This window comes from Bos mutus, chromosome X, assembly GCF_027580195.1.
Source record: "Bos mutus isolate GX-2022 chromosome X, NWIPB_WYAK_1.1, whole genome shotgun sequence".
Taxonomy (NCBI): Eukaryota; Metazoa; Chordata; class Mammalia; order Artiodactyla; family Bovidae; genus Bos; species Bos mutus.
The window spans coordinates 78,420,162-78,481,109 of NC_091646.1; the positions used below are offsets into that span (position 1 = coordinate 78,420,162).

The following is a 60,948-nucleotide window of genomic DNA, read 5'->3' on the forward strand; positions in this document are numbered from 1 at the left end:
CTCTTTGCATCAGGTGGCTAAAGTGTTGGAGCTTCACCTTACTTCAGCATCAGTCCTTCCAATAAGTATTCAGGCTTTATTTCCTTTAGGATTGACTGGTTTGATTTCCTGGCTATTCAAGGAACTCTCAAGAGTCTTCTCCAGCACCACAGTTCGAAATCATCAATTTTTCGGCACTCAGCCTTCGTTATGGTCCAATTCTCACATACAAACATGACTACTGGAAATGCCATAGCTTTGACTATATGGACCTTTGTTGGCAAAGTAATGTCTCTGCTTTTTAATACACTGTCTAGGTTTGTCATAGCTATCCTTCCAAGGAGCAAGTGTCTTCTCATTTCATGGCTGCAGTCACCATCCACAGTGTTTTTGGAGTTCAAGAAGAGAAAATCTGTCACTGCTTCCACTTTTCCCCCTTCTATTTGCCATGAAGTGATGGGACTGGATGCCATGATCTTAGTTTTTTTTAATGTTGAGTTTTAAGCCAGCTTTTTCACTCTCCTTTTTTGCCCTCATCAAGAGGCTGTTTAGTTTCTCTTCACTTTCTGTCATTAGAGTGGTATCATCTGCCTGAGGTTGTTATTTCTCCTGGCAATCTTGATTCCAGTTTGTAACTCATCCAGCCTGGCATTTCACATGATGTACTCTTCCTATAAGTTAAATAAACAGAGTGACAATATACAGCCTTGTCCTACTCCTTTCCCAATTTTGAACCAGTCTGTTGTTCCATATCTGGTTCTAACTGTTGCTTCTTGACCCACATACAAGTTTCTCGGGAGACAGGTAAGATGATCTGGTATTCCCATCTCTTTAAGAATTTTCTACATTTGTTGTGATCCACCCAATCAAAGGCTTTAATGAAGCAGAAGTAGATGTTTTTCTGGAGTTCCCTTGCTTTCTCTATAATCCAACAAATGTTCGCAATTTGATCTCTGATTCCTCTACTTTTTATAAATCCAGCTTGTACACTTGGAAGTTCTCAGTTCTTGTACTGCTGAAGCCTAGCTTGAAGAATTTTGAGCATAACCTTACTAGCATGGGAAGTGAGCACAATTGTCCAGTAGTTTGAACATTCTTTAGCACTGCCCTTGTTTGGGATTGGAATGAAAACTGACCTTTTCCAGCCCTGTGGCCACTGCTGGGGTTTTCAAATTTGCTGACATATTGAGTGCAGCACTTTAACAGCATCATCTTTTACAATTTGAAATAGCTTAGCTGGGATTCTATCACCTCCAGTAGCTTTATTGGTACTTTCTAAAGGCACTTGACTTCACACTCTAGGATATCTGGTTGTAGGTGAGTGACCACATTATTGTGGTTATCCAGCTCATTAAGATCTTTTTTTGTGCAGTTCTTCTGTGCATTCTTGCCACCTCCTCTTAATCTCTTCTGCCTCTGTTAGGTCCTTACTGTTTTTTGTCCTTTATCTTGCCCATCCTCGTATGAAATGTTCCTTTGATATCTCCGTTTTTCTTGAAGAGATCCTTATAGCTTATTTCATATATGATAGTTTTGTGACTCAATTCCCTACCCCTATATTGGCCCTCTCCCTTCTCTATCCCCATTGGTAACCACTAGTTTGTTTTCTATATCTCTGAGCCTGCTTAATTTTTGTTATATTTACTGTTTTTTTGTTTTTTTTTTTTTTTAGATTTCACATATAAGTGAATCATATACAGTATTTGTCCTTCTCTGACTGACTTATTTTACTTAACATAATACCCGCCAGGTCCAATCATGTTGCTGCAAATAGCAAAATTTCATTCTTTTTATGGCTGAATAGTATTCCATTTTGTGTGTGTGTATGTGTGTGTGTATCTCACATCATCTTTATCCATTTACCTGTTGATAGACACTTAGGTTGCTTCCATACCTTGGCAATTTGTAAATAATGCTCCTATCAACATTAAGGTACATGTATCTTATCTTTTTGTGTTAGTTTTGTTTTTCAGATATATACCCAGAAGTGGAATTGCTGGGTCATATGGTAGTTCTCTTTTCAGGTTTTTTGAGAACCTTCCATACTGTTTTCCAGAGTGGCTGTACCAGTTTACATTCCCACCAACAGTGTACTAAGGTTTCCTTTTCTCAACATCCTCACAAACACTTTGTTATGTATTGTCTTTTTGATGATGGCCATTTTGACAGATGTGAGGTGCTATCTCATTGGGGTTTTGATTTACATTTACCTGATGATTAGCAGTGTTGAGCATCTTTTCATGTACCCATTGTCCATCTGCATTTCCCCTTTGGAAAAATGTCTATTCAGGACTTCTGTCCATTTTAAAATCTGAGTTTTTTGGATGTTGTGTTGTATATAGCTTTTTTTTTCAGTGCATGTTCTAATTATTCCATTATATATACACAACATATCACAGTCTACTGTAGTTGACATTTTATCAGTTGGAGGGAGTGTAAAACTTTTCCTTCCTTTATCCTCCTACATCAATATTATTGTTTTAAACATTTCCTCTACATATATTGAGAACTGCATCAGATAGTGTTATACATTTTGCTATAACTCTCAGACATAATTGAGAAAGCAGTATCAGAAGGAGGGTCAGTTGTATCTACCTGTATTTTTACTCTTTCCACAGTTCTTTCTCCCTTGTGTTGTTAATACAAAATTTCTTCCATGACTATTTTTTTTACCTTGTAAACTTTCTATTCTTTTAAGAGGAGCATCTGAGAATGACTTCATTTCCCCTTCACTTTTGACGGATATTTTCCTTGGATATAGAATTCTCAGTTGCCAACTGACAGCTCTTTCCTCTTAGTATTGGAAAAAACACTGCCACCTTCTTCTGGCCTGTATGGTTTCTATTGTCACTCGACAAAATTTTGCTCTATTAGAAAGGTATCATTTCTCTCTTGCTGCTTTCAAGGTTTGTTTTTTTTTTTTTGTCTTTAGTTTTCAGAAGTTTGTTTTTGTTTGCATTTCTTTGGGTTTATCCTCTTCGGGGTTTACTTACCTTTTTGAATGTAGGTTTATGTCTCTCTCAATTTTGGAAAACGTTCAGCCTTATTTCTTGGAATAAATATTTTTGTAGAAAAGATTACCAGAAGTAGAATCTCCCATCAAAATATACAATTAAAATTGATGCAGTTTTTTGTCTATATATCATACCATGATAAATTTGATTTTTAAAAGAACTCAGAAGTGGCAAGCAACAATTGGAAAAGGAAAGTATTTAATTTTAGACTCTGAAAAGATGTAAAGCAAATATAGAAAAGCCCACAAATATCTAAATTGTAAAGAATGACAAGAGTTTTAATAAAAATCTACATTTACTGAGGAAAAAAAAAAAAGAAGTAGAATCTCTGGGTAAAATGGTTCAAATTTTTAAAAGTCACTATATGTTTTCAAATAACACTCCTAAAGTTGGTAGCAGTTTTTATTTCTGCCGAAAATGTAAGTGCCTGTTTACTCACCCCTTTAGTAACAGAAGTTATTACTAATCTATCAAAATTTTGCCAATATTCTAAACAAAACAATGCATTGCTGTTTTAATCTACATGTAGTTTTAGTGAAACAGCATATTTTTATGTTTATTGACCATTTATATTCTCTAATTGTTCATTTCCTTGTCAGTTTTTTTTTTTTTGGTGGATAGTTCATCTTTTTCTTGTTGATCATGAAGTTCTCTTTGTACATTTTGGAAATTATTCCTTTGTCACTTGTGTTGACAATGTTTTTAGCCAGTTTGTTGTTAGATTTTTTAAACCTTGTTTTTGTTTACTTGTTTTGCCAAATACTACTTAATATTATTGAGACTTTTGCTCAAAAATCTCTAAATTTTTGTCCTGTTTAGAAAAGTTTTCTTTTTTTTTTAAATTTTATTTTATTTTTAAACTTTACATAATTGTATTAGTTTTGCCAAACATCAAAATGAATCCGCCACAGGTATGCCCGCGTTCCCCATCCTGAACCCTCCTCCCTCCTCCCTCCTCCCTCCCCATACCATCCCTCTGGGTCGTCCCAGTGCACTAGCCCCAAGCATCCAGTATCGTGCATTGAACCTGGACTGGGAACTCGTTTCTTACATGATATTTTACATGTTTCAATGCCATTCTCCCAAATCTTCCCACCCTTTCCCTCTCCCACAGAGTCCATAAGACTGTTCTATACATCAGTGTCTCTTTTGCTGTCTCGTACACCGGGTTATTGTTAGCATCTTTCTAAATTCCATATATATGCGTTAGTATACTGTATTGGTGTTTTTCCTTCTGGCTTACTTCACTCTGTATCATAGGCTCCAGTTTCATCCACCTCATTAGAACTGATTCAAATGTATTCTTTTTAATGGCTGAGTAATACTCTTTATTCAAGATTATAAAAATATTTTTTATATTTTATCTAATATTTCCATGGTTGCATTTTCACAATTAAATGTTGGATCCATGTGAAATATATTTTCATGTTAAAGTGAGGTAGATAAGAGCAGATGTTTCCTACCAGGTTTTCATACAGGAATGTAGTGGGTAGGGGAAAGGAGAGTTCATGACAATTTTGTATGCCTAGGTTGGAGGGAAATATTGGAAAATGGCAGTGTCAAAGAGCTGTCTCCTCTTTTCTTAGTAGTCTCTCTGAGTGCTGCCCAAAGGAAAGGTTAAGTCAACTGGAGTTTTGAAAGTTGAGAGAATTTTTTTTTTAATTTTTGGAAAAATTATAATTTTTACTCAATAACTGTTTAATTTTTGTGAAAAACTGGAAGGAAATAGGAAAAATAAATTTCTCGTTTTGTGATTTTTGTGTTGCTGTTGTTTTGGTGGATGTACTTTTTCCTCTTTTGACTAAAGAAGATCTGTAGTGATTTGTGTTAATACTATATTTCCTTTATAGTGCATCCCAGTAGGATGCTTATCCACAGCGATGACCCTTAAAGGAAGATAACCCATTTACTTGGTTAACAAATATTTTCCACTCATCTGTCCAGGAGACAGGTATGGGGTAGTGCTTTGTCTTTGGTCTCTGGAATCAGACTGCATGGGTTTAAATCCCAATCTAATAGCTTACTAGCTGTGTGATCTTGGGCAAGTTACCACAAGCTCCTCTTCTGCAAATGTGCTGTGTGCTTAGTCACTCAGTTGTGTTCGACTCATTGTGACCCCATGGGCTATAGCCTGCCAGGCTCCTCTGTCCATGGGGATTCTCCAGGCAAGAATACTAGAGTGGGGTTGCCGTGCCCTCCTCCAGGGGATCTTCCAAACCCAGGGATGGAACCCAGGTCTCCTGCATTGCAGGTGGATTCTTTACCAGCAGAGCTACCAGGGAAGCCCTTCTGCAAAACAGAAACTGTAACAATTCATTGTATTGTTGTGAGTGTCAAAACAGTGTTACACATACAGTAAGCAGTTGATAAATGTGGACTCTTCTTAATGCTAATCACTGAAGATAGAGCACAATGCCTGTGGTCCTTACAGTTGTGGAGCTTGCATTCTTGAGTGATGAGGTAGGTTCAAAAATTAAAAATTGCAATAATTACTCTAAAAGAAATGTAAGGGTTGAGATAAAGTATAAGCGAGTGGGAGAAGAATCCTACTCTAGATAACATGGTAAAGGAAGGCCTCTCTGAAGAGAGGATAGTTAAGCTGCGACTTTAAAGCATGAGAAAAAAAAGTGATTTAAAGAAGAGAGGGAAGAATATTTCTGACAGTGGGAATATCATGTGTGAAGATCCCGAGGAGTGTGATTTTCTGTATATTCAAAGTTTGGGAAGAAGATCATTATGGCTGGAATGGAGTAAATGAGAAAGAGAGTGGTATGAAATGAGGTTGGTGAGATAGATGGGACTTGTAGTCCAGGGTAAGGAGTTTGGATTTTAATTCTGTGGGTACTACAAAAGCAGGAGAGGGACATAATTTTTGTTTTTTGTTTTTTAAAAAGGTTGATCACATCACTGTATTGTATTTGCATTATAGACGAGCCAGATTGGAAAGGGGTAGAACATCTTGGAGGCTTTTGACAGTGGTCCCATTGAGAGATCATGGTGGTAGTGGAGATGGAGAGAAGTGGATGGATATAATATATATGTATATATATATATATATATATTTGCAACAAAGTTGGTTTATTTTCAAATATCTCCTATGTTTTACTTACTTCTATCAAAACAGGATTTTTTAGAATGGTGTATTGAATTCTTTTTCAATATTCCCTTCCTCATTTATTATTTTATTTATTTATTTTAATTGGGGGCTAATTACAATATTGTATTGGTTTTGCCATACATTTTGAGGTAGAATCAACAGGACTTGCTGAAGGATTGGATTTGGGAGGTTAACGTGGTGGGAAAGAGTAGAATCAAGGATGATACCCAGGTTTCTGACTTGATTAACAGACTTGATATGGTACCAGTTTCTGAAATGGGGGGCATTGGAGGAAGGATCAGATTTGGTGAGGTTGTGAATATGTTGAGTTTGAGATATCTATTAGACAGCCAAGTGGAGATGTGGAATAATCAGTTGGATTTATGAGTCTGGAGTTCAGGGCCAGCTTTTAGGTGATATTTAAAGTCATGGATTTATATGTGATAACCTAGGGAGATTAAAAAGAGACGAGGGCTTGGGATCATATGACTATTTTCCCTTTAATGTAAAAGCTATGAGATACTATCAGTAAAAGGAGAATGGACTAATAATAAAGGTAAAAATGTAGTTTAGTAGTAGAGCATCTGTATATGCAGGAATTCTTAGATTTTATTCCTGGTATCTCCACTTTTCTCTTTCCCTCCTCAGGACATAGAGCAGGGTGATAAACTCTTCAAGTCTTTTATCAGTTACTCATATATTTTTTTCTAGCTCCTGGACCAAAGCAGGTGCTCAATAAATGTTGAATGAATTAATTAATGTACTAATGAAATAAACGAAAATATCAATGGTAGTACCTGCTTTGCCACAATGCAGCATTTTGATATTGGGCAGTTAGCAAGCATGGGGCTTCACTGGTGCCTCAGAGGTAAAGAATCTGGCTGCAATGCAGGAGCTGCAGGAGACACAAGTTCGATCCCTGGGTCAGAAAGATCCCCTGGAGGAGGGCATGGCAACCCACTCCAGTATTCTTGCCTGGAGAATCCCACAGACAGAGGAGCCTGGCAGGCTACAGTCCATAGGGTCACAAAGAGTCGGACACAACTGAAGTGACTTAGCACGCATGCAATTAGCAAGCTACAGTTTTCTTGTGTCTGTAAAATGACAATAATAAAAGCACCTACTTTTGGGGACAATGTTTAAAACAATTTAAAAAGTTATAGCAATCACCAAGAGTTAGCCCTCAATTAATGTTTTAGCTACTATTAGTTATCTGCACTATGGGTGCTATCCATGAAATAGGGGCAATAATTTCTGCTCTGCTTCCATCACAAGGCCATTTGTGAAGCCAGCAAGAGTTCACGTTTGACTCTATAAAAGCTTATTATTGTTGTTGTTGTTATTATTTGACCGCCCTGTGGTTTTCGGGATCTCGGTACCCCCACCAGGGATTGAACCTGGGCCAGGGCAGAGAAAGCAGCGAGTCTTAACCCAATGGATCGCCAATTCTCCAAAGCTTAATAATGTTTTAATTGCTCAGGACTTCACCACGTAATGCAGCCGCTCTCTCAATCCTCTGGCAGGGTTATTTAAATAAAAACACGTCTTTAAAGGGACCCACCATGGGGTCGCTGGAGTCGGACACGACTGAACCGCTTCACTTTCACTTTTCACTTTCATGCAATGGAGAAGGCAATGGCAACCCACTCCAGTGTTCTTGCCTGGAGAATCCCAGGGACGGGGAAGCCTGGTGGGCAGCCATCTATGGGGTCGCACAGAGTCGGACACGACTGAAGTGACGCAGCAGCAGTACTCCCTTTGTCAGTCTAGTCCAGTCTAACCAATGGTACTCGAAACCACGCCCCATTGGGGAGTCTATTAGCCTCAGAGTTCACTTTGAAAATATCCAGCCCGCCCCTCCTTGCTAGGCGACGCGACTCAACGGCACGCTGATTGGCCCCTCCTGGCCAATCACCACTGCTCTTCTTCCTGGGCTGTACTTTTAAAAATTAGCTTGGCTAAATTGAGACGGACGCCGGTTGCTGCAACGCGGAGCTCCGGTCATTTCCCTGGCCTCATAAGGCCTAGGAGTGCGTCCGTGATCTTTCCTGTTCTGCCCTCAATCTCGATATGAGGTAGGCGCCTTTGAACTTGTCCTACTGACTCGAATGTCCGGCTCTGTCGCCCGCGGGTGGGTCCTTGAGGCTCACTCCAGTCCCTGTAACTTTTGCCGGAATGCGTCCTGCCACGAAATTTTTGCTTTCTCCTGTCAGTCAGCAGTCTGCGGAGAGAGTCCTGTCCAATGTTGGGCAGGGAGTGTGTATTAGAGGGTGAGATGGCAAAACAAACAAACAAACCCCAAACTGGTTCCCGGCTTTTAAATGGAGCTACCGCTGCAACATTCCTGAATCTGAGTATATTTCCGTAGTCTTTTCACAAGTGAAGGTATACAGGACCAATTTAACCTACAAAACGTACTTAAGTTAGAGAATGCAACGTGAGAGATATCTTGAACTACAGGTGGAAGGATATGAAGGGGGATGGAAACGTGCCTTTTCTCCCTTGTCTCCAGTCAGTCCGTCAGTTGTGTGCTCAGTCGTGTCCGACTCTTTGCGACTCCATGGACTATAGCCCCCCAGGCTCCTCTATCCGTGTAATTTTCCATGCAAGAATACTGGAGTGGGTTGCCGTTTCCTCCTCTCGGGGATCTTCCCGACCCAGGGATCGAACCCAAGTCTCTTGTGTCTCCTGCATTGGCAGGCGAGTGCCTCACCACTGCGCCACCTGGGAAGCACCGTTGTCTCCACTAGCTAGTGATAGAAGAGAGTTAGTGAGACTTAAGATTTTCACTTTCAGTCCCGTCCAGCTCTGGCTTTGTCATGGCTCTCTGCTGTGGACCTCCTGGGATCCTAGAATGTCAGAGGTTGAAGGGATCCAAGAACAATACTTCTTAAAGTGCATACAAATCACCAGGGGAAGTTAACTTCCATGTTCAGATTTGGTAAAGCCTAGTTTGGGGAGTGGGAGCAGGCAATGGCAACCCACTCCAGTACTCTTGCCTGGAAAATCCCATGGACGGAGGAGCCTGGTAGGCTGCAGTCCATGGAGTCACGAAGAGTCGGACACTACTGAGCGATTTCATTTTCACTTTTCACTTTCCTGCATTGGAGAAGGAAATGGCAACCCACTCCAATGTTCTTGCCTGGAGAATCCCAGGGACGGGGGAGCCTGGTGGGCTTCCGTCTATGGGGTTGCACAGAGTCGGACACGACTGAAGCGACTTAGCAGCAGCAGCAGCAGCTTGGGGAGTGAGATTTTAAATTGCTAACAAGCTCCCAGGTGATGCCAATATTGCTGGCCCATTGACGATGGTTAAATGTCCAGGAGACTCTGGTCTCACTATCTCATTTTCTTAGGTGAAGGAAGGAAGCCTGGAGATGGTAAAGGGACCTGTCCAGTGTCACTCAGCCAGCTAGGGACAGGATCAGAACTACACTTTAGGCATCCTCCCCAGCTCAGTGCTGCTTTCATTGACATCATCCTGCTTTCTCTCCCCAGTGTCTTGCTGTCTGTAATCTGCCTTTGTATATAAAAAGAAGTTGCTACTGTTTCCTGAGACTGTCCTGATCTACAGTTTTGGACTCTGAGCAGTTGGGCTTCTGAACAAGCCTACTTGTCCCTGTGTGGGTTTCAACACCAGCCCTGGGGTAGAGCCTTTAACACTCATCAGGGTGTATTTAGTGGAGAAGGAAAGTCTGGAAAGTGGAGAGGGTTCTAATTTTCTTGTCTAAGTAAGGCTAAGGGTTCTGTAGGTAGTAGAAGTTGAGAGTGTTCTGCAGAGTGTCCTTTTATGAAAACATGCTTTTGGTGGTGTAATCCCCTCCCCTCTCCTAGTGGCAGGGAAATTAGTTACTTGAGCCAGATTATTGTTCAGGATAATGAAAGTGATAAATGACCATCATCTGAAAACTGATTTTCTCTGAGGTTTAGTCATGCTGTGATGTCATCAGCCAAAAGTTTTCTGGCCTGTTGACTCCAGTTTGATGTTTTTCTTTCCAGTTGAAAGATAAAGATTTCAGGACCCAAGTCTTTGGTCATCCATAAAAAATTGTATGAGGTGTGAACAATAATAATGGAGTGAGTGGTTTTCATACAGTCCAGTTAAGGCTGGGTTCACTCAATTTAGCTTTATTTCTGCTTGGCTGAGTTTTGAGGGATGAGATGGAAAATGGGTTTGGATTTGGAGGAAGAGGAGGAGAGTAAGATGCACCATTTATTTTGAGGACGTACCAGGTTAAGCTTTGCACGTGCAAATTTACATTTGAGCCATACGATACCTCTGCAAGTAAGAGGTGGTACATAGCTCTTTTGCAAATAAGGAAGCAGGCTCAAAGATGCTAAATTGGCTGATTTAGAAGCCCAATTGCTTCTTTAAAAAGAAGTCTGTGGTCGTTCTAACTCCTCAGTACTCCTCATACTACCACTCTGTGGTCTTTAACTTTGTTCTGTGGGCTGTTCTGGAATCTTTTCACATACAATCAGAGAGGCTTCATGGTATTTTAGAGAAGAGCCCTGGAAAGAGCTGGGTGATCTATGCTGCTTAATAGTTTGTTCTGTGTAGTAAATAACTTTTAACTCATCTGAGACTATGAAGTGGAAAGAATTGTACTTGCCCTGCTTACTCTCACAGCTTGGGGAGGATTAACTGACATAATAAATGTGAAGGCACTTATTTGTACTGACTTTTCCTCGCCAACAAAATGTTTAATATTGTCCATCCAAAGAAAAACCCAAGTTAGCCTTTCACTTTTCTTCAACCTTTCTCTCAAACTGCAATCTTCTCTGCAGTCTTCACAGAATGGTCCCAGCCTAGCTCTCAGCCTCTTTCTGACTCCTCCCTACACATTATACTTCACACTCCGGGCAACCTGGATGTTTCCAAACCTGCTGTGTTCTACACGTTCAAGCCTCTGCCTGGGCTCTGGCTTTCTTTGCCTGGAAAGCTCACCTGTCTACTTGAGAACCTTTTTATCATATTAAGTCCAGATCAAATATAGGAGGAAGGTGAAGCCTTTCTCCACCCCTTGTCTCCCACAAGATTACTGACTTTACGTTATGTTTCTAAAGTACTTTGTGTCTACGGTTATTAAATCATTTGTCACATTTATGTGTTGCTGTTAGAGCTGTGCCTGTGAATACTTCTAGAATAAGATCCATGATTTATTTGTGTTTGTCTCCATTGCCTGATGTATCTTGTACATAAATTTGTTGCATTGCCTTTAGGGTCTCTCTATGGAAGCCTGTTCTTTGTCAAATGTCGTTGAACTTGGAGACTGAATATGGGTGGGTTCAGAAGAGCAGTTGTATCTGAGTGGGAAGGGTCTCTTTTATATTCAAGAACTGATTCCTCCTAATATGCATCACTGACTCGATGGATGTGAGTCTGAGTGAACTCCTGGAGTTGGTAATGGACAGGGAGGCCTGGCGTGCTGTGATTCATGGGGTCACAAAGAGTCGGACACGACTGAGCAACTGAACTGAACTGAATGTGCTTGTAAGCCACTTAAGTGTATCATAACATAAGACACTTAAGTATATCATAAGTTATGATAGTGAGTTCTTAGTTTAGTTTGAGAACTCACAAGCTAAAAGACCCTTAAGGAGTATAGAATGGGGTCCCACACTGAGGTGGGGTGAAGGTAGGACTCCTAAGTTCTGTAATGACTGTTAAATTTTATATGTCACATGATTTTCACCAAGTAAGTTCCTTCTGCTATTATCTTTTTTTTTCCCACCAGTATTATCTTTTGATTTTTTTTTTAACCAGATGTCTGAAACTGGACTGCAGTTTCTTGATTGAATGCAGCCTAGAATACCCTCTGGCCTATTCTGCATGTGTGTGTGTGCAGTGCATTCTTTTGCCTTCTCTGTAGCATCATTATTGCTGGGGCCAGGACCCCATGCCTTTTAAAGAACATTAACCCTACCAGTGAGCCTCCATACTATATGATTTGTCATGCTCTTGATTATTTTCAACTGTTAATTTTCCTCTAGTGTTCCTAGGCCTAAGCTAGGGGCTAGGCCATAGTCCCAGTACCCACAGGGGGTGGCAGGCACTGTGCTTGGCTTTTTACACAGAGTATCTCATTTAATTTGAACAGTGCCCTGCAAAGATGTATATACTTACCTCCATCTTGCAGATGAGATAATTGAAGCCCAGGGAGGTTAAGTCACTTGCCCATGGTTAAGTGTGGTACAACCAAGATTTGATCCCAGATCTGCTAACATTGAAGTCTGTTTTCTCCTAGGGATGTTATAGAGAGACAGGGTTTTCTCAAGGATCTCCAGAGAATCGGTGATGTTTCTGGTGAATGTTTTAAAGAGTCTTTTTCTGATTGCAGCCCTGCCTTGGATAGACGCTGCTGAATCTGTAAGAAATGCCGCTGCCACTACCATCCCACCACTCCAAACATGAGACTAGGAAATCTCAGTCCAGCATTGTGCCCAGTGATCGTGAACCATCTGAAAAGGTTAGAGCAAGCTGTCCCTCTCAGTAGTGTCTCATTTAGCCTCTTTTCTGTGTTGGCTTAGTCCTTATTCTCCCCTCTGTATCTTTTGGAATATGTGTGGTTAATCTGAAAAAATGAGAAGGCATGGGAAACCTTGTAGTTGGAGGAGACCAGCAAATTATAACTTGGGGAGAAAGCATAAACTCTTCTTTCCGATAAGTGCATGGCTAAGATGAAGGGTGTCCTCCACAACTTTCAAAAGCAAACAATACTCAGTTCTCATTAGTGATCCCATTTAAACTCTTATTGTCTCCGAGAGGCTCAAAGCACCTTGCCAGGTGGCTGCTTAGTACATCCAGGGGAGAGTATGATGATTAGGTCAACAAATGTATTATACTGCTTTTTACAGCTATTACATTTGAAGAATGGGTCCATTTTGAGCCTGCTATTTTGACCTTGTGAATAGTTTGACATTGACATTCCAAGCTTGTGATGTTCTGTGTTTGCCATCAGTCATATTTTAATCAGAATTTTACTAATACTGATGAATTGTTGCTAAGAAAGTGTTTCCTGGAGCAAACATCATTAGGCCAATTTAATTTCCTTGATTGGTTTTCTCTCAGCACAGATAAACACGTTCTAATCATTTTCATTTTTGTCTCACTAAAATGATTTTCTTGGCGGTTAGGGAAAACAAGTGTATTTTTCCTATGTAAATTTGGCAAGAAAGATTTGCTATATTGATCAAATTTTTGTTCACATCAAATTTTATGATTAGAGTTCTGCCACTGTACATTTTCTTTTGTGGCAGTTATTTTTCCAAATCCAACTTTCTCAGGGTGTATTTTTCAAATATAAATTTTATAGGATTCAGTTTCACCAATAATTTTATTTGGGGCTGGTTATTTCTGCCAGTAATATTAAGTAGGAGTGGGATAGCAGACCATAGTTAATTTCTTAGCTAATTTGTGAGAAAATAATAATTTATTCTTTGCTAATTATTTCCATTAGGATTATTTATCATGAACTAGATGAAAGACTAATAGTTTACTTATTTCTTAGCTTAACAGTTAAAAAACAGAAGTAATTCTTCTCAGCTCTTTCAGAATTGCTCCACTGTACTAGAATTGGTCTATTGTAATATGAATCTAACTCTCTAAGTTTCTAATCACTTACTGTGTCATGTACTAACTGTACATAATGTTAAGAGAGAAACGGAGAAAATAAATGGTCTGACCTCAGTGTTCTGTTTCACATTATAACAACTTGCTGACATAGGTAAGGCAGAGTTCTCAGTTCATAAAGGAAATCTGATACATAGGACACTTTCACCAAACAAAAACTGTTAGGGAATAGAGAAACCCTACAGTGTGATTTACCTTAACCTTTAACCCCATAGAGATAGTCTTGCTCATTTGGTAGTGGGATAAGGCATTTCAGATAAACACTAGCTAGAAAGAAAGCTCCCTTTGCTCCAAAATATTCTCCCTGCCTCCTTTTCCCCATTCTTCCCTTATATACACTAAAAGGGATAAATATGAATTACCAAACTCCTTTCTTAAAATACAGAATTTTCCTTATGAGTTTTAAAATCACACTGGACCATGTATTTTTAAAATACTATTTCTGCCCATTTACAGCTTATATAGATTTTTAAAAAACATGTATTCTCTTATTTGATCCTCAAATAAGGTAGGTCATCTTTCCAGTTTTACTGATGAGAAGATTGAGGTTCAAAAATTAAGTGACTTTTCCAAGGTCAATCGCTAGTAAAGGACTGATCCTGGATCAGTATCTAGGTATGTGTGTGATTATCCTTACTGAGAATGTCTTAACTAACATAAGAGAGGTTCGTGACATTGTACAGGAGACAGGGATCAAGACCATCCCCATGGAAAAGAAATGCAAAAAAGCAAAATGGCTATCTGGGGAGGCCTTACAAATAGCTGTGAAAAGAAGAGAAGCGAAAAGCAAAGGAGAAAAGGAAAGATATAAGCATCTGAATGCCGAGTTCCAAAGAATAGCAAGAAGAGATAAGAAAGCCTTCTTCAGCGATCGGTGCAAAGAAATAGAGGAAAACAACAGAATGGGAAAGACTAGAGATCTCTTCAAGAAAACTAGAGATACCAAGGGAGATCTCTTCAAGAAAACTAGAGATACCAAGGGAACATTTCATGCAGAGATGGGCTTGATAAAGGACAGAAATGGTATGGACCTAACAGAAGCAGAAGATATTAAGAAGAGATGGCAAGAATACACAGAAGAACTGTACAAAAAAGATCTTCACGACCCAGATAATCACGATGGTGTGATCACTGACCTAGAGCCAGACATCCTGGAATGTGAAGTCAAGTGGGCCTTAGAAAGCATCACTATGAACAAAGCTAGTGGAGGTGATGGAATTCCAGTTGAGCTATTTCAAATCCTGAAAGATGATGCTGTGAAAGTGCTGCACTCAATATGCCAGCACATTTGGAAGACTCAGCAGTGGCCACAGGACTGGAAAAGATCAGTTTTCATTCCAATCCCAAAGAAAGGCAATGCCAAAGAATGCTCAAACTACCGCACAATTGCACTCATCTCACATGCTAGTAAAGTAATGCTCAAAATTCTCCAAGCCAGGCTTCAGCAATATGTGAACCGTGAACTTCCTGATGTTCAAGCTGGTTTTAGAAAAGGCAGAGGAACCAGAGATCAAATTGCCAACATCCTCTGGATCATGGAAAAAGCAAGAGAGTTCCAAAAAAACATCTATTTCTGCTTTATTGACTGTGCCAAAGCCTTTGACTGTGTGGATCACAATAAACTGTGGAAAATTCTGAAAGAGATGGGAATACCAGACCACCTGATCTGCCTCTTGAGAAATTTGTATGCAAGTCAGGAAGCAGCAGTTAGAACTGGACATGGAACAACAGACTGGTTCCAAATAGGAAAAGGAGTACGTCAAGGCTGTATACTGTCACCCTGCTTATTTAACTTATATGCAGAGTACATCATGAGAAATGCTGGACTGGAAGAAGCACAAGCTGGAATCAAGATTGCCGGGAGAAATATCAATAACCTCAGATATGCAGATGACACCACCCTTATGGCAGAAAGTGAAGAGGAACTCAAAAGCCTCTTGATGAAAGTGAAAGAGGAGAGTGAAAAAGTTGGCTGAAAGCTCAACATTCAGAAAATAAAGATCATGGCATCTGGTCCCATCACTTGATGGGAAATAGATGGGGAAACAGTGGAAACCGTGTCAGACTTTATTTTTGGGGGCTCCAAAATCACTGTAGATGGTGACTGCAGCCATGAAATTAAAAGACGCTTACTCCTTGGAAGGAAAGTTATGACCAACCTAGATAGCATATTCAAAAGCAGACACATTACTTTGCCAACAAAGGTTCGTCTAGTCAAGGCTATGGTTTTTCCTGTGGTCATGTATGGATGTGAGAGTTGGACTGTGAAGAAGGCTGAGCGCCGAAGAATTGATGCTTTTGAACTGTGGTGTTGGAGAAGACTCTTGAGAGTCCCTTGGACTGCAAGGAGATCCAACCAGTCCATTCTGAAGGAGATCAGCCCTGGGATTTCTTTGGAAGGAATGATGCTAAAGCTGAAACTCCAGTACTTTGGCCACCTCATGTGAAGAGTTGACTCATTGGAAAAGACTCTGATGCTGGGAGGGATTGGGGGCAGGAGGAGAAGGGGACAACAGAGGATGAGATGGCTGGATGGCATCACTGACTTGATGGACATGAGTTTGGGTAAACTCCGGGAGTTGGTGATGGACAGGGAGGCCTGGCGTGCTGCGATTCATAGGGTCGCAAAGAGTCGGACTCGACTGAGCGACTGAACTGAACATAAGAGACACTTAAATTTTGTTAAATTATTGAACTAATTTACCTGGAAAGTCCATATTAAATGAATGATTGGGAGTTGCAAGGTGGTGGTGATGGTCATGATTAATCTTGGGTAGGATAGCCATAGATATGAGAGGAATAAGAGAGAAAATTAGCTTCACCAAGCTATTTTGCTCATTTTAAGAGTTACACTGAAGGTCTTCCTGTCTCCTTACAGCCTTGTCACCATCATCAATGATTATTACCTCCTTCAGGAACACTCTAAGCAGCAGTGAGTGCCAAAACTTTCTTTTGTTGTAATTTATTAGGGTTTATTTTAGGCATTCCCAATTGCTTGGAGATTCAGGCGTTTCCCTGTTGAGCTCCAAAGATGACCTGAAGTCCCTGAAAAGATTGTTCACAATTGGATATACTCATTTACCTTTTTCCTTTTTTAGAAAGATGAGAAGTACCAAGCAAAGATATCTCCATCTTCACCTCAGGGACCACTCAAAAAGAGATCAGCTTTTGAAGATCTCACCAATGTGAGTATGCTAGTCTAATCCTATGGTGTTGCATAAGGTTCAAACAACCTCTTCCTTGAGGGACCTTTCTAGTTTACCAAACCCTGACGCTCTGTAGAATGCTGAGAGCCAATTTTACTGGCTGAGAGCCAATTCCAATTTTATTTGGAGTCAGTGACCCAATTTCAGAAACTGTAGGGGCTTTTCTGCTGGCACATACCATCTGTTTTAATTGGTGGAGCTCGCTGAAAGCCACAGACAGAATGATGATCAGATGTGAACTTGTAGACAGATATGAGAACTATGGAATCTTGCATTTAGGTAAAGTCCACAGATGGCTCGACTGGCTGCCTCGGCCTTGGAGGCAAGTGTCAATACAATGGTGGGTTCATTGTAGTCTAGGGCAGTGTTTATCAGTTCAGGCACTATGGGCATTTTTGAATAGGACAGCTTTTCTACTGTGTAGGACTGAATGACTGGGAATTGCACCACCTTGCAACTCCCAGTCATTCAACCAGCATTCCTGGCCCCTGGCATTAAGTTCCAGCAGCATCCCAGTCATAGTGACAATCAAAACTGCCCTCTGATGTACAGAACCATTGATGACCACAGTTCCATGATCTGGTTTTCGACTAGGGATATCTAGAAACTCAATTGTGACTAGAATTCTTGAGTTTACTTCCAAGTTACCTCCCTTCTGGTATTATTAAGGTACTAGCAAAAAATCAAATTTAATAGTTAGAATGTTACTAATTGAATATAGATAACCTTTGGTCTTAGAAATCAGTAATGACTGATAGCTCCTGAGTATTTACCACATGCCAGGCACTATTCTAAGCATTGTCCCATGTATCCACCCACTTAATACTCATAAAATTCTATGAGGCAGACACTAAAACTATAACCCCTTTACAGATGAAGACATGGCTAGTGTTGGTTTTGAAGTCCATTTCATCTAGGATACAGACAGCCCTAGTGAGGCCTGTCCTGCCCTCTATAATAGAGTGTTCTTTTGTGGCTACCAGAATTCTTAACATTTACTAGATAATATTTTACTGCCTTGGGCAGGGTTGGATAAGCATTGGCAAAGTTCTCTCCTTTGTATCTCTGCTCTTTAGATGCCATGTGACTACTTTTGTGTTAAACCAGTCTTTCCCCCACACAGATTACAACATGTGTAATTGTGTTACAGCTTCCTGCATAATCAGATTTACTATATACTGGTTGAAAGAGCTGCCTCCCACACAGACCTGTAAAGTTAGATTCATTTCCTGACTTATTTTACCATGGCTCTTGAAACTGTTGAGATAAGGTAGCTACATAAGTCAGGAGCAGATGCAGCCTATCTTAGTGTAGCTTCCCTTGGCCTCCAGAGTCCCTGATAGTGCAAAGAAAAGTCTAACAGCACATGAGAAACTTTCCTGCTGTGTCTCAGTACTTTTTTATTTGTGAAATTTATGTCATCATCGATAAAGAACAAACAAATTAATAGGAAATACATGCTAGGACTCTCCTGGTTCTCCAACTGAATTCACCATCTGTTAGGTCACATACTCCTCCAGGGTAGGGAAAGCAAGGCATCCCTGGGAAGTATCTCTGCCTCTAGCTTTTCAGAAGCTCAGAAAGCCCATTTCCCCTTTTACCTTCAAGTTCTGGTCATTTTGAATTGTCCTTGGTGCTTTCCAGAGAAAGTTCCGTGATTACAGTATACCTAAGTCATTCCAGGATTGAGCATTTCTGCAGATGTCTGAGCTCATCTCTTTGAGGGTTGAGGACTCCTTTCTCTCTGAATTTTGGGGATTCCCTTTATGATTTTGCTTCTTCCTGTCAGTATTACTATGTCTTCATGTCCTCATATCTGTCTTCTCCTCAGCATTCACCACAGTGAGGTTCTGGCTGGCCAAAGGAGCTGATCTGTTTTAGTTATTTAGTCTGCTGTGAGTTTTCTTTTTCCTCTCCTTTATCCTTCCAGCATGGGAAGGAGTTTTGATTTGTTAGAGCTGATCCTGAGCCATTGGCTGAGGAAATAAGGTCTATTTCCTAAATTATGTTTTGTCAGTAGGATTTTCATCTCTATTTTCCTATTTCTCAGTGAAAGAATTATGGGGAAATACTGGTAAAGGACCCTTGAGCTTACATCTGAAAATATTAGTACTTTGAACCTTCACATATGGCAAGTAGAAAGTTTTGCTCTGGGAATTAGAGTCTCCACCTCTCTCCTGCCAAGAATGCACATCTTTTCCAATTGTGGATCTCGGCTGGACAAAGAAGGAGTTTGTAAATCTTTAGGTGAAATTCAAATACAAACTGTGCCAAACTCTTTGAAGAGCAGAAGTGGACAAAAACCTGAGGGCCTAAGAAGGAATTCCCTGCTGGATTGTAGTAGCTTATTATGATATGATGATACAAAGGCATATTTTTTTATATTTCATTTGGAAATAATTTCATTTATAAGTTGCAAAAAGAATAATACAAAGAACACACATATACCTTTTACTTCAGTTCAGTTCAGTCGTTCATTGTGTCCAACTCTTTGCGACCCCATGAATCGCAGCACGCCAGGCCTCCCTGTCCATCACCAACTCCCAGAGTTCACTCAGACTCATGTCCATCGAGTCAGTGATGCCATCCAGCCATCTCATCCTCCGTCGTCCCCTTCTCCTCCTGCCCTCAATCCCTCCCAGCATCAGTCTTTTCCAATGAGTCAACTCTTCGCATGAGGTGGCCAAAGTACTGGAGTTTCAGCTTTAGCATCATTCCTTCCAAAGAAATCCCAGGGCTGATCTCCTTCAGAATGGACTGGTTGGATCTCCTTGCAGTCCAAGGGACTCTCAAGAGTCTTCTCCAACACTACAGTTCAAAAGCATCAATTCTTTGGTGCTCACCTTTCTTCATAGTCCAACTCTCAAATCCATACATGACCACTGGAAAAACCATAGCCTTGACTAGACGAACATTACATTTGTTGGCAAAGTAATGTCTCTGCTTTTGAATATGCTATCTAGGTTGGTCACAACTTTCCTTCCAAGGAGTAAGCGTCTTTTAATTTCATGGCTGCAGTCACCATCTGCAGTGATTTTGGAGCCCCCAAAAAATAAAGTCTGACACTGTTTCCACTGTTTCCCCATCTATTTCCCATGAAGTGATAGGACCGGATGCCATGATCTTCGTTTTCTGAATGTTGAGCTTTAAGCCAACTTTTTCACTCTCCTCTTTCACTTTCATCAAGAGGCTTTTGAGTTCCTCTTCACTTTCTGCCATAAGGGTGGTATCATCTGCATATCTGAGGTTATTGATATTTCTCCCGGCAATCTTGATTCCAGCTTGTGCTTCTTCCAGTCCAGCATTTCTCATGATGTACTCTGCATATAAGTTAAATAAGCAGGGTGACAATACACAGTCTTGACGTACTCCTTTTCCTATTTGGAACCAGTCTGTTGTTCCATGTCCAGTTCTAACTGTTGCTTCCTGACCTGCATACAGATTTCTCAAGAGGCAGATCAGGTGGTCTCGTATTCCCATCTCTTTCAGAATTTTCCACAGTTTATTGTGATCCACACAGTCAAAGGCTTTGGCATAGTCAATAAAGCAGAAATAGATGTTTTTCTGGAACTCTCTTGCTTTTTCCATGATCCAGAGGATGTTGGCAATTTGATCTCTGGTTCCTCTGCCTTTTCTAAAACCAGCTTGAACATCAGGAAGTTCACGGTTCACATATTGCTGAAGCCTGGCTTGGAGAATTTTGAGCATTACCTTACTAGCATGTGAGATGAGGGCAATTGTGCGGTAGTTTGAGCATTCTTTGGTATTGCCTTTCTTTGGGATTGGAATGAAAACTGACCTTTTCCAGTCCTGTAGCCACTGCTGAGTTTTCCAAATGTGCTGGCATATTGAGTGCAGCACTTTCACAGCATCATCTTTCAGGATTTGAAATAGCTGAACTGGAATTCCATCACCTCCACTAGCTTTGTTCGTAGTGATGCTTTCTAAGGCCCACTTGACTTCACATTCCAGGATGTCTGGCTCTAGGTCAGTGATCACACCATCGTGATTATCTGGGTCGTGAAGATCTTTTTTGTACAGTTCTTCTGTGTATTCTTGCCATCTCTTCTTAATATCTTCTGCTTCTGTTAGGTCCATACCATTTCTGTCCTTTATCAAGCCCATCTCTGCATGAAATGTTCCCTGGTATCTCTAATTTTCTTGAAGAGATCTCTAGTTTTTCCCATTCTGTTGTTTTCCTCTATTTCTTTGCATTGATCGCTGAGGAAGGCTTTCTTATCTCTTGCTATTCTTTGGAACTCTGCATTCAGATGCTTATATCTTTCCTTTTCTCCTTTGCTTTTCACTTCTCTTCTTTTCATAGCTATTTGTAAGGCCTCCCCAGACAGCCGTTTTGCTTTTTTGCATTTCTTTTCCATGGGGATGGTCTTGATCCCTGTCTCCTGTACAATGTCACGAACCTCAGTCCATAGCTCATCAGGCACTCTATCAGATCTAGGCCCTTAAATCTATTTCTCACTTCCACTGTATAATCATAAGGGATTTGATTTAGGTCATACCTGAATGCTCTAGTGGTTTTCCCTACTGTCTTCAATTTCAGTCTGATTTTGGCAATAAGGAGTTCATGATCTGATCCACAGTCAGCTCCTGGTCTTGCTTTTGTTGACTGTATAGAGCTTCTCCATCTTTGGCTGCAAAGAATATAATCAATCTGATTTCGGTGTTGACCATCTGGTGATGTCCATGTGTAGAGTCTTCTCCTGTGTTGTTGAAAGAGGGTGTTTCCTATGACCAGTGCATTTTCTTGGCAAAACTCTATTAGTCTTTGCCCTGCTTCATTCCGTATTCCAAGGCCAAATTTGCCTGTTACTCCAGGTGTTTCTGCAGGCCATTGTGTCGCTAAGAGTCAGACACTACTGAGTGACTTGACTTTCACTTTTCACTTTCATGCATTGGAGAAGGAAATGGCAACCCACTCCAGTGTTCTTGCCTGGAGAATCCCAGGGATGTCGAAGCCTGGTGGGCTGCTGTCTATGGGGTTGCACAGAGTCAGACACGAATGAAGCGACTTAGCAGCAGCAGCCAGGTGTTTCTTGACTTCCTACTTTTACATTCCAGTCCCCTATAATGAAAAGGACATTTTTTTTGGGTGTTAGTTCTAAAAGGTCTTGTAGGTCTTCATAGAACTGTTCAACTTCAGCTTCTTCAGTGTTACTGGTTGGGGTATAAACTTGGATTATTGATATTGAATGGTTTGCCTTGGCAAAGAACCAAGATCATTCTGTCGTTCTTGAGACTGCATCCAAGTACTGCATTTCGGACTCTTCTGTTAACCATGATGGCTACTCCATTTCTTCTGAGGGATTCCTGCCTGCAGTAGCAGATATAATGGTCATCTGAGTTAAATTCACCCGTTCCAGTCCATTTTAGTTCCCTGATTCCTAGAATGTTGACATTCACTCTTGCCATCTCTTGTTTGACCACTTCCAATTTGCCTTGATTCATGGACCTGACATTCCAGGTTCCTATGCAATATTGTTCTTTACAGCACGGACCTTGCTTCTATCACCAGTCACATCCACAGCTGGGTATTCTTTTTGCTTTGGCTCCATCCCTTCATTCTTTCTGGAGTTAGGCACCTACTGACCTGGGTAGTTCCTCTTTCAGTATCCTATCATTTTGCCTTTTCATACTGTTCATGGGGTTCTCAAGGCAAGAATACTGAAGTGGTTTGTCATTCCCTTCTTCAGTGGACCACATCTTGTCAGATCTCTCCACCATGACCCGCCTGTCTTGGGTTGCCCCATGGGCATGGCTTAGTTTCATTGAGTTAGACAAGGCTATGGTCCTAGTGTGATTAGATTGACTAGTTTTCTGTGAGTATGGTTTCAGTGCGTCTGCCTTCTGATGCCCTCTTGCAACACTTACCGTCTTACTTGGGTTTCTCTTACCTTGGGCATGGGATATCTCTTTACGTCTGCTCCAGCAAAGCGCAGCCGCTGCTCCTTACCTTCGACGAGGGTATCTCCTCACCTCTGCCCCTTCTGACCTTCAACGTGGGATAGCTCCTCTAGGCCCTCCTGTGCCTGCGCAGCCACCACTCCTTGGACGTGGGGTTGCTCCTCCCGCCTGCAGCCCCTGGCCTTGGGTGTGGGGTAGCTCCTCCCAGCTGCCGCCCCTGGCCTCGGGCGTGGGGGTGTGGGGTAGCTCCTCCCAGCCGCAGCCCCTGGCCTCGGGCGTCGGGGCGTGGGGGCGTGGGGGTGTGGGGGCGTGAGGGCGTGGGGTAGCTCCTCCCGGCCGCCGCCCCTGGCCTCGGGCGTGGGGGCGTGGGGTAGCTCCTCCCAGCCGCCGCCCCTGACTTCAGATGCGGGGTAGCTCCTCTCGGCGGCCGCCTCTGACCTCGGACTTGGAGTAGCTCTTCTCTGCCGTTCCTGCGCCGTCTCAGCCTGGCACTCTCGGCCACTGCCCCTGACCTCGGACGTGGGGTAACTCCTCTTGGCCGCCGCCCTTCGGGCATGGGGACCTCCTGGTTTCTGCCCCTGACCTTGGACGTGGGGTAGCTCCTCTCGGCCGCGCTTAAGTGCGCTGAAGTGCGCCGGTCGCAGCTGCCCGCGCCTATACAATCTGTACCTTTTACTTAGGTACCTATTATTAACATTTTATCCCATCTTCTTACATACATCATTGCCCTTTACCCCTAAGTACTTCAGTGTATATTACCTCAGAGAAGTAGTCTTATATAACCATAGTGCAGTCAACTTCATAAGTTTACACTGATGTAATGTTTTTATGTAATTTATTGCCCATATTCCCATTCTTCCCATTGACTTTGTAAATTCAACATTATAAGCATTTTTCCCCCTCCAGGGAAGGATCCAGTCTAGGGTTGTTTACTTGTCATGTCTCTAGCTTCTTTTAATCTGGAATGCTTCCATAGCTTCTCTTTGTTTTTTATGACATTTTTTAAGAGTAAAGTCCCACTCAAGTCCTCTTTTAAAAATAGAACATTCCTCATTTTATGTTTTTCTAATGTGTCCATGGGATTAGATTGGTGTTATACGTACTTGACTGGAGTACTGTATAGGTGATGGTCTGTCCTTAGGGTATCACAGCTGGAGGCATACAATGTCCATCTGTCACTCACTGGTGAGGTTAATTTTGATCACCCAGTCAAGATGTCTGGTTTCTCTGCTGTATAATGACTGTTTTTTTCCCTCTTGCAACTGTCTGTGGGACACACTCTTAAGAGCCTGCAAATAACTGCTTTTCATCAACATGCCCCCTAGATTTAGTATCCATTGATGATTTTTGCCTAACCCAGTCTTTATGGTGATTTTTCCAGCTATAGCTCTTGCTCCCCATTTACCAATCAGCCCTTGGCATTCTATAAGCAGAGCATTCCCTTCTTCCCTATTTATTAGTAATATAGACTTACGAATTTTTATTTTTCAGTGGTTTGTTGTTCATTATTATGTTATTTTGGTGTTCAAATTGGCCACTAGGGTCCCCTTGAATCTAATTATTGTGTCTTGGTGACATACTCTCATCATTTTTTTGAGCATTTTCGTTCCAGCGTAATAGGATGTCTCAGACTCATCATGTGCCTATTTTTATCTCAGACAGGGAGTCAACTGTTTTTCCAAAGAATTCCTGCTCCTTTGAGTGGGGAATAGTACTAGAGACCAAGCTCTCAGTATTAGGTGTGCTACTGGGGTATCTGCTTTTTCTGCCCTTTTTGCAGAGAGTTAGGAAATATCTGGATGTAATGCATATATTTATTGTTCTTTTAGTCACTAATTCATGTCCAACTCTTTGTGACCCCATGGACTGTAGCCTGACATGGCTTCTCTGTCCATGGGATTCTCCAGGCAAGAAAACTGGAGTGGGTTGCCATTTCCTTCTCCAAGGGATCTTCCTGACCCAGGCATGAAACTGGGACTCCTGCATTGGCAGGCAGCTTCTTTAACTGCTGAGCCACCAGGAAGCCCACATATACATTATACATACACACATATCTGTACTTAAAGATATACACACACACACATATATCTATATATACAAGTAATACACTCCTATATATTCAGATGTATATATATATCATAATATATAATATGTATCATATATCACATATATATGATATATCATATATATCTATATCATTACATATACCTGTGTAAGAAATCATGAGTCTACACAGCTCCCATTCCAATGCACAGGATTCTTTCTTATATTCCTCAATCCATATTTGTATGTTCCTTCTTTACAGTGAGAACAATGGTTCCTAAGATCATCAACATATTTACTCAATAGTATAATACATCTAAAAGTTTCAGAATTACTTGTTCCACACTACCATAATAAACCCACCTATTAAAAAGAGTTCCAGATTTATTTGTGATATTCCCTACCACCCCAGAAACCCATCCTGATTGAGAATGTATATACTGAGGGTATATAGCCTGTGTTTACTTGGATTAGCTGTTTCTTGTATTTTCTTCTGTTTTCTTTCATTTGTTCTTCAGTGTAGTTATGGTATTTATTTGGAATATAATTAGATTCAATTTGTTTTATTTTAAAGGCATAACCTTTAAAATGATTTTTTAATTGATGTTATTCACAGTCCCATGATTTCTTCTACTGTTTAATAGAATTAGTCATGATTAGAGTTTTTGGTGGAGCTCCCCAGAGCCCCATGTTAAATAAATATCCCCTCAGTGGGATGGGATAGATGTATCACAGATAGTGATGTGTTAGAGGTCTACCCTGAAATGTTAGTTGATCTTGGCATTCTTAGGCAGCAAAGCCAGTTATATGGTCTTTTCCCCCCTCTGAACGTCTTATGGGGTCAAATGCAATGTGACGTTTACAGAATATCTTTTTGGGAATTTGCCAGCTAGTATGGAGATCAACACTATATCCTATATATCTTGAAATTACTGAGTGTTGCTATATAGCTAATATGTACCAGGATGAAAGTGAAAGAGGAGAGTGAAAAAGTTGGCTTAAAGCTCAACATTCAGCAAACGAAGATCATAGCATCTGATCCCATCTCTTCATGGGAAATAGATGGGGAAACAGTGTCAGACTTTAATTTTTGGGGCTCCAAAATCATGGCAGATGGTGATTGCAGCCATGAAATTAAAAGACGCTTACTCCTTGGAAGGAAAGTTATGACCAACCTAGATAGCATATTCAAAAGCAGAGACATTACTTTGCCAATAAAGGTCCGTCTAGTCAAGGCTATGGTTTTTCCTGTGGTCATGTATGGATGTGAGAGTTTGACTGTGAAGAAAGCTGAGCGCTGAAGAATTGATGCTTTTGAACTGTGGTGTTGGAGAAGACTCTTGAGGGTCCCTTGGACTGCAAGGAGATCCAACCAGTCCATTCTAAAGGAGATCAGTCCTGGGTGTTCTTTGGAAGGAATGATGCCAAAGCTGAAACTCCAGTACTTTGGCCACCTCATGCGAAGAGTTGACTCATTGGAAAAGACTCTGATGCTGGGAGGGATTGGGGGCAGGAGGAGAAGGGGACGACAGAGGATGAGATGGCTGGATGGTATCACTGACTCGATGGACGTGAATCTGAGTGAACTCCGGGAGTTGGTGATAGATAGGGAGGCCTGGCGTGCTGCGATTCATGGGGTCGCAAAGAGTTGGACACGACTGAGCAACTGAACTGAACTGAACCAGGACTATTGTACCGCTAGCTTCCATCATGATTAGTTGGCACCAGAACCATACTGGTTGAGAGATATTTTGATTGGTGTTTCTGAAAACACTCAAACAAGGCGTCCAGGGTGAGGACGTGGGTCAGGACTTTCCTATAAGAACCACTTTTTGAATAATTTGAAGTTTTCTCTCTCCATTTCCTTGTTTCCTTCTCCTGATCACCACCCCCCACCTTTTTTTTTCAGGCTCCTCAAAGTCAACCTGTCCAGCCCAAGGAGGAAGCCAATAATGAGTTTGTTAAAGATACTTCCAAGAAGAGAAACAGGAACACATCTGCTAATAGGTTGCCTGAAAACAATAAGATGAATATAAAAAGGTGAGTAGAGGGAACTCAGATGGCATTGCTTTAGATGTTAAAGGAGAGGGAGTGACATCCTTTTGACTGCCTTTTGTTCCCATTGAGAACATTGTTAGTGAGCCACAGTGGTGAGTACTATATTAACCCTGGGTGCTTAGATGGTCTAAGTTGCTAAAGAATTTCAGGCCTCTTGTCTCTCCCTCCCTCCCTCCCTCCCTCTGCCCCTCACCCCCATGTTGTGTGCATATTGAAAGAGCTGTTGTCGTTGAGGAATTTGCCAAGAGATCTTGTGTTCATATTTTCTCTCTTTTGGTGATTCAGTCCCTGATTAAGCAAGTCTGGGCTCGAGCCAATTTTCAGGGGATTCTCAGCAGCTGATTAATAGCTTGCCAGTCTGCTTATCCCATAAGAAGCCTTAGGGGGAGGCTTGTTTCTTGTTACTCTAGAGAAATTACTGTCTCCTTAGGCCAAAAATGTGTATTTTCCAGCTGTTTTTAGGGAACTGATCACAGGTTCTGCAAGTAGATATGCGTATTCTCACCTAGGATTTGGGAAAAAGGATTTACTCCTAGGAAAACTTTTATTGGAAGAAGAGTTAGAAAGTGGAGTAAGACCTTTCTATATCTTTTCCTATTCCAGTGGGAATTACTTCTTTTAGGAAGAATAGATTTCCCAGTCCCCCTTTCTGTCTTCCTCCCCACCCCTTCCCAGCTCCAGACACCCACCAGTCTACTATCTGTTATGGATATACCTCTGTGGATATGTCTTCTCTGGATGATTCGTATAAATGGAATCATATAATATCTAGTTTTTTTGAGGTACTTTTGTTCAGATCGATCATATTTACCAATAATTCTCTTTTCTTGTTCTGATTTTTAGTCATCCAGTGATTTGGTCACACCAGGTTAATCATTCTAATTGAAGTGCAGTCCTATTCAAAACAAAGCTTTGCATCTGACACATGTCAACAAATGTTTATTTTGGTCTTTTTATTACCTTCACTGGGAAAGCATCTTGTGAATGGCCTAGGGTGAAGGGAATATGATTAGATACCATGAGCATTAAGTACCAGACCAACTTTCTCTTATAAGCTTTCATAAGCCTTTTATAAGCCTCTCTCTTATAATCCTCTCTCATAAGCCTGAAACAATATTAATTTCAATCTGAATTTCACCAGATGTCTAGTGCTGATAGACAAAGACAAATGCAGCTAGTGAGAGAAACTGATACATAAGCAAATCACTCATACAATGTGCTAAGTATTATAATAAAAGCCTTTTTATATAAATAAAGGTAATAAGTCATATATGAAAAAGCAAGATAAGGATTTCAGGGGGAATTTTTTTAAGAAAAGTGTGAGGACCTAGATCATAGAAACTATACACTATGCTACTTAGTAGATTTACTGTGTTACCCATTGATTTTTACCCTCTAGTCTGTCTCTTGGGGTTGCAGTCCTTTCCCTTTCCATACATTTAGTAAGTGTAGTGACAAAATGCAGTGAACACTTCCCTGGTGGCTCAGATGGTAAAGTGTCTGCCTACAATGCAGGAGACCTGGGTTTGATCCCTGGGTCGGGAAGATCCCCTGGAGAAGGAAATGGCAACTCACTCCAGCATTCTTGCCTCGAAAATCCCACAGACGGAGGAGCCTAGTAGGGTACAGTCCACGGGGTCGCAAAGAGTCAGACATGACTGAGCGACTTCACTTCAGTGACAAAATGAAATGATAGGTAAGGATTCTAGGAACTACATTCTTCTCACCCAGACTTTGTTTCCTTTGCAGATGTAAGGTAGAACTCTCACCAATAGTAGTGTCAACCACAATGATGCCAAACATTATAGATAATCTGCTCACTCTGGGTATGTCTACCAGCTCCAAGACACCCAATACTGAGGAAGCATCTCTTTTCAAAGAGCCATTCATTTTAAAAGAGGAACCCACTTCTGAGGATGCAGTCCTCATGAAGAGGTCATTATCTTCAAAGAAGTGCACAGATCAGGGGGTAGTGTCCCTCTTGCAGAAGCCACTGTCCTTGCAGGGGAAGAGTGACAGTGATGTTGTACAGCCAATGATTTTTGGGAAGAAGTGTAAAACCGAGGAGACAGCCATCACCAACAGGACATTATCCTTAAAGAATATGTGCCCATATCAGGGAAAGCAGTCCTGCTCAGGGGAGGAGTTGGCCTTGCACGATGTCAGTGTTGAAGAGGATTCTTCCTTTATGGAGCTCCAGAATGTTAGGAAGAAGCCTAAAACTGAGGAAGCAACCTTCACCAACCCATTATCATCTTTAAACAAAAAGTATACCACTCAGAGGAAGATGTCCTGTAGGAAAAATCCTCTAGTACTGCAGAAGACCACCTCTGAAGAAAAGCCGCTTACTAAGGAGTCTTTTAAGAGAAAGCCTACTGCTGAGAAGGAGTCCTTTTTCCAGGAACCACCTGCATTACAAGAGAAGCACACCTCTGAACAAGAAATATCCATCTTGAAGAAATCATTGGCCTTTCAGGAGAAGATTGACACTGAAGACAAATCACTTTTTAAGGAACCATTGGCTTTTAAGAAGCAATCTACCACTGAGGAGACAACCTTCACCATGAGGCCATTACCTTTAAATAAAAAGTGTACTACTCAGAGGAAGAGGAAGATGACCTACTCGAAGACGACCACCTCTGGAGAGAATGCACTCATTAGCCAGTTACTGTCCTTTAAAAAGAAGCCGACCCCTAAGGAGGAGTCCCTCTTCCAGGACCTCTCAGTGTTGCAAGAGAAGCATACTGATGATGGAGCAGTGACACTTGTGAAGAAGCCATGGGCATTGCAGAAGAAAGATGATGAAGATGATTTTCTTATGGAGCCACTTTCCTTTAGGAAGACTCATACTACTAAGGAGGCAACACTTCCCAAGAAGCCACTACTTTTAAAGAGGAAGTGTACTACTCAGGGGAAGATGTACCACTTGAAGAAGCCACTAGTATTGCAGAAGGTCACATCTGAAGAGAAGTCACTCGTTAAGGAGCCATTACCCTTTAAGAAGCCGCCTACCGCTAAGGAATCCCTTTTCCAAGAGCCATCAGCATTGCAGGGGAAGCACACCATTCTAGAGGAGGCATCCATCTTGAAGAAGCCCTTGGTCTTGCAAAAGATTCCAACTGAGGAGGAATCACTTAAAAAGGAGACTTTGATTTTTAAGAAGTTTACCACTGGGGAGGCAACCTCCACCAATATGCTGTTATCTTTAAAGAATAAGTGTACCACTCAGGCTAAGTCCTGTTTGACCAAGCCACTAGTATTGCAGACCATTTCTGAAGAGAAATCACTCATTAAGGAGCCTACCACTGAGGTGGAGTCCCTCTTGAAGGAACCATCTGCACTGCAAGAGAAGCACACCACTCAGGGGGATGTGGCCCCCTTGAAAAAGCCATGGGCATTACAGGAGAGAATAGACAGTAAAGATGAATTTCTTATGGAGCCACTATCATTTAGGAAGACACATACCACAAATGTGGCAGTCTCTACCAAGGAGTCATCATCTTTAATGAAGCAAACGTGTGCCACTCAAACACTAATGTCTATCTGGCAAGAACTGTTGGGGTTGCAGAATATGATTGGTGAAGGTAAGAATTCCTTTATGATGCCAGTATCATCTAGGAAGAAGTCTTCAACTGATGAGGCAGTTCTTACCAAGACACCATTATCTCCAAAAATGAGGCAAATCACTCAGTGGAACACCATCATAGAGAAGACCACCTCTGAAGAGGAGTCACACTTTAAGAAGTTATTTCCCTTAAAAAAAACGTCTACAACTGAAGAGGAGCTCCTCTTCCAGGGTCCATCTGTATTGAAAGAGAAACACACCTCTCTGCAACAGGCATCCCTCTCAAAGAAGCCATTGACCTTACAGGAGAATATCGCCACTCAAGAAGAATCATATATCAAAGAACTGTTGACCATGGAGAAGTCCTTAGTCTCGCAGAAGACTGATACCAAAGTGGACTTCTCGACGTCGTTGGCTTTGCAGAAGAAAAGCACCACTGAAGAGAAATTCTTTTTCGAGAAACCATTGGTTCTGAAGGAAAAGCTCTCCCCCAAGGCAGCAGCCAGCAGAGAGGGACAATCATCTTTTAAGAAGCAGCCCACTGCTCAGGGGGAGGTGTTCCTCTTGAAAAAGCAGTCGACCTTGCAAGAGAACATCACCAGTGAAGAGGAGTGCATTATTAAGCAGCCACAGGCCTTGCAGGAGAAGTCCAGCGTTGAAAAGGAGACGATCCTGAGGGAGTCCTTGGCCTTGCAGGAGAATTCCACGATTGAGAAGGACGCTGTCTGGAAGGAGCCATTGGCCTTGCAAAAGACTCTCGCTCACAAAGAAAACACCTTTCTCAAACATTGCACCCTGCAAATTGAAACCAGCCCAGATGTGTCCACCACCATCCCTGAATCTGGAACAGGCTTGTCCAACACCATCACCATGTCTTCCAGTATCATAAGCAAGTCCAGTACTTGTGAATCCAATTCCGATAAACCTTTCTCATCTTCCGACAAAAAATCACAGCAAGAGGTATTCTGCTTTCTTTCTTCTTAAATTAGATGAAGTGTTCTTTGTTGTCTTGGAGGTGGCTGCTAGCAAAGAGATTTTTTTTGCCTTCCTAAACAATTGAGTTGTATATAGTAAGTGATATTAAACCAAACTGGCCTTGTAGAATCTCTTGACTTCATGATTGGCATAGTGATATACCTGAGCCACTAGAAAGTATTTATTCCAGGGACACCCTCAAGGGTCTGGAATACTCTGTGTGTGTGTGTATTTCAGTAGTGGTTAGATAATTTCAGGAAATTGCCTTTCTTAGTAATTACAATCTGCATTACATAGGACCTTAGCTAAAGATGAATTAAATTCACAGAGGCATCTTCCAAGGAAGATTGTTTATAAGTTGTAAATTAGAAGGAAAATGAGATGAGATTTGGTACCTGGGAGGAGAAACAACCTGGATGTAGGCAAAATAACTTGATTAAAGATATAGAAGGGAGGAAAAAGCTAACAAGATGAACTGGGCCCGATCAAAGCATTGAAACATGACAGGTGACATAAGCTGGAAGATTGTAAGATCACAGTGTTTTTCTTGGAGAATCTTGTGCTTACCTGTAATAATAGTGCCTGGTTCTTAGGGCAGAGCAGGTATGTACAAGGATTAAGTATTTCTTGGTTACTCAACAGTATGCAGATTACAGGGCAAAAGCTTGAGCTGAAGATAAAAGTGGGAAGAAAGGAGTAATTTTTTATGTGTGTGTGCTAAGCTTCTCTTGGAATCTTTTCCCTAATGTATCTTTTTGATGATTTCCAAACAGGTGATCCCACTGGGGAATACTGACATAGACTGCAGTGACCCATTTTTCAGCTCAGTATATGCTAAGGATATTTTCAGTTACATGAAGAAAAGAGAGGTATGTAGGGGATGGGGGTGAGGGGAAATGATTTTCCAGTTCTCATTTCCTCCATCCTTCAAATGCAGCTTTAAAGGGGAGATAATAATGATGAGGAAAATAATAACAGTAGCAACTGATGTCTCCTGGTAGCATACTATGAGTTAAACATTATGCTAAAGGATTTATAAACATTATCTTGTTTAATTCTCCCAATAGCTTCATGATGGTAGGTATTATTATCTCCTTTTTATAGTTGGGGGAAACTGCTCAGTCAAAACAACTAGTGTGTAGTAGATCTGGGATATGAACTAGAGTCTGATTACCTTAGAAACCATAAGCCCGCACCTCTAATTGCTTAGGAGGTAATCTCAGACACACAAATTGTCAAGTGAGCTCTTTCTGAGTGACTGTTCTTAGAGATCTTTCCCCTTCTCTATGCAGTTTTCTGGCATTGCATATAAAACCAGACTCTTTGTTCCAGCTTTCCAACCTGGTGAAATGTTCTTTCTCCTTTCAAATCTGCCAGTCTCCTTTACCACTAATGTTCATCAATTCCAAATTTTCTTCTCTCTCTCAGTGGAACAGATGGAACCAGGGTTATGTACTAACTAGAATTTTAGCAGGCCATTCATAAGAGGAATGATGAATGTCTCATCTTCTCTCTAGAGATGTGGTAATAGATGAACTGACTCCAGAGCCTGTACTTTGTCTAGTATATCTTGGAAGAAGCAAGAGATAATTTTGCTATACTAAAAGTGTGGGCCTTAGCTCAGCAGTATTGGTTTCACTTAAGATCTTGTTAGAAATGCAGAAACCTAACCTCACCCCAGACTTTCTAAATCTTAAAGATCCTCAAGTATCTTTCAAATATGTATGTTAGAGTTTGAGAACGACTCCTCTATACAGCATGGTATTGTGCTTTTGATTGAATTGCAAAGAAGGGGCAGAATCTTGTTGGTATTCATCTATAGTCATAGGTGTATTTCTGCCTATATTTCATATTCTGCTAGACTCCTCAATATCCACCCTGACACTTGAATATCATGTGTGTTCATTTCCCAAGGATAACTGACCTTGTCTGGGAAAGGATACTTTGCTCTGCCTCTATCTGATACCAGCTAAAAATAATGAGTTAGAACTATAAAGAAATTACTTATGTTGTTATAATTTGTTTTTAGATATTAGTTGCTTATAGCTTTTCCTAAGTTATAATTTTGAACTACAAGAAGAGTTTATCTGTTAATATTTCTTTCTTACTGCCAGGAAAAGTTTGTACTTAATAAATATATGACCAGGCAGACTGATATCGACAGTGACATGAGGGCCATTCTTGTGGACTGGTTGGTGGAGGTGCAGGTAAGCCTGACAACTGCTGCCTTAAGGGGCTGCTATTCTCTTTATTGATTATTCACTCAGCATTGCCAGGTCTCAAACAGTAAAAGTTTACTGGGTCTCCAGAGCTGAATAAGCCAGGATTCCTGCCCTCAGGAAGCTTATGACCTAGGGGACAAGATAAGACATGCAGGCAGGTAAGAATAATACAAAGTAGAATATACTAAGTAATGTAAGAATGCTATTAATAAGACACTGTGAGAAACCAGTGGAAGGAGAGAGATTTATAGAAAAGGTAATCATGGCATGGTAGTTCAGTCATTCTCAAAATCTTGTAAAAGTATATGTAGTGATTGGATAAGGGTCAGTGACAAAGTCTTTCAAGCTTTGGATGGGATGAGTAATAGGAAGGACAGTATAGCCCCAAACAGGGCAGATGGCTGTTTGTTCAGAGTTGACTGTTGAGGGAATATTGTTGTGAATACTTAATTATTACTTTACACTAATGAAGGTGTAATAGTACCTGGATGTTGTAGGTGTCAGTGAATATTTGTTGAATGAATAGAATTGAAGGAGTTGCTCTGGAGTTTGCAAGGACATAAAAGGCATAGTCTGTGCTCAGCAGAAGAAAAGGTGATATTGTTAAACATCCTTTAAATACCAGAGTAATGGCTCAGGCTCACTTTGGAGTGACAAACCAGGGAAATGTGGTAAACATTGTATATTTGAACATCAGCAAAGCATGAAAATGTCATTCTATGGAAATGATGAAAAATAGTAAACTAGATAAAGTAGAATCTGAGTAGATCTTAAATAAGTAAAATTGATCACAAATATTGCTGATCATTACCAAACAAGAAAGAGATTTCTAGTAGACTGCCAGTGGAATTTGTTTTGATTGACATTTTTTCTAAATGATATAGAGGAGAACGGAGAGGATCATCTCATCAAATTCACAGATGGCATGAAACTAGGAGTAGTTGTTTGTTGTTGTTTAGTTGCTAAGTCATGTTTGACTGTTTTAGAGATACCAGCTGGAATGAAGAACTGAATTTTTTAAAAAAGGTTTTTGTTATTTTTATTGCACAAAAGTTCACATTTATTATAGCCAAGTAAGAAATTATAATTACTTATGATCTCACAACCTACAAAGAGTGTTAATATTCATGTGTGTTTATTATGCCCCCATTTTAAAAATGGTACACTGATCACAGAGTCAGATGCCCAGGTCCCGTCTGAGACTTATCATATATTTTTTAAGTTCCATAAGCCATGCTAATATATACTTTTGATAGAGAATCACAGTTGTAGAAAATGTGTTCCTATATATATTACTTTTATAACTTTAATTTTTATATCTTAAAATAATTAGTAAAATTGACTTTTGGTATACAGTTCTATGAACTTTTAATATTTTTAAATAATAGATTCACAAGAAGATGCAAAAAAAAAATAGTATATAGAGAGGTCCTGTGTACCCTTCACCTGGTTTCTCCCAGTGGTAACATTTTGCATAACTGTCATATAATATCACAGTCAAGGTCCAGAGGCTTTATTTATATTTTACCAGTTTACATGCTCTTATTTCTGGAGAAGGCAATGGCACCCCACTCCAGTACTCTTGCCTGGAAAATCCCATGGACCGAGGAGTCCATGGGGTCGCTAAGAGTTGGACATGACTGAGCGACTTCACTTTCACTTTTCACTTTCATGCATTGGGGAAGGAAATGGCAACCCCCTCCAGTGTTCTTGCCTGGAGAATCCCAGGGACGGGGGAGCCTGGTGGGCTGCCGTCTATGGGGTTGCACAGAGTCGGATACAACTGAAGTGACTTAGCATGCTCTTATTTCTGTGTGTGTTTAGCCTATATAATTTTATCACACATGTAAGTTTCATAAGCACCATCAGATCAGATCAGAGCAGATCAGTCGCTCAGTCATGTCCAACTCTTTGCGACCCCATGAATCGCAGCACGCCAGGCCTCCCTGTCCATCACCAACTCCCGGAGTTCACTGAGACTCACGTCCATCGAGTCAGCGATGCCATCCAGCCATCTCATCCTCTGTCGTCCCCTTCTCCTCCTGCCCCCAGTCCCTCCCAGCATCAGAGTCTTTTCCAATGAGTCAACTCTTCGCATGAGGTGGCCAAAGTACTGGAGTTTCAGCTTTAGCATCATTCCTTCCAAAGAAATCCCAGGGCTGATCTCCTTCAGAATGGACTGGTTGGATCTCCTTGCAGTCCAAGGGACTACCACAGTTAAAATACAAAATTGTTCCATCACCAGAATGATCCCTTGTTTTACTCTTTTATAGCCACAGCCATCTCCCTCCCCTCACCTTCCTGTCCCTGGAAACTTCCAATTTGCTTTCCATTTCTGTAATTTTGTGATTTCAGGAATGGTATATAAATGGAATCATATACTGTGTAACCTTTTGGGATTGACTTTTATCACTTAGCATAATTCCTTTGAGATCTATACAGGTTGTGTGTATCAACAGTTCATTCCTTTTTATTGCTGAGTAGTAGTCCATGGTATGGATGTACCAAGGTTTGTTTAAACCTTCCCCCATTAAAGGACATTTTGAGTTGCTTCCAGTTTCTGAGACTGTGAGAAGAATGTCTATAAACATTAATGTACAGGGTTTTATGTCAATATAAGTTTTTTTTTTTCCAACATCAACACCCAGGAGTGGGATTTCTGGGTCATATGATAAATGTATGTTTAACTTAATGAGAGAGTGCTACAGAGTGACTATCATTTTGCATTCTTACCTGCAATATATGAGAGTTCTAGCTGCTCTGCATCCTTGTTAGTACTTAGTATTGTTTGTTTTTAAACTTTGACCATATAGACGTATAGAGGAATCTCACCATAGTTCTAATTTGTGTTTCCTCAAGGGCTAATAATGTTGAACATACTTGTTTGTATGAAGTCATCTTTGATGAAATGTCTGTATCTTTTGCCCAGTTTTAAATTGGATAGTTTATTTTCTTTGTGTCAAGTTATGAGAGTTCCTTATATGTTCTGGTTACAAATCCTTTGTTGGAGGTGTGATTTACAAATATATCCCACCAGTTTTTTTTTTTTTTTATCTGTGTCTTTCATAGAGCAAAAGTTTTTAATTTTTATAAAGTTCAATTTTTCTATGTTATCTTTCTATGCTTAGTTGCTCAGTCATGTCCAACTCTTTGCAACACTATGGACTGTAGCCCGCCAGGCTCCTTGGTCCATGGGGATTCTCCAGTCAAGAATACTGGAGTGGGTTGCCATGCCCTCTTCCAGGGGATCTTCCCAACCCAGGGATTGAACCCAGGTCTCCCACATTGCAGGCGGATTCTTTACCATGTGAGCCACCAGGGAAGCCTTGTGCTTTTTGTGTCATGTTTAAGAACTCTGCTTAAACCTAGGTCATGAAATTTTTTCCTATATTTTATATGAATGTTTTAAAGCTTTAACATTAAATCTATAATCCATTTTGAGTTGAATTTCTATAAGGTATGAAGGTTTTGAAGTCAGTTCATTGTCTTGCATATGAATGTTTACCTGTTCTAACACCATTTGTGGAAAAATATACTTCTCCACTGAATTGTTTTTGCACCTTTGCCAAAAAACAATTTGCCTCATTTGTGTGGGCCTATTTCTATACTTCTTTCTACATTCTGTTTCACTGATCTGTGTGTCTTTCTCTTTGCCAATATCACAGTCTTTAGTTCTGTAGTTTTATAATAAATCTTAAAACTACATAATGTGATTCTTCCAACTCTAGTCTTTTTTTTTTTTTTTCAAAATAGTTTTAACCCCACTTAGTTTTAGAATATCATTCTTATATATTTCTGGATTATATTTGCTAATATTTTGTTGAGGATTATCGCATCTATGTTTATGATGGATGTTGGTCTGTAGTGTTTTTTTCTGTTTTTTGGTACTGACTTTCTGGTTTTGGTATGAGAATGATACTGGTTTTATGAAATGATGTGGAAAGTATTCTCTTCTATTTTCTTGAAGACGTGTAGCATTGATGTTTTATTCTTTCAATGTTTAGTAGGATTCACAAGTAAAACCATCTGGGCCTGAAGGTTTTTCTTTTCTCTGAAGAATTTTCTCTAAGAATATGGGCCTGAAGGTTTTTCTTTTCTCTGAAGAATTTTCTCTAAGAATATAATTTCTTTAATAGTTATGTGATTTTTCAAGTTATTATATCAGATGACTTTTGGAAGTTTGTGATTTTCAAGGAATTGGTCCTTTCATTTAAGTTGTTGCATTTATGTTCATAGCATTTGCTGATTATTTAGTCATTCATTCTTGATATTTAGTCATTTGTGTCTTCTCTCGCTTTATCAATCTTGCTAGGAATTTATGATTTTTATTGATCTTTTCAAAGAACCAGGTTTTGGTTTCATTTGTTTTCTCTATTTTTCTGTTATCAGTTTAACTGATAGCTGCTTTAATTTTCACAGTTTCCTTTCTCTTGCTTTGGATTTAATTTGCTCTTTTCCTAGTGTGAGGTAGAAGAGTAGATTATTGATTTGGGACTTCTTTTCTTCTTTAAAAAGATTTATTTATTTATTTTCGGTAGTGCTGTGTCCTTGATGTTGCGCAGGCTTTCTCTAGTTGCAGTGAGCAGGGCTACTCTCTAGGTGGAGTGCATGGGCTTCTCATTGTGGGGGCTTCTCTTCTCGTGGAGCATGGGCTCTAGGGCAAGTGGACTCAGTAGTTGTGACACACTGGTTTACTTGCCCCGTGGCATGTGGGATATTACCAGACCATGGATCAAACCATGTCCCCTGCATTGGCAGGCCGATTCTTAACCACTGGACCACCAGGGATGTCTTAGGACTTTTCTTCTTTTCTAATATAAGCACCTAATTGCTCTAATTTCTCCTTAAGTACCACTTTTAACTGCTTGAACTATTTAGAAGTTTGTTTAATCTCTAAGTGTTTGGAGATTTCACTATTATTTTTCTGTTATCGATTTGTAGTTTAATTCCACTGTGGTCAAAGAAAACAGTTTGTATGATTTTTAATTATTTAAAAAAAGTTTAAGGTTGATTGTTCAGGATATGGTCTGTCTTGGTGAATGTTACGTGTGCACTTGAGAAGTATTCTGCTGTGTTGGATGGAGTGAGTGTTCTATAACATGTCTGTTAGATTCAGTTGGTTCATGTTGTTAATTTCTTTATTATTTTTGCTGATTTTCCGTGAACTAATTCCGTTACTGAGAGAAGAGTATTGAAGTTTTCAACTCTGATTATGAATTTGTCTATTTCTCTTTTCAGTTTTGTCACTTTTTTCTTTGTGTATTTTGAAAATCTGTTGTTCAGAGCATATGAGCATATATTTTTAGGATTGTCATGTCCTCTTCATAGTTCTTTATGACTTGCTTTTTTTTCTCATGTAACAATGCTCATGTAATTGCAAATATCTTTCTAGTTAAATTGACATTTCTACATCAATTTTGTCAACTGTGAAGTATTCTGTTTTCCCATCTAAGTACTAACCAGGCCCAACCCTGCTCAGCTTCCAAGTTCAGATGAGATCGGGTGTATTCAGGGTGGTATGGCCTTAGACCGTAGTATTCTGTTCTTCAACTGGCATTATTTACTCAGTCTCCTATTAATGGACATACAGGTTATTTCCAATAACCCTGTAGTGAACAGGCGTACATTTGCATTGCTCATAAATGTACTTTTGTTTTTCTGGAATAAATACTAGGAATAGAAGTATTAGACCAACAAAATGCATATTTAAAATTTTTGTGGGTGTAGGAAACTATTTTGGGGGGCTCTCAGTAAATATCTATTGCTTTAAGAAATTGAATTTATCCAATTGTGTATAGACAACTATGCTTCTGAAGTGTCTTGCCCAATTGTACTTTTCAGTTTGGTCAGTTCAGTTGCTCAGTTGTCCGATTCTTTGTGACCCCATGGACTGCAGCACGCCTGGCCTCCCTGTCCATCACCAACTCCCAGAGTTTACTCAAACTCATGTCCATTGAGTCGGTGATGCCATCCAACTATCTTATCCTCTGTCATTCCCTTCTCCTCCTGCCTTCAATCTTCCCCAGCATCAGGGTCTTTTCAAATGAGTCAGTTCTTTGCATCAGGTGGACAAAGTATTGGAGTTTCAGCTTTCAGCAACAGTCCTTCCAATGAATATTCAGGACTGATTTCCTCTAGGATGGACTGGTTGGATCTCCTTGCAGTCCAAGGGACTCTCAAGAGTCTTCTCCAGCACCACAGTTCAAAAGCATCAATTCTTTGGTGCTGAGCTTTCTTTATAGTCCAACTCTCACATCCATACATGACTACTGGAAAAGCCATAGCTTTGAATAGATAGACCTTTATTGGCAAAGTAATGTCTCTGCTTTTTAGTATGCTGTCTAGTTGGTCATAGCTTTTCTTACAAGGAGCAGGTGTCTTTTATTTTCAAGGCTGCAGTCACCATCTGCAGTGATTTTGGAGCCCCCCAAAATAAAGTCAGCCATTGTTTCCACTCTTTCCCCATCTATTTGCCATGAAGTGATGGGACCAGATGCCATGATCTTAGTTTTCTGAATGTTGAGCTTTAAGCCAACTTTTTCACTCTCTACTTTCACTTTCATCAAGAGGCTTTTGAGTTCCTCTTCACTTTCTGCCATAAGGGTGGTGTCATCTGCATATCTGAGGTTATTGATATTTCTCTCGGCAATCTTGATTCCAGCTTGTGCTTCTTCCAGCCCAGCGTTTCTCATGATGTACTCTGCATATAAGTTAAATAAGCAGGGTGACAATATACAGCCTTGACGTATTACTTTTCCTAAAGAACAACATTAGAACAATACAAAAAAGGAAGAATATATATATACACACACATATATATGTGTATATGTGTGTGTGTGTGTATAGGGGGAGAGAGAGAGAGGTAGTAAGAAGAATGTGCTCTAATTCCTCCATTGTCCTCCCCACACAGTGAACACCAGCCAGTCTGTGTACTGAGGAAGTCCTCTAATATTTCTAGGAAGGTCTCTGGACCTGCTGTGGGGTCAGCCCAGTCTCAGATCTGGCCTTACTCCAGGTTGTGCTTGCTCCCAAAGTCCACAATTGCCTGCAAATTCCACAGTCTCAGCCTAATTGCGTGCGTGTAATCCGCTGCAGCTGTTCAGATGGTAAAGCGTCTGTCTACAATGTGGGAGACCTGGGTTTGATCCCTGGGTCAGGAAGTTCCCTGGAGAAGGAAAAGGCAACCCACTCCAGTACTCTTGCCTAGAAAATCCCATGGACGGAGAAGCCTGGTGTCCATGGGGTCGCAAAGAGTCGGACACAACTGAGCGACTTCACTTTCTCTTTCCTCTTTGCTCACACAGCCCCTGGTGCTCTGCTTTGATTTTAGACCTGCCTCTGCTTGTAGGCCGCCCTGTTGTGTCTGTTCCCCACCCAAACTAGTGGGGGCAAAGGTAGCAGCTTTTTAGGGCTCACTTGCTCAGTTGGGCTGTGGAGAGGGAGGGTTATGAAAGCCACAGTTGGGGTGTTTGGAGAGTGTTTGCTGGGACTCAGGCCTGCAGGAAGTTGCTAAAGTCGGAGGTGGTTCATGCGCTCTCTCACAGGAATTGGCCTTGAGTTGTATGTCCCTTGGCAGAGCCAAGCAGTTTAGGCTCCCCGGAAGGTGTGGGCAGTAACCTTTGCCTGCTTATGGCTTGGTGGCAGCTACTACCTCTGTGGTCAGGACTGCAGTGGTGGTATTTAGTCCCTGTCTCAGGCACTCCCCCTGGCTTTGAGGCTTCAGCAGTGGCCAGTCAGCTTGCATTCTCCCTCTGGGATTGTAAACTGCAGTCACATCTAGTTCCACCTCTGGCACTCTTGCTGGCTTGGCATACTTTGGTGGTGGCCAGGCATACCTTCCTCTGGGGTCACGCAGCTCACAGCCCTTGCTTACCCCACCTATGGCATTCTCGGAAGTGGGTTCCTGGGATCTGTGAGCTTGGGGAGTGAGAGGTTCTTGCAGCAACAAACTCTTGCCTCTCTAGGAGGCCCAGGCTTTTTCCTGGACTCCCTCAGCTGTGTTGTACTAGCCCCTCAGAGTATCTGCATAGTAGTCAACCCCAGTTCTCTCCCTGTGGCCTGAGCCCTGAAGTCTTAATCCTCAGCACCCAGCCCCTCTCTTGCCACGGTGGGTGTGCAAGCTGCTTCTTGGCTGGGAAGTGCTGGTTGGCAACATCTCTGTGGTGAATTCTCTCTGTTTTGCCTTCCAAGCACCCATTGCTGCATTACCCTTGAGGGTCTGAAGCTCCCCCTATCCCTACCCGTGCTGGGGTGTCCAAATGTGCAGAAACTTTTCCTCCTTCATGGCTCGCTCCCTGGGTGCAGGTCCCTGTTCCAAACTCCTTCATCTCTTTTTATCTTTATCTTTTGCCCTACCTCATTCTGAGGAGATTGGCTTGCCTTTTTGGAAGTCTGAGGTCTTCTGCCAGCATTCAGAAGGTGCTCTGTATGAGTTGTTTCATGTGCACATGTATTTTTGATACATTTGTGGGGAGGAAGGTGATCTCCCCATCTTCCTCCTCTGCCATCTTGAAAGTTTCACACCTAAGGTCTTATTACTCTTCTTGAGTCATTTTTGTAGTTTATATTTCATTAAAAATCATTGATTTCATGGATATTTTCACAGATATTACTATAGATTGCATATGGTATTCTTTTACAATCCTTTGAAATTATTTCTTTTCTCATTCAAAATGTGTGTGATGTGTTATCTCTCTCCCATGTATTTCCATGCCTTTTTTTCCTCAGTTTTCCTCAAAAAAGATTGATTCAGTCCTCTGGTCAAAGAACCAGCTCATGGATAAATATATAACTCTTTCTTTTTAATGAAATTTATTACCATCTGCTTTCATCTTTTTATTTTATTCTTATTTTATTAAATTTTATTTGCTGTTTTTCCTGGCATCTTAAAATGAGTGCTTAGTCTAATTTAAGTTTTTCTGACTTCATAATAAAAGCCCCCAAACTATATATCTTTTTCTAAGTAAAGTTCTGACTATATCCTACCAGTTTTGAAAGATAGTATTGTAGCTATCTTGTTTTTCCTCAATAATTTGCAATTTTTATTTTCCCTTTGAGCAAGGCTTTTTTCTTTAAGAATAATGCTTATGATTTTTTCAAATGCATTGCTTGTCTTTAGTTTGTTTAGTTTATCCTTTTATTGCCAATATCTAGATTTATTGTATTGTGTATTGAGTATGTGACCTGAATGATAATTTCTTCTTTTAGTTAATGAGATTTTCTTCATGGCTTCAGATATAATGGGTTTTTGTAAATAGTTCACTGATGTTTGAAGAAAATATGTATTCTCTTTAGGGTACAAGAATCATTCTATCAATTAATTTTGGCTTAATTATTGTATAATTTATATGCTAATTTATTTTTTCTGCTTAACTTATCAAAGTCTAAGAGCAATGTGATAACCACCCATAATCATTGTTTAATTAATTTATCCTGGCCTTTCTTCACCTCCTCCATCTCACCTTGACCACTCTGTTCTATACAATTTTTTAAGCTACAAAATTATTACATGTTTAAAATATGTATTCATACGTTTGTGTGTGTGTATGTACAAAAACAACTGTTTTACTCTATCCTTATTTCTCAGAGATAACTATAATTTAGAATGTATCTTGTCTTATCACTTCTATTAAGTTTTTGACTATCCTTTCTTTAAAAATGTTGAATTATATGAATACATGAATGCATATACATACACACATATATAAAAATATAGCTTTTTACTTAGTATGGGTTTTTTGATATCTTTTGTTGCATGACTAGGTCATGTGCCACTTGCTCTTTTCTCTTAATAAGCCTTAATAATCTTTCCATATAAGTAGATCTATACTTATAGATAATATTCTACCATATGGATATTGTTGTTGCTTACTTAACTAACCCCTTTGGACCTGATCTATTAATTGACTCTCAAGAAAGATGAGATAACCTGCATACTTTTAGTTTATTTCTTCTCCTGTTTTTAGTCAAAGCAGTCTAGACTTTTAGATTCAGATTATTATTTAATATATTACCTTCCCTATAAATAATTATTTTTACATGTGTATATGTAGATCTGTTTTCCTTAATTTTATCTGGTATATTGTGGGTCCTTTCACTCTAAAGGTTCAGTCTTTCTTTGGCTCAGAGAAAATTTTATTTATTATTTTTCTCTCATTTTGATTTCCCGTGTGTGTGTGTGTGTGTCTCTCCAAAATCTGTTCTCCTTGAGTCTCAAGTTTTTATTCATTATCCTCAACTTTGTTTTACCTCTCAGTTCTGGAAAAATTTCTTAAAGTGGCCTTTGAATCATTGGTTTGGTTTTTTTCATAATCTAATATACTGTTCACTGCCTCTATTGCATGTTATTTATGTAGCTACTTTTTCATTAGAATTAGTCTTTCTAGATCCTGGAGTATTCTCTTTTCATAGATTGAGTGTCCTCTCAGATCTAGTTGAGAGTTTACTTTTTAAAACAATTAATTAATTTATTTAAATTGGAGGCTAATTACTTTACAATATTGTGGTGGTTTTTGCCATACATTCCCATGAATCAGCCATGGGTGTACATGTGTTCCCCATCCTGAACCTCCCTCCCACCTCCCTCCCCATCCGATCCCTCAGGGTCATCCCAGTGCAAGACAGCAAGAGACACAGATGTAAAGAACAGAGTTTGGACTCGGTGGGAGGTGGTGAGGGTGGGATGATTTTAGAGAATAGCATTGAAACATGTATATTACCATATGTGAAGTAGATTGCCAGTCCAGGTTTGATGCATGAGACAGGGTTCTCAGGGCTGGTGCACTGAGAGTTTACTTTTAAAAAGTTTATTCTGTATCTTTGGAGTGAAAAGATTTCAATACGTAAGACACTTGCTCTGGTTCCTCAAAGCATTTCTCCTTGAAAAATTACTTGTTCTTTTTCACACATCTGGTAGATTTTTTCTGTAAATTACTTGTTCTTTTTCACATATCTGGTAGATTTTCTGTTTATTCATCTTTATAGAAGGTGGTCTTTGAGTTTTGGAACTTGGGATGAATTTTATCATATATGCTTCCTAACATATATGAATACATACACACATATTTAAAACATATATTAAGTTCAATGTTAAGAGTAATCTTTCTATTTTCTGTAGTTTTGATTGATTTATCACTTCCTTTGGTTTCTTCTTATCCATTTCCAGATATGGAAAAGAGTTGTTTTTGAAGAATTGGAAGGATATGCCTGACAAAGGCAGTCATGAGGGAGAGAACCTTGCTCCTATGATGAAAAGCTTCTTGTCCTCATTTTGTGTAGCTGGTTGGAATTACCCACTCTTCTCTAACTGGCACAAAGTTAGGCTCCTGATTTGAAGCCTGATTCTGAGCAGTCAGAAAAACTGTATCATGTGAAAAATAGATGAAGTCAAGTTATTTGGTCTAGAATGAAGATGTATAGGAAACAGAATAACTAAAACAGTAGCTGAAGGGCTGTCACAAGAAGGATTAGACTTGTTCCATGTAGTCCCAAGTGGTAGTTATGTTAGCAGAGTCTCGTCTCACATTCAAGGAAGGAAGAGTGCTGTAACTGACCCAGCTGCTAATTTAAATATTTATTGACTCCACATTTCAACAATTCATTCAGATACTACCTATTTTTGATGTTATCATTTGATAATGATGTACTGATGGGTGGCCAGGTGCCTATGTGAGGTACTGCAAGGAGGCTATGCATCCACTAGCCTTGTTGTTTGCTCACAAAGGCATCCTCAGAGAATTGCTGTTTTTCATTTTTACACTTTTTTCCCTGTTATTATATGACCTCAATTTCTTGACACTTAGAGGTGATAGTCATTCTCTTCATCTGCATGAACTTTCCCCATCCCTTTCTTATATGTCCCTTTGGAAAACATAGTAGGCAGAATAAAATGCCTGCATCCTAATCCTCAGAATCTGAGTATGTTACCTTGTGGGAATGGAAAATTAGACTATGGAATTAAGATTATAATCAGCTGAATTTAAGGTAGGGCGACTATACTAGGTTATCCAAGTGGGCCCAATTATAATCACAAGTGTTAAATGTGGAATAGATAGGCAGAGAGTAATGCAGTATGAGAAAGACTCCGCCGGCCACTGCTGGCTTTGAAGATGGAAGGGGCCACAAACCAAGGAATATGGGCAGTTTCCAGAAACTAAAAAAGATTCTCTACTAGAACCTTCAGAATGAAACATAGCCCCACTTTGCACTTTGATTTTTTTAGTTCAGCAAACCCAGTGGACTTATGACCAACAGATCTGTAAGGTAATAAATCTGTATTGTTTTAAGCCACTAGTGAATTTTCTAGGCCAGAATACTGGAGTGGGTAGCCTTTCCCTTCTCCAGGGGATCTTCCCAACCCAAGGATCAAACTAGGTCTCCTGCATTGCGGGTGGATTCTTTACCAGCTGAGCCACAGGGAAGCCCAAGAATACTGGATTGGGTAGCCAATCCTTTCTCCAGCGGATCTTCCCAATGCAAGGATCGAACCCAGGTCTCCCTCATTGCAGGGTGGATTATTTACCAGCTGAGTGTGATAATTTATTGCAGAAGCAGTTGGAAACTAATAAAGCCAGATTTCTGAGAACATCCAGGCCATATCCCAGGAACAATAAGAAAAGCTTCATGGTATTTGTTATTCAGAAATGTAATATATCTATCGCTAAACCAATGTATTCAATCATTATCTGGTAATTATTTGCCCATCCAGTTATATATCCACTTCTCCAGTGCTTTTTATGGACCTCCATTTGGTTATCTAGCCTCCGGTCAATAATATTAGCCAATGAAAAAGGAGGCCCAAAGAAGTAAGTAAGCTTACATTAAGGATGATATCTACTTAGTAGAAAGAAGAATTTTCTGTTAAAACCAGGTTCTGGTTTCTGTTAAAGCCAGGTTATATTTGGAGGTTCTGTGGCAGAAACTGAGTAACTATTTGGTGGAGATGTTAGAGGGGATTCACACATTGTTTAAGGTGTTGGACGGTTACCAAGTCCAAGCTCATTCTGCAGTAAATCAGGAGATGAGGTGTTGGGGCAAGAAATAGTGACCTTTATTCAGAAGGCTGGAAGTCTGAACCATCTTGCCAGGGTCTGGATGCTAGTTTCTTTGATGAAACAAAGAGTAGGTGAGGTGAGAGGTCAAGTAGAAGGCCATAAGTGGGGGAGATGAGAGGTAAAGTAAAAGGTCATAAGGTGTTGCAAATATGTCCTGATTTCTGCCAGGGGAGGTATGTTAATTTCTTCTTTCTGGCAGTCTTTTACAGGTGGGCTGAGTCAGGATGTTTCCTTTGAGCTGAATTTATTTTAGTTTCAGGCCTGGGAGGAGGGCAGGATTCCTGCAAATAGGCCGATGTGTATGCTTTAAGCTATAGGCAACATCTCTGAACAAGTTACAAGTTAATCAACTTGTAGAATAAGGAATAGAATACAAAGGTTAAAGTAAAAAAAAACAGACCCAATATGGAATCAGATCTGATAGATTGTATTGTTTTTGAATCCTAAGAACCCAAGGTGGTGTAAGGAAGAAGCCTCACTGATAGATTGTATTGTTTTTGAATCCTAAGAACCCAAGGTGGTGTAAGGAAGAAGCCTCACTGATAGATTGTATTGTTTTTGAATCCTAAGAACCCAAGGTGGTGTAAGGAAGAAGCCTCAGTGAGGATTGTGTTGGACCACCATGAGTGCAAAGTGTGCCTACACACAGCTTCCAGGCAAGGCAAAAGCAGGCGTGGAATCCAGCTAATAGCCTTATTTGCTAAGCTGTGCATTTTGACTATGGGGTTGCTAGGCCTGAGGCAAAGGCACCTTTTGCTAATTTATATAAAAGTATTGTCTACTTGATAAGATGTGTGCCTGTAGGGCTGCATTCACCCAGAGAGACTCCTTTTTTCTAATTTGCACAAAGATGCCATATGGGCTAGCACAAACTGTGGGACTAGGGCTATAGGAGAGTTTCTTGGAGTTGGTGAACGCAAGAATAAGGATAAATAAGAGAAAGAAGGAAAGGAAGGTTATGCTACTAATGCTTTAATCTCTTTCTGGGTTCTTTAGCCCCTCAGCTCACTTACAAACTGTGCTATTGGTACTTGCTTCCAGTCCATATATTCTAATAGCATATCTAGTTGGGAAGAGAAACTAATGAATGAATAAACTAATAAACAAGTCCCTTTATTTCAGAGCTAAATAAACATCTCTTTTGGGAGTTCATTGTATGAGGTTATAGTGTTTTTTGTGCTGGTCTCAGCCTATCAATAACTAATGTCATGGCTGGACTACCCTCTGTGGTTCGTGTTATGATAACGGAACACCCTTCAGCAATAACCATAGGAAACTTTGAAAAAATACAGGTTTATTACTTACAGGGCTTGGAAATTACACAGCACAGCTGGGTCCACATGGTGAGGTTGAGGTTGGAGGGAAGGAGACAGAGAAACAACACACATGTAAACATGCAGGCCAGGGGGTTCTGCTTTTACTGGGTCAGAGGTGCGGGCCTAGGCTTTCTGGTGCTCATTCTTTATTGGCAAATTTAAAGCCTGGGAAGAGAAAAAAAAAATCAGTCCAAATGATCAGTTATCAAAGCCAACCAAGATCTTTAAAACAAAGAAGCCTCAGTGGGGAAGGTGGCCTGGCTCTTTGTCTCGTCTTGTGACTGGCAGTGTGTTCATTGGACATAGCCATTCTTGAAGTGGATGTCTCTTTGAAGTGGATACTTTGGCAATCAAAACTTAAGCCAGGCGCTGGCATTACAAAAAGTCAATGCTTAGGGTTTACACTGTTGCTGCTAAGTCGCCTCAGTCATGTCCGACTCTATGCGACCCCATAGACGGCAGCCCACCAGGCTTCCCCATCCCTGGGATTCTCCAGGCAAGAACACTGGAGTGGGTTGCCATTTCCTTCTCCAATGTATGAAAGTGAAAAGTGAAAATGAAGTCGCTCAGTCGTGTCTGACTCTCAGTGACCCCATGGACTGCAGCCCACCAGGCTCCTCCATCCATGGGATTTTCCAGGCAAGAGTACTGGAATGGGGTGCCATTGCCTTCTCCAAGGGTTTACACTATAACGTAGCAAATGCGGAGAGCAAGAATCTAAGTTTTGGAGGTGAAAGAGAGAGGATGTGTTCACCCAAGGTGCTCATAGAGAAGGCAGAGCATCTCCCTCTGATGTAAGATTTGTCATTTACCCAAATGTGTAGGGATAGGTATTGCCAGGGTCCTCAGAGGCACTAGAGATACAGCCAGGCACCTAGCTGAAGCATTTCTTGCACTCAGAGCAGTTTCAGCTGGCTAGGTCTTGTAGTTAGAGTGTCCTCAATACCACAGACCAGGTAGTTAGATCATCTGGATATGCCTTTGGAGTTGGACAACACTCAAATTCCTGCCTTGTTTGTGTATTCCTCCAGATGAGCTTTGAGATGAGTCATGAGACCCTGTACTTGGCAGTGAAGCTGGTAGATCACTACCTTATGAAGGAAATATGCAAGAAGGACAAGTTACAACTCCTTGGTTCCACTGCTTTTCTGATTGCAGCAAAATTTGAGGTGAGCCCAAATCCACGGGACTTGGAGAAAATTAATCAATTTCTGTCCAAGCCATATATGTATGTATGTACATTTACATATGTATGTATATATGTGTGTGCATGTGTATATATATTATATACATGTATACCACATGTATGCATGTGTATACATTTGCATATATGTATATCTGTGTGTGTATACAATTACATTCATGAACACAATTAAGTTTTCCTATCAAATTTTTGTCTGTCTTCCATGGCAGGGAAGCTGGTATTGGGTGCAAATGGTGGTGTATTTGATTCCTGGCATCAACAAAGTTCTCCTGTTTCCTCTTTGAAAATGTGTGTATGTAGACATATTCCTAGTTAAATGAGTTGTTCTTTTTAAAGCTTACTTCTGGACTGTAATTCTCTGTCCTCACCCACTTTTCTTCTTCCAGCAACTCCATCTCCCTCTGGTGGAGTCTTGAATTGCATGTATAAGGAAGCATTTCCAAATCTAGGTGCTGGAGACATTTAAGAGAAAATGGCCTAGTGTAGATGGTAGTGAGTCCACGTAAATTACTTTTGAAGTAGCATTATAAAAGCAAGTAGTTGGCCATAATCCATCTATCTGATTCTTTCCTCTTCCTCAGGTACTAAATGGTCTTGTTCAACTCTCATTTTTCCTTCAAACAGGCTAATAGTATAAAACCTTATGGTTTAGGAACAGAGAAGTAGTAACTTCTACTGAGCGCGAAAACCTTTAGAACTGTGGATTTGTTTTTGTGTTCCCTCCTCAGCTGTATCCCTAAATAGCTTTCCACTTCCCTTCTTCACTCTCTTCTTCACTCGCTAGCTCCTACCAAGATCAGTACCTCCCTCTCAAACTCTCCCTCCTTTGCTCCTTACTTGCTTCCTTCTTGCGCCAGTTCTGGCCCACATCCCCGCTTCTGGCCTTCACTCCATTTCTGCCCTTACTCTGCTTCTGTGCTCATTACACTTCCGCCCGTGCTCCATAGCTCCCTTCCTCCCTCCAGCCTTCTTTCAGTTCCTTCCTTGATCCCTCAGTCTGTGCTTTGAACACTCACTCCATGCTGAGCTTCCTCCCTCCCTCCCTCCCTCCATCTGCCCACCCACTTCTTTCTCTTTCCAGCCCTCATTTTCTTTATCTTTCTCTTGATTTCTCCTCCCCTCCTCACTTGCTCCCTCCTTCCATGATCCTCTCCTTCCTACCCTGGTTCTATCCCTCATTCCTCCATGCCTCCCTCCCTCCTACCACCTTCCCACCCTCCTACCCACCCTGTTTCTCCCTCCATCTTATGCTCCACCCTCCCTCCCTTTCCTTTGTTTACTCTCTTTTCTCCTTCCCTAGCTAACTCTCTTCCCTCTGTCCCACACTCTTTCTCTTGCTCTTCCTTCTCTCTCCTTCCTGTTGCTCTGCTGGTGCCTGCTCCCCTCTCTCTTTCTCCCCTCCCCCTTCCCCTCTTACCCCTTTCCCTTCTCCCCCTTCTTTTTCTGCTGGTTCCTTCTCTCCCCTCCCCACTTGCTCCTTCCCTTCCTATCTCCCATCCTTGCTACATGGTACCCTGGCAACATGACCCCCCCGCTTAACTTCCTCCCACCTTCCTTCCCTGCTGCTAAGTCGCTTCAGTCGTGTCTGACTCTGTGCGACCCCATAGACAGTTCTACAGGCAAGAACACTGGAGTGGGTTGCCATTTCCTTCTCCAATGCATGAAAGTGAAAAGTGAAAGGGAGGTTGCTCAGTCGTGTCTGACTCTTAGCGACCCCATGGACTGTAGCCCACCAGACTTCTCCATCCATGGGATTTTCCAGGCAAGAGTACTGGAGTGGGGTGCCATTGCCTTCTCTGAACCCTCCTTCCCTGTTTGCTTCTTTTTCTTCCTTCTCTCTCTTCTCCCTCCCTCCCTCCCTCGTTCTCCTGATGTTTTTCCTCTCTGACTCATTTCCTTCCCTACTCTCTTACTCCCTGGTTCCCTTATACCTCCTCTCTCCTTGCTCCCTCTCTGCTCAACTCCCTCTCACTCACGCTTGTTCCTTGTTCCACTCCATCCTCTTTTCCTTCCTGACCTCTTCTTTCCCTGGCTCTCCCCCTCATTACTATCCTCCTACCCTCCTTCCTGCCCTTGCTTCCTAACCTTTTTGCTTTTCTTCCTCTTTCCCTTCCTCTTCTCTCACTCTCTCCCTTGTTCCCTGCTTCCCTCTCTAGCTCATTCCCTTCCCTGCTCACTGGCTTCCTAGTCCATTCTTTGCTCCCCTTCCTCTCTCTTTTTCCTTCTCTCTCTCCCTGCTCCTCCCTCTGCCTACCTAGGGATGTCCTTGGGGATTGAGCAAGTATTCCCTGCCTCAACCTCAAGGGGGTTAAAAAGAAGCTAGGGATCCCTGGCCAGCCAAGCACAGGAGGGAGAAGGAAAGTGCAAGGTGCTCTTGTTAGCAAATTTTGGAACCAGGAGTGCCCGTCCTTTGGTTGTCAGGACAAAGGACCCCCACTAGGTTTTTTTGGAGCAGGAGTGTCTTCCCCTCACAAGACTGAGAAGTACAGAAAGACTTTTGCAAGGGGAGGTAAGGAGATGATAGGAGAAGAGAAGAAAGGAAGGAGCCACTGGTAAGTAGAGCAGTAGAAGGGAGAATTTCTTGTTCTGGCCTTGTCACTAGGTGGCTGTGTGACCTCAGGCAAGTCTCTTTCTCTCTCTGGGCCTCAATTTCCTTGTCTGCAAAACCAGAGGATTGGTCCAGTTTGTGATCTAAAGATAGAGAAAGTTGTGACAAGAATGCTGGAGTGGGCAGTGAGGTGCAGCTAGAGAAAGGATTCAGGGGTCTTCCTCTTCCTGCTCTTCCTCACCCCAAAGCTCAATTTCAACCTGCAGAGGGCAGGACATGGGAAGGTGCTCCTGAATGGGGAGAGAGGTGTTGTTCTCACCCGCCATCTGCCCTGGATCTTTCCAGTCTAGCCCCCCTTGCATGTCCTCCCACCGCCTTCAGTCTCTGCTTGGGTTCCCTCTGTGCCCTTCTCTCTGTCTCTCTTTCAGTGCCTTTTACCCCAACAGTGCCCCCTCCCAAACATCCTTATTCATTCCTTAGACTAGGAAACAAAGTGTGGGCTTAGTTTCCATCTCTAGCTCCCCTTTTTGTGGCCTCTTTCCTTCCATTCCCCTCAGAGCAGGCCTCAGAGTTCCCATTTCTGGCTCTCACTCATCAGAAGAGAGGTCAGTGCTTCCAGTCCATGCGCTGTGTTGTGCCACTTGCAGTGCTGTAAGACTCTACCCAAAAAGGCCTTGTCCTCTCCCCCTGTGTCTCTGATTTTGTTTTTCAGATGGACTGCTCACATCAACCAGATGCTGGCTCTCAGAGCTACCCTGAAGGTTTATTCCAGGGAACGTTATTACCTCCTATCATTCACCCCCTCTTCCCCTGCCTTGCATCTCCAAGCAGAGAGGGATGGGTTGTCTTTGCCTGTTTGTGACTGCCTCTCCTCTCCACCCACAGGAGTGCTACCCACCTAGTGTGGATGACATCCTGTACATCTGCAACGATATTTATAAGAGAGATGAGATGCTCGCCATGGAAGCCAGCATCCTGAAAATCCTCAAATTTGATATCAACATTCCCATCGCCTATCATTTTCTGCGCAGATACGCTAGGGTAAGAGGGCGGAAGCACATCTTCATTTTCCCACTGCTGAGTTAGTCCCCTCCATTCCCAGAGTAGCTCCCTGAGTGGTAGGGAAAGGGACAACTGAGGACAGGGGAGTTTCTTCAAGCCACCCTCCTAGAATGGTGATCTTTATGGAGTGTGGTGGTTGTGGTGGTGGTGGTGGTGGTGGGCAGAGAAAATTGCAGATTTCCATGGTATGCCTGTAAAGTTTTGAGGTGAGGGCAGAGTAGGGGAGGGGAAGAAGATTCTTTAATCAGGAAGGGACACATGAGAAGTTTAGAGGAGATGCTAGCAAAGTTCTCTTCCTTCACCTGAATATTGCTTACAAGGGAAACCATTTTGTAATTATTCACTTATTCTACAAGTGTGTTTTGTGGTAGGATTTATGTGTGTGTGTATGTACATATAAATATACATGAAAAGTGTTAATCGCTCAGCCGTGTCCAACTCTTTGCGACCCCATGGACTTAGCCCACCAGGCTCCTCTGTCCGTGCATTTCTCCAGGTAAGAATACTAGAGTGGGTTGCCATTCCTTTCTCAAGGGGATCTTCCTAATCCAGGGACAGAACCTGGGTCTCCTGCATTGCAGGCAGATGGTTTACTGTTTGAGCCACCATGGAAGCCCATAAATATATATGTGTATATATGTGTCTGTGTGTGTGTATGTATGTAATATATATGTATGTTAAAATTATACGTGTGTGTGTGTGTGTGTGTAGATTCAAACAAGAAAAGATTTCTAGTCTGGAACCTGGTACAAAGATAGCAGTTGGAGGCCTTTGGCTTTTCAAAGGATGGCATATACAGAAAAGGGAGGTGGGAGGGTACCATAAGTACAGTTGGTATTTTGGCTTAAGATCCTAAAGATGGCAAATACCATTGCTGATTTCAGAATCCCCCCTCCTAAAGATTCTGTGCTTTAGGGACAGGGTCCTTAGTGTGGTCATGGTGGCAGAAGTACATCGCTCAGGCAGAGAACCATTTAGGCCCAAGGTAGGATAACTGGAGTGAGTGCAGGGGTCATCTGCTTGGTGCCAGTGTTCTGAATTGATTGCTGAGTCAGTCTTCTTCCTGCCTTTAGTGTGTCTGTGCCAGCATGAAGACACTCACCTTGTCCCGCTTCATCTGTGAGTTGACCCTGGTGGAATATGACTATGTCCAGGAGAGGGCTTCCAAGCTCGCTGCTGCCTCCTTCTTCCTGGCGCTCTGCATGAACAAGCTCGGACACTGGGTAAACACTTGTGGGCAGTGGGGAAGACGGGGTGGGGATTTAAAAGCACAGGGTCAGCTCTGGAGGAAGGTATAAGTTAGGGTTGTGGGAGACTCTGTGACAAAACTGCTGCATATGTGCTGTTAGGAATCCTTTAACATCTTGACCTCTTAGGGGCCTGGCTGCCTAAAGGTTTTCTGTAGCCCTGGTTTTGAAGTATTTTATTTCATTTTTCTTTGTCACAGTACCATTTGTTCTAAAGACAGCTTACCTGAAATCCCAATATCACAAAACAGACTAATGTGAAATTATTTTGATTGTGGCAGGGGGTGGGGTAGACCCACTTGCCTTACCCCCATGCCACCCCTGCTCCTAGCAGTCCTCTCAGCAAGGTTGGCCCCCTACAGGAGAGCTCACTGGAACAGGATTTGGCAAGTACTGACCCAGAGAATAGAGCAGTGAAAGTAATGTCCGTGTACATAACAGGGGACTCAGACATATACTATAGTACTCTTCTCTGAAGGGGAAGGCCTCCACAGCCTCCTTCCCCAATATAAATAAAATGTATATTTGATGCTTTCTTAATTTTATGAAAAATTGTGAATAAAAACAACTTTAGAAAACTATGAACTTTTAAAGATGTAAATGAAATCCAAGTAGAAGAGTGTGTTCACAAAGGAGCATACTCTTCCCAACCTCCCCTAGGCCCCTCCAGCCTAGAAATTCTAGCACCACTACTGATGGAAAAACCTCTGTGTGCTGAGAAAGAGCCCTAAAAACAGTTGTGTGAACTTGGACAAGGCCCTGAAATGTCTTGGGACAGAGAAAGCATTCAGTAAATGGCAGTGATGATGATGAAAAAGAATATGTAATAATGGTTAGCATTTATTGAATGCTTAGATGGTGGTCTAAACATTTTGTGTATTAACTCACTTAATCTTCACAACAACCCTATGAAATCAACAGTATTATCCCTATTGGACAGATAAGAAATAAGTTCCCATGTTTGGCTAATGAGAGGCAGAGCTAGGCTTTGAGAACTACGAGTCTGTTCAAAGTATATACCTACTCTACAATCAGAATGGATGTGGCCATAGCTCTGGCGTCATGATCCTGGAGGCCCTATGCTGACCAGGCTTTGGATCCTGGGGAAGGTTGGTAGTCTTCAGGGAGGATGGTTGAGAGGCTCAGGGCAGCAAACTGCTTGCCAACCAGCATAGAAATATCTCATTATTTTAATATTTGATGTGGATGTACTAACATCAGCTAAATGTCAGTCCTGATCTGAACTCAGGTAGTCTGGCTTCACAGTCCTGTACACTGTATGTGTGTGTGTGTATATATATATATATATATATACACTCCTATATACACACATACAGTGTGTGTGTGTGTGTGTGTATATATATATATATATATACATACATACATACACACACTCCTATAGATGAGAAAGGCTTCACACAGAATATGACTTTTGAGTTGGGTCTTGAAAGATCAGTAGGAACATGTGAGAAGGGACATTCTAGGCAGAGGGAAGAATGATTGAAAAGACGTGAAGGCAATAAGGAAACTGATTTTGGGGAGGCAGATAAGATATTTCCTATGGACAGAGCAGGGAACGTATTAACAGGGAATGGTGAGAGGTGAGAGCAGCATTCCAGTGACTGCCCTTTGCCTGTGGCAGTGGTTTCCAATATTCAGTAGAGCCCTGAGATTCCTGCAGAAGTATCTCAGGGCCATGTAAAAGGGAAAGGGATCCAAATTGGTGGACTTCTTATCCCCTGCCCCCAATTCCAGGTAAGATATTTGGAAAAAAATGAGTTCCGGGAGAATAATTTAAGACGTTTTAAGAAAACTCCTGCTTTGCAGAATAATCTTCCTTTCTCTACCTGTGGAACTCCCATTAGACCTTTAGCACCTATTGTAGATGTACGCTTCTCTACAAAGCTTTCTGTGGCTCTCCCAGACAAAAGTCATGGGTCCTACAGCTCTTTTCCTCTAGTGTCCCATGCTCCGTTCCCTGGTAGCACTTCCCACACATTTTGTAATTCTCTGTGTGCATGTCGTCTCTCCCACTAGACTACAGACTCCTCAAGGGCAGGAGCCTTAGTCATCCTTGTATTCCCAGCATTGTGTATGAGGCTTGGTTAATATTAATCCTAGCTCATATGGTATGGGCATATGCTAGACTCTATTTCATGTGCTTTATGTATATTAACTCATTTAATCCTATTATGTAATTACTGTGATGATCCCCATTTGGCAGATTTAGAAACAGCGGTACCGAGAAGTTAAGTAGCTGGTTCAAGGTCATGTTGTAAGTGGAGCTGGAATCTGAACCCTAGCAGCTTGCCTGCAGAATCTTCGGTCTTAAACACTCTGCAATGCTCCTTTTGCCACATGCTAGGCATCCTTAAAGTTGAAGAGAAAATAAATGCGTGAAATGATAGCTGTTCAAGCCAGAGAGGAAGAACAACCTTAAGTTCCTGATGGCTGTTTTCTTGGGACCTTAAGTTTGTTCTGAGGTTTGCCTAGCCATTGGCTCTTAACCTGAGAGTGCCTAAGTTATAAACTCTGTCCTGTTCCTTGAATTCTTAGTGGATTTCAGTTTAAATACCTATGACGGGGCCTTGTATCCAGCTGGTACATATGGATATAGCCATTCCACTAGCTTGCAGATAAAACATATTTTTCTAGGTAGTACCCTACAATTATTGGCCAGTATCTGTGCTGTATGAGTTTGAATTGTTTGACTATCTTCTCTGCCTGTACTATGGATAGGAGGTTTGGACTTGGGTATTGGAAACAGGAAGGGTCTGCTTCCTATCATAAATGTTACTGTTCATGTTGCTTCTTCCAGGCTCCTATCCTGGAGTATTACAGTGGCTACAGGATCTCTGATCTTCACGCCTTGGTCAGGCAGCTGAACATCCTACTGACTTTTCATTCTTGCAATAGGCTCAAGGCTGTACATTCCAAGTATTCGAACAAGTAAGTATCAGTCTCCAGTTGAGATTGGGTTTATGCTTCGTCATGGGGAGGCCCAGACTAACCTCACTTAAGGGGAAAGAAGGATTCAGATACTTTTTTACCTTACTTTCTGTTCCAGAGTTAAAGCAAGATAGGGAACCAAGGGCCAATGTCCCACTTATTCCATGGAGCCTCCTTGCTTTGGCCTGTTTCACACTGAGCAGACCCCTCTTCCTTTTGCAGGGTCTTCTTTGAAGTCACCAAAATCCCACCCTTGGACATGTTGGCACTGGACAGAATTTTGAGGTGTTGCTAATTCTGAGGCCGAGGGTCTGGTACTCCGGCAGCAGCCACCAGCGCTGGGCAGGCGCATAAATAGGCTGTATTTATTCTGTCTTTGGATTTGTCTTTTCTTCGCTTTTCCTCATTTTTATACTGTTTGTCTTTTCCCAAACTGATAATGTTGTAAATGTTTAAATCTTTTTGTTTACAAAAGAAAAGTTGTTGTAATATTTGATTATAAATTTAATAAAAATGATGGTTGTTGTTAAAATGACTCACTTCCCCTTTATTGCTCAGGAGCCCCATACGTAGCCCACAGATGTATTTTCCTCTGCCTAGTAAAGGCTTATCCAGTTTCCCTCTTTATTTGAAGGCCTTCTCTTCAAAGGAAGAGGAATTGAGCTAGGTGTACATTGATGGATGAGTCTGTAGAAGGAGCACCCTGGTGCTGGGAGAGGCAGTCCAGAGAGAGAGACCCCTTACAGACAGACAGGCCCCAGTGTTCAGATCTGGGGCAGCTGGATGTGTGGCCCAATATCCATCAGTCCCCTTTTCTGGTTGCCTGCTTTCTTTGCTGCTTCCTACATGATGAAAAGGTAGGGATCAGGATTTTCACTGAAGTGTACCCCTACTTTTGCAGTTAGGTGACTTTCTAGAGTCTAAATTTGAAAACAACTTGGCATGGTGCACTGAAATCTCTTTGGTCCTTCAGTCAAGAGGAAAAATTCCCACTGGTGAAATCTGCAAGATGTCCCATGAATGGAAGCATCAACCACTTGCTCAATCCTTCATAAAGCTTTCAGGAGGTTCTACTCTCTCTATCCTATGTTTGTGGTGAGGTATACTGATACAGCACTTCCCTGCTGGCTCAGACGGTAAAGAATCTGCCATTTGAGTTATTAGCAGAGGACTTGGACATCCTCTGTGCCAGTTGATGAAGAGCCACTGCCCCAGTCTTGCCTCTAGGACTTCTAGGACCTCCCCACAATCTAGCAACTGAATCAGGTAATGTCTGTCATAGCAAGAGACCTCCAAGGCTCTGTTCTAGTGTTGTGACTGGCAACTGTTGTGATTGCTCTGTGGCCGATTATCACTTGTCAAATATTTTGAAATTTAGTCCTGGAGGTAGGTATCTGGTAGAAGGGGGAAGTCATTGAAGACTCTCCAATTCTCACCCGAGTCCCCAGGCTAATCTGGTCATATCTCCTTCTCTGATGAGTTGGACACAGGAGGGAGAGCGTGCCATGCCTTAGATGCTTTCTTACCCATTGTGTTAATTTTCCATTCTGTCTCCCAGCTTGCTTTGTTTTGGTGACCAAGTATCATTAGGTTTATGCCTGTCCCCTCCCACTGCCTTGCAGAGTGACTGAAGGGTACTGCCAGAGAGGTCCAAGCTGCTTGGCAGTGATTTAGCTGGTACAGCCAATTTTGTATAAACATGTTAAAAGCACTAGGCTGGAAGCCGTCTTGCAAATCTCCAGCCTCACTAAAAGCAGATCTCTTGTCTGTACCCGGTTTTTAATCCTGCAGCTTCATCAGGGGAAACAATTGACTGTTTTACTTTCCGTCCTTTTTTTCACGTCTGTTGTCCTTTAGTGATGCTAATGAAACTGTTAGTCATTTTTGTTGTAGTTGTTGCACATGTCTTAAAATTTATTTTACACTCATCACTACTTCAAAAGTAAGTTAGCTCTTAGACCTGGATCTTGTTATTTAATGCCTTACTAAAGAAACACACCTATTTCTTTATCAAGATTTTGTGTCTATCTTTTGATTCCTCTGGTTCAATATAACTGATTTTCTTTGAACCTTATGCATTTTCAACAGTTTTATTGACATAAAATTCACCCACTTATAGTGTACAAGTCTATAGTTTTTAGTATATTCACAGAGTTGTATATCTATCATCACAGTCAAATTTTGGAACATTTTCATCATCCCAAAAGAAACCCCATACCCATTAGCAGTCAGTCCCCATCCCACCCCATCCCTACCCCCTAATCCTAAGCAGCCATTGGTTTACTTTCTGTCTCTGTAGATTTACCTGTCCTGGACATTTCATATGAATTAAATCTTACAGTGTGTAGCCTTTTATGTTTAACTTCTTTCATTTAACATAAGATTCATCCATGTTGTAGTATGTGTATTTCATTTCCTTTTTATTGATGAAAAATATTTCATTGTATGTGCTGTGCTTAGTAGCTCAGTCGTGTCTGACTCTGTGACCCCGTGGACTGCAGCCCACCAGGCCTCCTCTGTCCATGGGGATTCTCCAGGCAAGAATACTGGAGTGGGTTCCCATGCCCTCCTCCAGAGGATCTTCCCAACCTGGGGGTTGAACTCAGGTCTCCTGCATTGCAGGTGGATTCTTCACCAACTGAGCCACCAGGAAAGCCCATTCCATTGTATAGATATAGCATATTTTGTTTATCTAATCATCAATTGATGGGAATGAGGGTTGTTTTCACTTTTTGGCTATTATGCATGATTCTGCTTTGAATATTCATGTACAAGTTTTTGTGTGCACATATGTTTTCATTATTCATGCATATTTACTGAAGAGGGAAATTGCTGGACCATGTACTGCTTTACATTACCATCAGCAATGTATGAGGGTTCCAATTTCATTACATCCTCTGCAACACTTTTTATAATCTGTCTTTATCAGCCATTCTAGTGGGCATGAAAGTATCTTCCTGTGATTTTGATTCACATTTCCCTAATGGCTAAAGATGTTGGACGTTTTTATCTTGTGCTTATTTGCCATTTGTGTATCCTCTTTGGAGAGATATCAGTCCAAATTCTTTGCCCGTTCTTATTTGGCTTATTTACTTCTATATTATTGAATGGTAAGAATTCTTTACATAATCTGGGATTATATTTATGATTTCAAATATTTTCTCTAATTCTATGAATTGTCTTTTCACATTCTTGATTGTGTTAATTGAAGCATAAAAGTTTTTAATTTTGTTGAAGTCTAAATTTATCCAAGAAACCATGGCCTGTCAAGATCATGAAGATTTACCTGCATTATTTCTTCTTGGGAGTTTTATAGTTTTAGTTCTTATATTTAGGTCTTAAATCAATTTTGAATTAATTTTTGTATATGGTGTGATATAGGAATCCAATTTCATTTTCCTGCATGTGGACACGTGACCGAATTGGTTGCCTGGACCCATGCTTGGGTCCTAGCCTGGGATCAGACCTCTTGTCTTGGCCAGGGAGGTTCTTTTTCTGATCAGATTTGCACAGCTAATAATGAAACCAATTCTGAGACTAGAACTGCTGTTGCTGCTGTTTAGTTGCTAGGTCATGTCTGACTCCTTGCGACCCTATGGACTATAGCCCGCCAGGCTCCTCTGTCCATGGGGTTCTCCAGGCAAGAATACTGGAGTAGGTAGCCATTACCTTCTCCAGGAGATCTTCTGACCCAGGGATTGAAACTGGTCTCCCACATTGCAGGCAGATTCTTTACTGTCTGAGCCACTGGGGAAGCCCCAAGACTAGAAGAGCACAAGCTTTATCTGATGGCTGAATAATGGAGAAGCAGGAATTTAGCTTACAAATCAACTTCTCAACCTGCTTTGGGCAGAGA

General features: G+C 41.2%; 1 protein-coding gene across 2 annotated transcripts; it reads left to right on the forward strand.

The window, feature by feature from the left end:
- Positions 1-8,052: 8,052 nt before the first annotated feature.
- Positions 8,053-57,527, forward strand: CCNB3 (cyclin B3). Of its 2 annotated transcripts, XM_070365939.1 has the most exons (12): positions 8,053-8,165; positions 12,432-12,560; positions 16,822-16,908; positions 26,804-26,934; positions 28,702-31,477; positions 32,266-32,361; positions 33,607-33,699; positions 49,114-49,251; positions 52,720-52,875; positions 53,970-54,119; positions 56,962-57,092; positions 57,315-57,527. In XM_070365939.1, the coding sequence occupies exons 2-12, from the start codon at positions 12,468-12,470 to the stop codon at positions 57,385-57,387; spliced, it is 3,924 nt and encodes a 1,307-aa protein (XP_070222040.1). In that variant the 5' UTR covers positions 8,053-8,165; positions 12,432-12,467; the 3' UTR covers positions 57,388-57,527. The 2 variants fall into 2 exon arrangements, with proteins under 2 accessions (XP_070222040.1, XP_070222041.1); XM_070365940.1 differs by lacking the exons at positions 56,962-57,092; positions 57,315-57,527 and adding an exon at positions 53,325-53,392 and having other exon boundaries at positions 53,970-54,114.
- The last annotated feature ends 3,421 nt before the right edge of the window (positions 57,528-60,948 follow it).

Bases quoted from the DNA above. Each gene is read 5' to 3' on its own strand.
- CCNB3 (XM_070365939.1), top strand. From the start codon at position 12,468: ATGCCGCTGCCACTACCATCCCACCACTCCAAACATGAGACTAGGAAA. The intron at 26,935-28,701 runs GTGAGTAGAGGG...TTTCCTTTGCAG, and splicing joins AATAAGATGAATATAAAAAG to ATGTAAGGTAGAACTCTCAC. The intron at 57,093-57,314 runs GTAAGTATCAGT...TTCCTTTTGCAG, and splicing joins CATTCCAAGTATTCGAACAA to GGTCTTCTTTGAAGTCACCA.